This window comes from Pectinophora gossypiella, chromosome 7 (genome assembly GCF_024362695.1).
Source record: "Pectinophora gossypiella chromosome 7, ilPecGoss1.1, whole genome shotgun sequence".
NCBI classification, from domain to species: domain Eukaryota; kingdom Metazoa; phylum Arthropoda; class Insecta; order Lepidoptera; family Gelechiidae; genus Pectinophora; species Pectinophora gossypiella.
Window position 1 is genome coordinate 14637136 of NC_065410.1, and position 72089 is coordinate 14709224.

The following is a 72089-nucleotide window of genomic DNA, read 5'->3' on the forward strand; positions in this document are numbered from 1 at the left end:
TAATTACCAAGTTTCTATATTTTTGTTACAAACGTAAATAAACCTATACAAAACTTTTTTTTTATATGTACTTAATATAATACTTACTCTATCACAAATCGACACGATTTGCTATGTGGTCACTACCCTAATAAATACGTAAGCTGTACCAAAAATCACAGATGCAAAAAAAAAAGAAAAAACAGCAATATTCAAGCAACACGTAACACAAATTCAAAGCCAAAACGCTCCTATCAAGCTCATAGCTCATCATCATTCAGGCTCTTGGCGGCTCAAAAACACGGCTATAAAAAAATAAAGCGTGATAAAAAGGAGGTCGCATAGCGCGCATTTTAATACCACCTTGGCGCGATGAATAGTACAAATATTTTAGCGGAGGACGCTCGTCACGTCGCGCCTCCCTCGAGGTTCGGGAAATGCCAACGCGTGCGCGACTCCGATATGAAATGCTCGGGGACAAGGATGTAGCTGGCTGGAAGCGAAGATTTTTTTTTTAATAGAAAAAGATGTTACTCGACGAAAATACTTGCCTGTGTTTTATTTTATCTGCTTACGCACAAATAGAACAATCTTAACTTACCGACGTACAATCAAAGAGCAAAAGTGCAGTCAGCGAGCCCAGCGAACTATTTGTAAACAGTGGTGAAATTATGAACCATTAGTTATTATAAAATTTATTGTTTTTGTAGGTGTTATTGGTCTATTACAGAAACAAAATGTAACCAGGAGGTCTTAAGTGCAACCAATTAATTTATTATTTTGCAAGAAACTGACTAGACTTTTGCAGCTCATCGTACAATGTGCAAATTCAATGTGACTGTTACTATAGTCCTGTGGTTTACCGGCTTGCTTCTCAAACGGGGAGCGCCGGTTTGAACCCCGGTACTAGACTTGCACCAATGAGCTATTCATTTTTCTTAAGTGCAGTTTCCACTAACACAGCTGGCTCGACCTTTATCGAATACGGTTTTCCTTATAATTATGTTGTTGGTGTAACAGAGTGATCGGCGAGGTGTGGGTACTTAGTTTATCAATTAAATATCTAAATTCACTGTTGTCTATTTTTAGTTATGTAGTACATTCTTCGTCAAAAAAACTATTCTTGTTCTATTGTAAATTCTGTTCTTCGCCTATTAATACAGTCTTCATGTAATTAACAACGAAATTAAAATAATATTAATGATGTATCAACTTACTACATATTGTGATTAGTTAGCATACGATCAGGACAATATCCTAATTGGGGTAATCAGAGTTACACCCATCGCAAAATGATTAAGAACCCGCACCTCACTGGGCTTTCGGTCAAACCAACGTGATACGTGGTTAGCTGTCGCCGTCTATAATGGTCGAATCAACTGTGTTAGTGAAAACTGCACTTAAGATCATTTATATACTTACTATACTGTGGATTGTCTTATACATGACTGAGTATGCAGGTGTGACTGTAATTATGTATATAATGAGTTTTAAAATTTACATTCAACATCTAGTCCTATGTGTACGCTCAAAAAACCATCGAAAATGCGCTTATTCACATTTACCTCTTCTAGTCATGCTATAGCCGTCATTATACAGGTATCTCTCTCTGTGTCATGAAATACGTTCGTGCGATTTTCATGAAATGGACTCACCTTCATCTTTGGAGTGTTTCTGATGGCAATGTTCTATAACGTGGTCATCTATCTTTTTTTTTCTAAATAATATCTAATGGTTTAAAAACTAATATAGTTCTAAGGGTTTACAAAACACTGTCGCTCGCGTGTTTCGGAATCATTTGCAACTTTTTTAAGGCGCCACATGTAACAACATGGATTTTTTCCCACATATTCTGCTCTGCTGCTGTTAGTGCTAGTAAAAGTAAGGGAAAAGAGGCAAATATTGACGTTTATTGAGGACAGAAAAGGCAAGATGATTGGGCACATAGTAAGACACGACGAATTTAAATAGATTAAAGAAAAGGCGAACGTCGTGTCTTATAAGGGATTGAAGGAATTGGTCTTCGATAGACATGAATGGAGACAGCTACACTCTGGTAATATTATTATAACATGAGTTGACATTATTACTCACCTTCATATATTGAGGGCATTAGAGGCAGTGGAACTTGCGAACTGATCAGGGTCAGCTTACGGGCCTAAAGTAAACCAACTACTTAAGCACTTGCCAACTTACATAGAAAAGTCCCAAGTCTGAAACAATTAGTGAAGTCAAGCTGAAAATACGACGTACTTAGCAGTGTTTCAGTATACTTTCTAGTCTATAAGCAAAGGTAACTTACCTGAATAAAAATATTTAAGCAAAAAAATACAAACACTTGTTTGCTACATATTTTTTTAAATAACCTACATATTTTTTTTAAATAACATAGTCTCACGTTTGACCACCATCTCACCTGATGGTAAGTGACGATGTGTTCTAGGGTGGATCACGCTTACCTAGCAAATGCCTATTCACTCTAGCTGTGAAGGCTCTCATATTATAACGAGTTGGAAAAACAGACGACGGCAGACAGTTTCAGTCCTTTGCTGTTCGCATCAAAAAGGAATAGGCAAAATGTTTAGTTCGGATTGGTGGTATATCTGTCGCAGTCGGATTGTATAATCCGCTGTATTACATTACGGCTAGCTGTTTTCAAAAACAGGGCCGTTTTGTAATGCGGCGGTTCAACGATTAGCCGTATTGAATGCGGCTAAGTAAAAAACCGCCGAAATGTATTCGTCGCCATACGTCATTCAACACGGCTAGCCGTAATGTAATAAAGCGAGGGATAAGCCGCCTCTTTGACAGCTTTTAGTTCCGAATCTTAACACTAATGGCGCTGCCTGTCATAACAACAACAACAATGGCGTAGGATGCACAAAGTGTGTTATTAAATACCGAAGTTACAAGTGAATTAAATAAAGGAAACAATACGGCTAATCGTTGAACCGCCGCACAAAACGGCCCTGTTTTTGAAAACAGCTAGCTGTAATGTAATACAGCGGATTATACAATCCGACTGCGACATATCCACAACATAAGGATGAAATTCCTGGCGACGTCTAGTTGCCCGTAGATAGAATGGAGTGAGTGGAATTAACTCGTGAAGTTCCTGCGCACACGAAGCGTATCCTATAAAAAACTGTCAGACAAGCTACCCTTCGTCTGTGTTCAAGACTTTGGAGTCAAGTTTGCCAAAAGGCCACATTTATTAGAACTCCGCTCAAATCTCGAGTAGGTATTATTGTGTCAAAAGAAGATAGCTAATAAATGGATAGATAAATGGTTCATTCTGTAAACAGAGTATTTTTTTATGTATGCGACGGGCACTGTTGCATATCTACAACACTTGGTTTTAGACAAATATGACGTTGTTTCAGTTATGAAATAAATGATATTAATCATTATCACTAATTTAAATATGTTAGTTTTACGTATGATTTATTTCAAACACTTACCTTGCGTTTTTCTAATAAAAAGACACTATCAAATGTTCACGTAAATCGGTACTCAGATGATTCGTGCAAACTACCTTCAAAATATAGTAAAATACCATGATACAATTATTACAGTGTTGCCTGTTATTTGTCTAGTATTACTACTATCATATGAATAAAATTTAAAATAAAAAATATGTTAATGAAGGTTTTAAGCCGCCAGTATTAAGATGTTGTAGAACAACAACAAGGCGCATTTAAGGGTTAAAATTGGGTAGTTTCCTAGGTCAAGGATAAATTCTGATTACTACGTAAAGACAGATCTAAAGGTGACAAAAAAGTAATAATAAATGCGACATTTTGTCACTTATTCAATGACGTCACAGGTTGCGTGTTTTGACGTGTACTAAATAGTAACTGAGGAGCTCGGTGGCGCAGCGGTTAATGCGCTCGGTCTGCGATTGTTGAAGTAAAGCAACTTTCGCAAAGGCCGGTCATTGGATGGGTGACCACAAAAAAAAAACGTTTTCATCTCGAGCTCCACCGTGTTTCGGAAGGCACGTTAAGCCGTTGGTCCCGGCTGTATTAGCAGTCGTTAATAACCATCAATCCGCACTGGGCCCGCGTGATGGTTTAAGGCCCGATCTCCCTATCCATCCATAGGGAAGGCCCGTGCCCCAGCAGTGGGGACGTTAATGGGCTGGTGATGATGAAATAGTAACTGATTTCACTAGTTGGAAACTACCCTATTGTATATTTTCTGTTATTATCTTATAACTGTACCAATAGTTATTAAGTTGTTTGGACTAATAATTACATTTAGGTAAAAAGCAATACAGGGTGTTAATGACATCAAAGTGCAAATAAACATTTTTCTCAACGATTAGGACCATAATACAACATTGTACACCTGAAAAGGTAAACTATAGAGAATGTCATACTATTAGCATAAAGCCTGCTATTTATTTATCTATAGTTATACAATAAATGCATTTGATTTGATTTTTTTGATCTGTAAAAAATGACGGAAATCATGACTTTGCTTTGGCTTGAATGAGAATCCTCTCTTGACCCACCTGTGGCCCGCGTGGCGTCGAATATGTTAAGATACGGATGAAAGAATTCAGTTCTTTAGTTTACTTCACTTTTAAATGATTTTAATTTACAAAATGTGTTAAAATACACAGAACGCTTGAAGACAGATGAACCGTAATTATCTTTTACAGAAAATCTACTGCCATATAAGAAAAATACCTCTAGGGAATTCAATTCAAGCTGAATAGAATTGCTATTCTTTGAAATTAAAAACTGACTGCGGTACCTATCCTTTTTTCGTTCGCTGGGTTTTAATAGAACCCCACTTTTAATATTAACCCCGGAGTAACTGTAGCATGAAGTTTTTGGTCGAATAATCTTCAGCGAGTCTTGTTAAAATAAAATTTTCATCGGACTTTCATTTGAGAGGGAAGTGAAAGAAATCGTTGGGTCTGTAATGGTTTTTCTTGGCTAATTCGAATTTTAGTGGTTTTTTTTTTGCCGGTTTATTTTTTCCATACTTACGTTAGTTATTTTTTATTTGCACAGATAATAATATCCGAAACTATTGGGCTCTGTTTAATTATTTGTGGCCCCTCTACACAATTGACAATTGGGTCGTGTACTAGGTTCAAGAATAATTATGAAATTCTGATTACTAAATAAAAACACATCTAAAACTCAAGAAAACATTTTCTTTTTCTATTTAATTTGTTTATTTAAATCAAGAAAAGAGTAATAGCATAATGTAAGAAGACCAAGTATGCTCAATCCTATGACAAGCCGCCATTACTAGCTCTGTGATGACATAAGTTTTACCACTGTGTTACGAGTACTATTAAATTGGTATCTCTTACATTCCAAGGACAAATAATCCAGTTAGGTAAGTCCAACTTCGAGAAAGAGATCTCTCGTCGGATCCAACTCGGATGGGCAGTGTTCGGGAAGCTGCGGAATATCTTCTCGTCCAAAATACCTCAGTGTCTCAAGACAAAAGTCTTTGACCAGTGCGTGTTGCCAGTGATGACCTACGGCAGTGACACGTGGCCGCTTACTATGGGTCTCGTGAGGAGGCTCGGTGTCGGTATTTCCCTGCTCGATCGAATCAGAAATGAGGAGATCCACAGGAGAACTAAAGTCACCGACATAGCTCGGAGAATTGCAAAGCTGAAGTGGCAGTGGGCAGGACACATAGCGAGGAGAACCGATGGCCGATGGGGCGGAAAGGTTCTAGAATGGCCACCACGTGTCGGACGACGCTCAGTGGGTAGGCCCGCTACAAGGTGGACCGACGATCTGGTGAAGGTCGCGGGAAGCCGCTGGATGCGGGCAGCGCAGGACCGATCGTCGTGGAGATCCTTGGGGGAGGCCTATGCCCAGCAGTGGGCGTCTTACGGCTGATGATGATGATGACATTCCAAGGACGTAAACTTTATTATTTAAAAATTAAGTGAATTACTGACTTATGTATTTAATTACTATTACTTGGCACATATATAAAAAATCATTAAAACTGGAAGTAAATCTGTTACTAAAAGTTCAAAATTTCCTTGCAAAGTGAATATAAAAACATTGGTCGTGGGTAATTTTTATTTTCAACTAAGGGTGGGATGACGTCGGCTGGGCTAACCTTGGAATGTTAGCTGTCACTTTTTAGCATACCTGGTTTTCTTATACCATGAGTAAGTCCTACACTTTGTCACGGTTTTCTTTGACGTCGCAGTGTGCTTTTTCATACAAATTCATAGAGTAACACGCTGAGGTCCATGTTGCTTTATGTACAAATTCCATAGTAGTTTTGTGTTTTGACGTTTAGTAAAGAGTAACTGATTTGACTAGTTGGAAACTAGCCTATTACATACCAAGCTCGTATGTCGTGTATAGGGGTTTTCTTAGAAGTATAGATGTATGACATAAATCAGTGACAATTATGTGTATAAAAAAAAAACTCCAGTTTAAAATAATCTTCAGGTTAGGTAAGCGGACTCCTTGAAAATGGGATGATGCTAGGGAGATGACGATGATGAGTTATGTGTATAAGAACATATGAATAAAGTTCCATCCTCTTAAATTACACTAAGATGAGTCAGTGGACAAACTCAGGAAACTGTTTTGTAGTAGTTTAGGTTAAAGAAAAAAAAATAAACAAATAAGAAAAAATGTTATTGAATTTTAGTTTTCAATAAGGCTAGATGCTCATATTATCATCATTATGAAGCCCAATATTTAAGTATTTTAATGCTTTATTTTAAAAAAAAGCAATCTGGAAGAGGAGAAAGCACTTCATCACCCAAATGCAAAATTTGACGCCAGACCAAGGAAAACAGCCGTCATCCGCTCCTATTCCATTGTTCAGATGACCTTAATCCAAAGGTTTTTTTGCTCGCTTGCAGTTGGGAAACACAAGGGCTAATAATACGCATCAAAACACAGCGGCTGGATCTTGACGGCCGGGATTCATGCTTAATTTTAATTGTTTTTTATTTTTAATTATTATTTTAAGCATCCGTTGGATTTCAATATCTCTGGTTGTAACGGTATGTGCCCTAAAGTAGAAATCGTTTAACGTCCTTCGAATTATATCATTTACATGACAGTGTCTCAATTTATATGAAAATAATGCCACATCGAAGCAATTCATCTAAAAAGGCAATAAGCATTGTTTTTTTGGAAGCAAGAGAAGTGTGTCAGGATCGAAGCAAAATGAATTCTATAGTCTCTGGTTACCCCTTTGGGAAATAGGCGAGAGTTTATGTATGTATGTATTGTTTTTTTAGACATTTGTTGGCATTACGCGCTTGGTTTTCTATGTGCAAATGTTAAATGAATTACAATATTGCTTTTTAGATCAATAAATAGCTTCTGAGTGGCATTTTAAACCCCGCACACAGGTGACAGGTTGAAAAAGACATATTGAAATCAATGCATTTAAAAAGCAAAATGATCCATGCTTACTTACTTAAGTAAGTACGTAGTCGGTATATGAACCGTATCAGAGAATCAGGGGCCCTTAGCGGCTCAACAATAACCCTAGCATGAAAGTTGATAAGGTCGGTGATTGCACACAACACACACACAAGATAAGAAGAATAAATCTTATTTATACTAGAGCGTAGCCGTACGAAATTCTTCCCAGTATGTTTTTAACTCCATTCTACGTAACAATACCACGTCGCGCAGCTTCGCTCGTCACCTGACGTGTACTCTGACGCCGAAGATTATTGGCACTGTAAATCAAGCAGATTGGACGTTCACGAACCAATATATCACATGGAGGCAATATTTTCACCAATAACGGTCAGTGTGCTGCAATTTTTCGGCCAATACCCCGACGTTTTGGGTGAATAACAGAGTAATTTGATGTCCTTTTGGGTAAATGAAGTATACTAAAGTTAAATTTTAATAATGGCAAGGTTGTTTAGTTTTCTTGACCATCTCAACTTTGTCTTCACGCTATCATTTTTAGGGTTCCGTATCCAAAGGGTAAAAACGGGACCCTATTACTAACTTGACTAACTTGACTTCGATGTTTGTCTGTTTGTTACCAGGACGTTTCTCAAGAACCACGAAAGCTAGACAGTTAAAATTTTCACAAAATGTTGTATTTCTATCTAAATTACTTAGTATGTCTTTAAGAGAGCCTCCCATACAACAACAGCGTTTTATTGCCCTTTTTCTCGATAATGGTAGGTCAACAGGTAGGCAATATGGAATTTGTGTACCTACTGTTGTTTATACACTTACCTAGTCAATGGAACCCTTCGTGCGCGAATCCCGCTCGCACTTGACAAGTTTTTCTTTACACGTTCAACGGCGAAATAAGGAATGAACCAAGGTTTATCATATTTTACTTAGGATTATGAAAGGTTAGACAAGGCCATCCTCGAGTAGCATTACTAATGACCCAAGCTTAATTTGTCTTTCTTAATGTTGTTACTGTTTAAAGTACTTACAATGGCCCCGATTCCTGCAGACACCTCCTTTAATGTTGCCAACATGCTTTTGTTGGATGTTGCCAACAGTTGTATTATGTTATTAGTTTATAATGTAAACCCGTAATAGTTTGTAGTGCTTAGGTATTGTTAAATAATGTAAAATAATAGTGTTTGACAGTAGGCTGAATAGGCCGTTCCTTTGCCTTATTTTGTGACATGTGAATAAAAAAATAATAAATAAAGATTATGGCTGGTTTTTTTAAGTTTTATCCATCATTTTCTTATCCACCAAAAAGGAAAGTGACGGAAGATTGACAACTGATGATTTTAAAATGAATGCGGATAAAGGTCTTGGCCCTTCCAATCCAACCTCTTCTATTCCATGCGCAATATGAACTAAGTACGCAGACTTCTCCGAGCTATTTATTTTAGAGCATCGTGATAGGTGGTGTGGCATCTATAATAGTCGAGCCAATTATGTTAGTGAACCTGCACTTAAGATAAATTAATAACTCATAGTTTCAAGGGCCTTATTTTTAATTCGCTCGTCTTCAACTCGCGTGCGAAAATCTCATTTAGCAAATGACAAATTCTGATGCGCTACGTGAAATGGGTAAGTAATAGTATATGTTTTCGAATGTGAGTTCCCCCGTGTGAGAAGCAGGCCCGTGAACCACAGTGACTTATCTTATATATTTTTTAAAAATAATTTATTGTAAGTGGTGCTAATTCCTGTAAATACCATCTAATTTTATTTTAAGTTATATCTGTCATTTTCTTAGGAAAGGGACGGGTAATCGACAAGCATAAAATTTATGGAACACACGTCAATTTTAAGCACAAATCTAAACCAACCGTCTAAAAATTTTACATCAGTCAATAACCCGACACGTTCATTTACTCATTCTTCCTAAAATTAAGAGCTGTGAATCATCCGTCCCTTTCCTTTTCGACGGATATGAAAATGACAGATATAACTTAAAATAAAATTAGACGGTGTCTCCAGGAATCGGGGCCATTGTAAATATAATAATAATAATAATAGGCGAGTCACCACATGATTATTGTATCCATGTTACCAACATTAGTCGAGCAGGCGCTATAGTCCCCCATAGCTCCAGTATCCCGGCCCACTAACCCCCAACCCAATAGCCCAGTTCCCTTTGTTCCCATAATCTGCAATAGTCCTACACGAACCGAGGATTGTCTTTGGGTGCACTCCAATAGTGCATACAGGGATAATCGCCGGTTGGTGTCACACAACATTAAGATTAAATTGTCTTAAGGGGCCTCTACGTATTGGCTTCGGCCCCACGCACGCCTTCCAAAAGTCCGGGCCTCCATAGGCCCGAGATATGAAAAAGCAAACAAATAATAATAAAGTTTATTCAGGTGAAACCTACGACACACATTATAATTTATAACATTAAAATATACTCACATTAATATTTAGTTGGAAAACATAAAGGTATATGGGTGCCGCAATTCACCAAAAAAGGCCAGGGTTCAGTGAAAATTTACCCAGAGGGCAACACTGATAAGCCATTCAATCGGTGCTCCCTATTAGATTGAGTTACGTTTAAAAGTAGGCATAACGATGCGGTGGTAAGGTAGTGACGGCGTATGGTTCTGCACATTTTATTTCTTTCCGCGGCGATTGGTCGTTTCGTGGTATAGCCAATTTGGCATACACCACTGCACTAGGAGTTTCCTGAAAAAGAAATAACGAATTCATAAAACCTAAACATACATTCGCCATACAAGTATAGCATAGACAGCGATACGGCTCACCAACTATCGCGTTGGTCTAACAGAAAGTTCGGTGAAGAGTGGGTTCTTAGTTCATCTTGAGATGAATATACTTATGACTGCCCCAATTGGGATAAAGTCTTAAACATACATACATAGCATTACTTCTGTATATCCGAAGACATAGAAAGAAGCAAATATTGAGAGTTATTGAGAACAGACGACGCAAGAGGATTGGATACTTAACAAGACACCACGAATTTATTAAAAACATCATAGAAGGGAAGCTACAAGGAAAGAGAGGAAGGGAAAGATCAAGAAGAGCTTACATGGAACAGATTAAACAGAAGACGAACGTGGTGTCTTAAGGAGGTGAAGGAATTGGCTTTTGATAGACAAGAATGGAGAATGATACGCCGACAAGAGCGTGGCTTTAATAAATTCGTAATGTCTTATTAAGTGTTCAATCATCTTGCCTCTGTAACTCTCAATATTTACCTCTTTTCCCTTACTCTTACAAGCACTTCCTCATTAGTAACTATTTCAACTTATTCGCGCGATAGGATATCCAACTTCTTTCTTCTATTCCGTGACGTTTACCATCAGGTGGCCCGAATGCCTGTTTCGCCGTCTTAGTCGCAAAAAAAAAACTTTAAAAAATACTTACGTAAACGTGTTCAGGCTCATTTTCTTGTACAATGATAACTCGCTTTCGACGATAAAGGACGATGATGATAATTATTAGTATCAATATTACCAGTGATGCAAAAACAAGTCCAATAATTACAGACGTCGAAGTATGCCCTAAAAAGAGCAAAATTTATTTTCTAAATTACAATAATAAAAATATCATGAATAAAAAATAACTTAAAATAAACTTAGTTTTATATAAGTAGGTATATTTTGATAATTTAATTTCATAAAATTTGTATGCGTAGTATTATCGTACGATCTACTCTGAACTGGCGTGCGTGTATGAAGCGATTGATGAATATTGAGGAAGCAAGAGAAGTGTGTCAGGATCGAAGCAAGTCGAATTCTATAGTCTTGCTTACCCCAGTGGGACATAGGCGTATGTTTATGTATGTATGTATGTAGTATTATACACTGAATGTCTCCTTGTCTCGTAGGCCATCTGGAAGAAGTCTGTTTCTTAGAGATAAACTTACCTATACTGTCTTTTTTTCTTCGTACGTGTCTTTCGTCTGTTCTATTGTGTATAAATAAATAAATAAAATGAGTCATTATTGAATCTACTAACGATGAGGAATTCAATTTGAAAACTTTTTTTTTTAAATGTTTAAAAACTAAAACCCGACTACGGAAAAATATAACGCCCTAAAATGTATGAAACGAGAAAATATTTCTATGAAATTCCGAATAGTGTTGTTTAAGAGATAAAGTGCGTCGTATGCAGTGGTAAGCATACTCTTAGGACAGATTGGCATTCGACCCTATAAATTCTAATGATCGGTGTTCTGAAGGGCACGTTATATGTAAGAATGTCTAATTTGATAGTCATCTTCTGGTGTGACTATTGAGCCGCCAAAGGCCCCTGACATGGCTCATGTAACGACTATTTACTTACATCAGAAAGTAGTAACCGGGACCAACAGTTTAACAAAGCCTCGGAAGGCATGGCTCATCTTACTTTCGGACAATCAAGTGATCATTCTGTAATGTCCTAACCAAACTATAGATCACAAAGAGATTTTTGTGACATGTCTATGTCCTCACCGGGATTTGAAGCCGGGACTCCGGATCGTGAGACCAACGCTCAAACCACTGGACCACGACCGTTAATTTGATAGTATGTTGTCGTAACATAAACCACGTCTGGGGATTTACGCGACTCAATTATAATCCTGACACCAGGGCTGATGAGGTCAGTCAACCAACATGATAGATAAGAATATCGGAATCTTGCTTTAATTCCTTACCAGGTGCTAACTCCTTTTTGTTGACTCTCTCTGTTGTTGATACTTGCGTTTTCGTATTATATTTGGTAATTATGTCATTGGTCATGTCAGTTCCCTCGAGAACTAGCAATATACTTTTGCTTTTTGCAATATTGTAGTACTTTCCTGCATCCCAATCAAAATATCTTTGTAAACAGTATATCTTTGACATATTTGAATCTTTCAGTAATGATATATTTAGTTCAAGTCTTTTTGAGTCGCTATTTTCTGCTGTATATTTGACATCATTTCTGGCTCGTAACACAGGCAATGCTCCTGTAAAAAAATATAACGTTTGATGTTTTGGAGGTATGTGACCTAACGTGTATTCGACCACGTTTCCTTTCGCGGTTAGAAAAACCGGACCTGTCAAATCTTCAGGTTAGGAAAGTGGACCTTCGCCTTGTGAATACAGGATAACGCTAGGGAGATGATGATGTCGATGTTAACAGTGATATTATTATGTCCATCCCATACATTACTTTCATTGTCAATTGTCATAATTATTTGCAACTTGTCATAATTGTTACCTAAGGGCAGTAGAAAATAGGTAATAGTTTTCATTAGAGAAAACGCGTTTACACCAAGAACGAGGTTTAACTGTAACATAATGTCCATCGAAAGACTTCTAGTTACGGCTAATAGATGTGAAACACCTTTTGGAGCAGCATGGTGGAATATACATAGCTCTGCAGTTGATTGAGGGGAGACCTGTGCCCATCAGTGGAACATAAATAGGCTATTTATGTTTAAAATGAACTTACCTACTGTACTCATAATTTGATACCAAAACAAATTAGCGGTATATTTTGTTGTTCTGTTCCCAGCTATACAAACATATTTTATGACTTCAAATTCATTGAAGTTAATAACATTAGAATTTGGTATTATGATAAGATCCTCTGGTAGATCTGAAATAAAGTGAAAAAATATTGTTTATTTTATACTAATTATCTCCGTTACACTCGCACGTTAAGTGGTTGGTCCCAGTTACTACTTACTGATGTAAGTATAGTCGTTACATGAGCCATATCAGGGCCTTTGGCAGCTCAATAGCAGCGTGGTACAGTATGATCCATACCCCTACCGGCTGATTGAAGGGACGGCTGTGCCCAGCAATGGGACGTGTATGTATAGGCTGTTTGTCTTAAGAATAATAGCAGTTTCGCCTGGTATATATTTTATTTTAACTTAGTCGTAGGAAAATGCAGTTATAAAAGTATTATATTTAATTTAAAACCTTAGCAGAAACATACTTTTTATTGCCCGTTCTTGAGTTTTATCGAACATACCTTTCATTTGGATTATCACATTTTTAAGGAGTTATGTATCAAATATTAACACTTCTCTTTGAGATGAATATTTTCGTAAAAGTTGAGTGATAATAAAATAAATTCTTAAATTGAAATCAAGTTGTTCGCCAGTAAGTTTAAGTTTTTTTTTATTGTTATGTTTCAGATGATGTTCTTTTTATAAAATTAACTTACCATCACATTTTATCGAGCAGAAAAATAAAATTAAACTACACAACCGCACACACTTCAACATTTTGAGGACAACAAAATGGTTAATACTAACCAGCCTGCGGTCGTAATTATGACTAACTTATTGAAGTACGTAGATAATACGTTCTAATAGAAGCGCCTGTAAGTTCAGAGTACCTACAGGATAAATATTTTTCCGCGTAATGATTTCTACTCTACATACAATAAGAACCATAGCTCACCGCTATAGGCACCCACGTCACTAGCGACAGACGCCAAGCAATAGGCTAGTTTCGAACTAGTCAAATGAGTTAGTTTTTACTAAACGTCAAAACGAGAAATTACTATGGAATTTGTATGAAAAATCACACTGTGACGTCACAGAAAAACGTGACAAAATGTCGCACTTATTTAAACGGATTTTTTGATTTAAATTCATAAATAAGTTATATAGAAAAAAGAAAAGGTTTTTCTTTAAGTCTTGACCTGAAAGTGACGGAATAATTTTTTTTCTATACATAAATAAACTCATTTTCCATTTCTGTCAATTTCCCACCGAGGTAAGCAGAGACTATGGAATTCCATTTGCTTCGATTCTGACACACTTATCTTGCTTCATTCACATTCATCAATCGTCTCATACACGCACGCTGGTTCTTTTTTCTTAATAATAATAATAAAAAAGTTTATTTAGGTAAAATCTACGACACACATATACATTTACAACATTAAAATATACACACATAACATTAATATTTAGTTGGAAAACATAAAGGTATATGGGTGCCGCAGTTCACCAAAAAAGGCCAGGGGTTCTTCTATCTAACTTATTTATAAGTTTTTATGGTAATCGTAATATTAACTCTGACTTTTTATCACGTTTATTTATTACGTCCCGGTGTGCTTTTTCATACAATTTTCATACAAATTTCTTGTTTTGCTGCTTGGTAACAGGTTACTGATTTGACTGGTGGGAACCCACCCCATCCATATTGAAATGTGTATTATTGAAATACTATTCTGAATTGGAAGCGAAAAAAAAACCATCAGCGTGATTAGAATGTTCGCAAGACAGAGGGCCTAAAACGCGACATAGAGGCAATGCACCTAAAAAGCAATATTGCTCTTTGACTTTTTTTGACATTTGGCACTTATACTTTTATGCGCAAATGTGAAATTGCTATATTTCAATATTCTTCGATATCTTTTTTCTTTTTATTTTATCGACATTCCTTTCTGAAGGAATTGTAATTGGATTTACATAAATGTATATAAAAACGGGAAGGAAAAAAGGTATTGTTTATATAGAATGTAAAATAAATAAAATGTATTATTATCACAATAGTATTATATTCTGTAAACTAATATATAATAAATTTATAATAAAGTAACTATTTTATAATAATAATATATCTTTTTTTTTTATTTAGAAGTTCTGAGACTAAAATAAAGTTAGTCTTTCTCGAACTTATCGTGAGTGAAAAACCACCCTTTTTAAAAGCTGTGAAACTAAAATAAATAATGGGTTTTTATATACTTTTTCCTCTCGTATTTATATGAGTAGTTTCAGCCCACTTTTAAAAAAAAGGGCTAATAATATCTAGTATTTCTATCATAGTCACGTAGAGCAGCTCTGAATTCCGCTGTAAAAAAGAATAAGTGCATATATTTTATGAATATTTTCTAGGAATCCATAAGTACAAAGTTAAAAATCCAGAAATAGAGAATAGTGCCAATGAATTAGTTCTAATACGTTATAAAATCAGAGTCAGTAACACTGATTGAGTCCATATGGTTTCAATACAATGTAATAATTTGTCAATAAACAGTTCGATTTTGGCGTTTTCGTCCAAATATTTTGACCTTTCGTCCTTTGAAGGTAACATTTTATTTATTATTTGTTTATTCGTACACAATATGTCAGACAAAAAGAATAATAATTAAACTTATTAGTCTAATATATTATCTGTCCCAATAATGTAGGTATCTGAAATAGCAGAAATTATGCCTGATCTTCAGTGTAAAAGTCACATAAAAAAAACATATTTTACTTACCAGGAGGTCTACCTAAATGAAGTGTTATTCTTGGTTTCCAAAAGAATAATCCTGGGAGAGAATTCTGTAACATTTAACATCTAAAATAAGTTAAAAAATAAACTCAAAAATGATCTTAAAATGCAATAAGTAATAACAAATCTTAGAAAATAAAAACACCATTGGGTACCAAGCACCTGACACTCCAAGTCGGTCATTGATCTCAAAATCCAAATGAGAGAAGGGGAAGAAAACACCATTGATTCCAAATGTTTGACTGACAATCCCTTTAAAAAAAGGAATATTAACTTCATCGGCCCCTGATATGGCTCATGTAACGATTACTCACTTACATCAGTAAGTAGTAACCGGGACCAACGGCTTAACGTGCCTTCGGAATCACGGATCGTCTTACTTTCGGACAATCAAGTGATCAGCTTGTAATGTCCTAACCAAACTAGGGATCACAAAGTGATGTTTTGATATGTTCCAACTGGGATTATCTTCATAACTCTTTTAACCTCTCATATGCCGAGATACCAGACACAATAGATTTTACATCCGTTCCGGCGTTCGAAAGATTAAGATTCAGTGAAATAGTTACCTGGACTAAGGGTAAGATAATGGCTATAAGGAATAGCAACACAAATCTGCGCATATTAAATAACTTTATGATCCAGTCGAGAACGAAATCTTCAATGTTCACGTCACAAAAAATCCTTTCACTGTTATTTGTTATGTAAGAATCTTTTCGTAGTAATAATATAATAAGGTAAAAACGAGTATCCAGATATGTTCCCGACTTTTTTATCACTTTCTACGATTTTGGTCACAAAATGACTGCTATGAAACTGGTGTGGCTGTCAGCACCATCACAGACTTCTTTTGAAAGTAAATTAGTGAGGTAATTTCATTTTTGCCCAATTAGATTATTACCAAGTAAAAGACGGTTTATAACCTTGTACGAATATGTGTTGAATGTTTGACTCGTTAACAGTGACTTTACTGTGTTACCAGAAACCAAATGATACGATATGCAATTGGGATCTCTAATATATAGGTATCACGATGTCAATATTCGTCATAATATCAGCAAGATGTTTTGGGTGGTTCACACAATGTTATGATGACAATACATTCTTAGATATCTTAGACATAATTTTGTTTTGTAAATATGTATCAAATATAATAAAATAATCAAAATGAGTATGATCATCACAGGCCTTTACAGACGCTGCATCGCCTGGTACGCAGGGTTGCCCAGAACCTGCGCCACCCTCTCGACCTCACTGGCCTCACCGTCTAGGAGAAGGAATGAAAGCTCCGAAATTAAACCCGGAATTGGTGACTCCGTTAGGCGTAAGGTCTAACCTGAAATATGCGACCGTCACCTGCAACCGACCTGGCTCCGCACGTATTGCCTTGCCTTTCCTGCGGAAATGAGTATAAATGTGTATAAATATGGGTAGAGGACAAGCCAAATAAAGTGTGGACGGATTGCGCAAAGAAGGATATGTGTGAGATATATGTGAGTACTGAGATGACGACTGGCAGAAATGAATGGAAGAAGAATACATGTGGTGCCGATTCCACCTAAAGTGGAACGTGAAACAAAGGGCCGCCGCACACGGACTGCTCGAGCAGTTAGCGGCTGAGTGAAATACACGGACCGCTCGAGCGGTCGGCGTCGACTGCTTGAGCTGTCGGTTGTTGACTGCTCGAGCTACGTTACCCAACTGCTCGAGCAGTTGATTTTCTACCACAGTCGAGTCATGGATTCTGACGAGGAAGCACTGCTTTTGCTGCTCCTGGGGAGGCCGCAAAGGGCGGGGAGAGGGAAGTCGGAGAGCTGTCGGCTGCTCTAGCGCAGTCAACGGCTCGAGCAGTCGGTGTATGCCTCGTAACCGCTCCCGAGCGGTCGACGGCACGATGGAATTTCATCATGCAGTTGACGGCTTGAAGCGGTCGCGACTGCTCGAGCAGTCGTGTGTACGGCAGCGAATGAATGACTATAGTTCACCGCGCGGTCGCGGCTTTAAGCAGTCGGTCTCAACTGCTTGAAGCAGTCCGTGTACGGCGGCCCAAAGTGAAACAAACAAAAAAACAACCTAAAGTGGGATAAGAGCAAGAGGATGATGACAATTATTATTGATTAGTATTATTTTTTGGTAAGGCGAATATTATGTGGTTCCTCTTCTTTGTCAATAGAATTGGCGAGCCACGTTCTTATATAGTATTATCTATTCTTGTTTATCAAAGGCCAATTCTTTTAGTTCCTTATTAGACACAATGTTCGTTTAGTTACTTTATTTTTTGGTCCATGTATGTTCTTCTTGGACTTCCAATTCCTCTCTTTCCTTGTAGCTTCTTTTCTATGAAGTTTTTAACAAATTCGTCGTGTCTTTTTAAAAGTCCAATCATCTTGCCTCTTCTGTCACCAATAGCTTTTAATATTTGCCTCGTTTTCCTTACTCTTACTAGAACTTCCTCATTAGTAACCATTTTTGTCCAACATAGTCTTTCCATCCTCTTCCAACGCCATGTCAATGGCCTCGAGTCTCTCTCTCTGTATCAGTGTCTATGTTCATCATATGTCTATGTTTTACGTCCACACAATGCATTCGTAAGTTAATCCGACAATCACTTACCAACAGCACCAGGATTGCAATATTCTTCAGTGGTAGATCTGTAATTCACTGACATGGCTGCAATGTTTCCCCCTTCATTGGGATTCAATCAAAATCAAATCATATTGAAATCAAATAACAATATATTATATTTATGAGTTCAGAGGGGCCTTCACTATCACACATCTCGATCCAAGTAATTTAAATAAAGTTTAGACACTGAATAAAACGATAACTTCAAGAAACACTTCAACTCTATATAATGTAATAAAAATTCAATTTAGGTAATCCAATAACATTACAAAGTTAATTACACCGACAACTAATCCTTAACTGCAATAACACAACAGTTCACAAATTCTAATTAAAATCACAATAATCATACAGGAATTTAGCGATTCGTCGCAAATCTTGGCGCGCTAGCTCAAAAAGTCATAAACAAGATGGCGTAGTGCTGCCAGAGACACGACGCTTCGCTAGAGTGTCGGCTGTCGAACACTCTATTCCAACTTCGTCCCGACGCAGTAGGATGCGCCGTCACGGCCAGACTGACTTCCACGGGCGCCTATTAATCTTGTCCTGAGAACAATTTAAAACCCAAATCATCGTTCGATCCGCTCGTCCATCCTGCTGATCAGGATTTACACCAATCGCCTCTAATAAAACACAAATATGCAACTTTACAAGTTAACACAGACTGTCGGCATACTATTAAAAGCATGAGTCCAAACGACCATCTTTATAGAAGGACCAGACGGCACGTTTCATCCCAGCAACTCAACAGCCTGGACTGAGCGAGTGTGTCCTTACAACCAGCCTGCGTTGGCATAGCCCGGACGACACTGTCCTCTTGACCAACTTTTCAATCTGGATTGAGCGAGTGTGTCCTTACGACCAGCCTGCATAGACCTAGACCGGACGACACTGTCTTAATGAGTAACTCAACAATCTGGACCGGACGAGTGTGTCCTTACGACCAGCCTAAGCAGGCCTGGACCGGACGACACCATCCATTCGACCAGCTATACCGGTGGACCGGACGGGTGCATCCTCGGATGACACTGTCCTTTCGACCACGTTAACTGGACCGGACGGGTGTATCCTTGCAACCGCCCAAGATAGGCTGGCTCGGATGACACTGTCCCTTCGACCACGTTAACCACACACTTGACTTCGTTAACTGGACCGGATGGGTGTATCCTTGCAACAACCCGCAGTGAGTTGGCTTGGATGACACTATCCTTACGACCACGTTAACCCATAGTTCAATATCCAACATATACAAGGTTACATTTTGGTTCAACAATTTATCTCTTGATACCAACCTCTATTTTAATCTTGCTCAGTAGTGTAAACTTCAACCTCACATTGTACATCTAGCGTTTCAGGATCCGAACAAACACTTAGAGTCTCTGACCCAGCAGTGAGGGTGTCTGAATGAGCGGTGGTGGTATTAGGATCTTCGCATAACATGTTGCAAATTGGATCTCTCTGATCTTCGTGATCAATAACAGAATGTAAATCGTCAACAATTTCCGACGCCGTCTCGGCCTCCTCATCATTCATGAGACTAGTAGTAATTTCGAGCAACCCATCAAGTCCCTGGGGTACTGAGCGCAAGTTCTCGTGTGCATATTTGTAGACACGATGTGAGCCGTTAATGCTTTTTAATTCGTAACGATCGTTTTCTAATACGGATGTTATTACAAACGGACCCCTAAACTTCCTATCTAATTTGGTTTGATTTCGTTCACTACTTTTAATAAAAACGTAATCACCTTTTTTATACGGCCTAATAGTGGCACGACCCTGATTGAAACGTTTTGTATCTGACGCCGCTGCTTTCTGAATATTATTCGAAGCATTTTCCCGGATAGAATCCACATCTATAGGGGCATTATGTTCAGCAGAGCTTACTGATGAAATTTTAGATAATCCTAAAGATTGAGCACGAATACCTAGCATTAGCTCCGTTGGTGAGTATTTGGTAACGGTAGACTTCGTACTATTGATTGCTAATTGAATATTGCCGAGTTCCTCACGCCACGTTTTGTTAGGGTCATTTTCGACAATAGTAAGTAAGCTTTTTAACGTCCGCATTACCCGCTCCACTTGGCCATTAGCCCTGCTAGACCCTGTCGCAATAAAATGAAGGTCGATCTTATGCTCAGCGCAGAATTTCTTGAATTCGGCGCTAGCATAACATCTGCCTTGATCTGCGATCACGCGTTTTGGTGTGCCAAACAGGCAAACGGCTTTCTTTAAAGCTTGTACTGCGCTGTTGGAATCTAAGGATGTGGTATGTTCCAACAAAATATACTTCGAAAATCCGTCTATGATTACAGAGCAATATTCTTTACGATCACTCTTTCCACTGAGTTTCCCCGTAAAGTCTATATGTATAGTGTGCCACGGCACGGGTGATTTGGGAATCGAGTGTAACTGAACGGGCTGAGCGCCTGAAGGGCCTTTTGAAGCTTTACAAATAATACACGAATCAATGAATTTTCGCACACATTTGGACATTTGCGGAAACCAGTACTGTTCGTACAATTTGTCAAGAGTTTTATCAGATCCTAAATGCTGTATTTCGTTATGCACGTGGTTAATCAATGTCCAAATGAGTGAACGGGGTACGACGGGTAACCAACAAGTCATTTTATTTCGCGTTATTTTTCTATATAGAATTCCGTCCCTAACGTCGTAACTATGCCCAACAGAGTCAGGAAATTCGTTATTATTGTGTTTTGCAATTAAATCTTGAATTTCACTATCCCGTTTTTGTTCAACGGCGAGCCAATCTTGATGCAATTCAACAAATTGGACAGATTTAGTAACAGGATCTTTAGATGTGGATGGTAGGCTTACATCAGGCTGGAGATTACGAGAAAAATAATCAGCGTGCTCCATTCCCCGCCCCTCTCGATATATTATGTCGAAATCATAGGCTTGAAGAAATGCCCACCAGCGGTGAACGCGTGGGGTTAGGTCAACTTTAGATTTCGAAGCTTTAAGCGAATTACAGTCCGTGACTACTGTAAAAGACCTACCATAAAGATAATGTCGAAAATGTTCGACGGCTCGCACGACTGCCATCGTCTCCAGCTCGTACGAGTGGTATCGTGATTCAGCTTCGGACGTTCGCCGACTGTAGTATTCCACAACGTGAGGTAAGCCATTTTTCTTTTGTAAGAGTATTGCCCCATAACCCTCGGAACTGGCGTCAGTATGTAATTCGACGGGCAGTTCCGGGTCAAAAATAGTAAGTACTGGCTTGGATGTCAATATGCTTACTATGGTGTTACGGATATCTTCGTGTTTATCAGTCCATTTGATTGGTCCTTTCAATTTCGTTAACGGATACAATGGTCCAACGATTTTTGTAAATCCTGGTATAAATTTTCTAAAATAGGAGGCAAGGCCGAGAAATTGACGAACATTTGTTGCTGTCTTCGGTGGTGGTGCATCTACAAGTGCCTGAATTTTCAGAGAATTTGGTCTAACTTCTCCAAACTGAATTGAATAGCCTAAATAGTCTATCTTTTGCTTCATAAATTTACATTTTCGCAGGTTTAATGTGAAGCCGGCTTCGGTCAAAGCTTTTAAGACATCGTCCAAACTTTGCAATCCCTGGGAGATGTCAGAAGAGTGACACAAGACATCGTCCATATAAATTAAAGGCTTTCTATCGAGGTGATGTATGGCTTTAGTAATGGATCGTTGGTAAACAGATGGCGCATTTCGTAACCCGAAGGGCATTGCTAGGTACTCGTATTGTCCTTCCGGAGTTACGAATGCAGTTTTTTCAACAGAGTCCGGATGAATCGGGATCTGATGGAATCCGGACGCCATGTCTAATGCCGTAAAATAGTTAGCACCAGCAAGTTGGTCTATCTGCTCCTCTATGCGAGGCAATGGGTGATGCTCGGGTCGAGTATTTGAATTAAGCTCACGATAGTCAACACACATTCGGTCGGTATTGTTCTTTTTCTTTACCAAAACTATCGGGCTAGCAAAGGGCGAAGAGCTTTCCCGAATGACTCCCGCATCTAAGAGCTCTTGGACCTTTTCACGAACTATCTGTTTTTCAACTGGTGCTAATCGATATGGGCGTCGTTGAACTGTTTTGTGAGGATCTATCAGATTAATTTCCAAACTACCTGTCTTAACCCTCCTAACAGGAATACCCTCGGTAAAATATTCGGCATATTTACTAAGCAATTTTAGAAGTGTTGTTTTGTCCTCGCCTTGTAAATCAGTATCAATTTGGGAAAAATCTAGAACCGCTGATTCTAAATTGCAAAAATTGGTTTGTTCTTTGGTAGTAAAAATTAAATTATTATTTTCAATTTTCACGCTTATACCTTCATCTAAAATGTCTCGACCGATTATTACTGACTCCGAAATGGCATCATCAGGAACGATATGGAAGTTCAAAGTAACAGAAATATCCTCAATTTTAACCGTGCTCAATATCTGTGAAGTACATTCTATACCTCTATCACCCCCACCAATACCAGTAAGAAAAACAAGATTATTACGCACAGTACCCTGAAACTTGTCAAATAAGCTTTCTTTTATAATTGAACAAGATGAACCACTGTCAAATAAAAAAGGAATTTGCTCACCGGAAGATGTCATGAATGTAGCTCTGGACGGGCGATGCTCGCAAAGGTTAATGTCCTTTGTCGCTGTCCCACCACCGCTCTTCTTATCAGGACACGCAGGTGCTATGTGGCCTGGTTTTCCACATGCATAACAGGACACAGCATTTGTTTTGTCCTGACGACGGGTCATGTTTGAATTGTCTTTTGGTTTAGACATTCCAAGTTCTTCTCTACGCTTTCTACACTCGAACTGTCTATGTCCAGATATCCCGCAATAATGGCAGTTTCCAGGAAATCTTGTCTCTGCAATACGAGATCGCTTTGATTCTGGCTCTTGATATCCATCGGTAACATCCAGTCTTCGTTTTAGAATAACACCACCGAGAATTCTGAATAATTGGGCTCGGGTAGTTATTACATGTGCAGTTAGCTCTCTACGTAACAAGTTATCTTTTTGACACAGCAGTGATACAACAAATGCAGTTAATACTTCTTCAGACAAATCCATATTTGGAACTTGTTCAATCATGTTCCACAGACGGAGTGCAGATTCTGTTGCAGTTTCTTTATTTCTAATTTGAAATCTGAGAATATCATCAAAGTGGTCTTGAATGAGCTTAGGCTTAGATAATTTGGCTAACAAGCTATGTTTCACAGCGTCCCAGGTTAATTCATTCAGATTCAATTTAGTCAAACAAGAAGCAGCACGCCCTTTAAGCGCATTAGTAAGAGCCATGAGCAAATCTATTCCTTCGAGGCGTTTCTTCTGCACTATTACTTCAGTGAGTTTACACCATCCCTCTATATCAGCTTCTGGGTCATCAGGATTGAATTCAATAAGCTTTGGCGTGTTAGTACTTACAACATTTTGAGTTTGCGCCATCATTAAAACTCGCGCTAACATGGCCTCCATATTGGTCGAAAATTCGGTGAGTTTATCACGGTCCGGGTGTTTAGCTTGTTGTTCGTGTTGTTCAGATCCCACTTCTGATATGAGTTCAGAGGGGCCTTCACTATCACACATCTCGATCCAAGTAATTTAAATAAAGTTTAGACACTGAATAAAACGATAACTTCAAGAAACACTTCAACTCTATATAATGTAATAAAAATTCAATTTAGGTAATCCAATAACATTACAAAGTTAATTACACCGACAACTAATCCTTAACTGCAATAACACAACAGTTCACAAATTCTAATTAAAATCACAATAATCACACAGGAATTTAGCGATTCGTCGCAAATCTTGGCGCGCTAGCTCAAAAAGTCATAAACAAGATGGCGTAGTGCTGCCAGAGACACGACGCTTCGCTAGAGTGTCGGCTGTCGAACACTCTATTCCAACTTCGTCCCGACGCAGTAGGATGCGCCGTCATATTTTTATTACTTATTTATTATTAACATTAACGTTTACTAAAGATTAAAATATTACTCTTAACAAAGTAACAAAACAACCTTACTCTCTATACACATATTAGGCACATATTACTGCCTACCTTACACATGGTCCAAATACAACATTTTCTATTTCAGAATGCAATTCTTAAATCTAGAATGTAACTCATACACTTAAGCGCGGTCCGCTGGCCGTGTTGCTCAAAACTCATTTATCTTTCAAGAAGTGTCGTAATATCCCAGCCATTTTTTTCGACGTAACTTATTGTAGATTTGCCGCTGATGGCATTAACTACTTGGCGCTTACTTCGGCTCAGGGCGTTGTCTGAGAGGAAAAAATATTTGAAAGAATTACTCGACCCTAGTGGGTCGATAGCGTTAAGCGCTGATTGAGGGAAATCGTCGACCACGCCGGCGGGGTCGGTATCGGTGTCCTGAAGTGTTTGGTGTCGCGAGCTGATTGGCTGCCTCTATGGCTAGAGTAATAGGGTCGTCGGGAACGTATATTACGTCCTTCGATATCCCAGCCAAGTTGTCAATGCCAGTACGGCAAATCTACAATATCCTAAGGCCGACATTTCCATACACAATTATTAAACAATGAGGTTTGCATTTTAAAAGGACATTCGGTCTTATCACTTAGTTTAAAATAACGTCAAAAAAATATCAGTCCAGTAAAAACTGGACTTCAACCAATTCCTAATTCTTCAACAAGTTTCTTATCAACAGATGTCATTTTCTTTTTGCGACTCCAATTATTTCCGCATATGGAGTATCGTTTTGAACCGGTTTATTTGATTGGGGTGCGGCCAAATTCAGTTGAGCGTACTGAACTACATATTCTGGTGATGCCTGAAATGAATGATAATCATGTCAATAGTAATAATTTTACAATTTTATTCGGTCGATTGGGAGCAAATGAAAAAATAGCGTTAAAATGCTTGCTGTTTACTACGTTAAACAGAAAGTCCCTCGCTATACTAGAAAAATTACCGCTAAAACGTGCACAAATGGAGCTCTAGCGGTGAGTATTTGTACTAACTCAAAGTGTTCATAATAATACGACACGTTGTCACTAGATGACGCGTATTTCCATGTGTACGCTTATACGGTAGGCGACATCTAGTTAGTTCATGGCGAACTAGAGTATATTACTGTTTCTAATTTCCTACCACCACATATGTTGTAATTATGGGATCAATGGGAATCTATTTCACACTATCATGTCAGATATAACCCACCAAAAGCATTATGTTCTTTACATCAGCAGAAAAGTTATGTAAATATACATAAACTTACATATTCTGGTTCCTCTTCTTTTGTCAATAGATTTGTCGAAGACTTTCGACATACGAAGCATGAGTAAATTAATCCGACAATCACTAACAAGATTGCTATTACTCCGAGTACCAAGGCTGCAGTATTCTTCGGTGACAGATCTGTAATTCACCGGCACATACATAAAATGACATCAGCTATGGGAGATTTTCCGGGCTGGGATTCCCAAAAAAATACAGATGGCCCTGTACAATGTTGTCTTCGTGTAACCTTCTAATTCCATGGATAAGAGACATATCATCATCATCATCAGCCCATTAACGTCCCCACTGCTGGGGCACGGGCCTTCCCTATGGATGGATAGGGAGATCGGGCCTTATACCATCACACGGGCCCAGTGTGGATAAGAGACATATATGCATCTTTTATTTTTGTTTTGGGTATAAATGATGGCCCCTTGTTATTATTACTCAGGCACAGTACATATTCTACCCATTATTATTCATTTCAAGCAAAAATGGGTATTTATCACGTAAAATCTGTACAGCGCTATCTATTATTTTTTTGGTAACTTAACCTGGAATGTCCCTCTCTTATTATATTATCTTCTCTTGTGTGATTGTGAGGGCAATGACTGATCTCATAACCCTGAAGTCAGGGTTATTACCACGGAATAGAAGAAAGAGGTTGGAAGGGCATTGAGCCTGAAACGCGCGCCATACAAGTATGAGCAAAAAGTTCATGCTTCAAATTTGAAAATCAGTAGAGATATCGTAGTTATGTTTCCAGGAGTAGTAGTAGAGTGGGGTTGAACCGGCGACAGCAGTGCTCATATAAATACGCCTTAGAGCCTTTCCAATCTCTTTTTTCAATTCCCTGATTATTACTGAGTCTCCAATGGCACCTGGAATAGGCAAACTAAAGACTACTTAACTATTTATGTCGATAAGATAAATCGGACCCTGATCTAAATATATTATATAGATAATCAAGATAAAATTAAAAAATAGATGAGATAGAATGAGAAAGAAATATTACAGTGTACCTTTAAACCACATTGAAATGATAAATTCACTTTTATCACTGACGTTATCGTCTTCATGAGAAATGTCGGTTTTGTTTAAAGGTAAAACAGATGTGTCAACTTTATCTGTATCTGAAAAGTAAGAAAAAAGAAATTAAATATTGATGTTTTCTTCTACTATAATAATGGCCCGTATCCTGCACATACCTCCTAATTTTATATTAAGTTACACCTGTCATTTCCTTATCCGCCGGAAAGGAAAGGGACGGATGATAGACAGCTCTCAATTTTAGGAAGAATGAGTAAATTAATGAATTACCCGTGCGAATCAAAAAGGTATCTCACTGGTATGCAAACCGTTTGACGTGTGCTGTCAACTTAATTCTGTCGGATTATTACCCAATGTATTTTTTTATTAACCAGAGGGGGTTAATTAAGGGGACGCCTGTACCCAGCAGTGGGACGAATATAGGCTGTTTATGTTGTTGTTTTTTTTTTATTATTTTTTATGCCTATGGCTTTCGAGCGCCGGTATCATACCTAAGTGAGATGTATTCGGAAGCCGCAATACAATAACAATGTTCAACATACCTAATTTTTTACTTTTGTCATTTTTTATGACTATACTTATGTTGCTTGAAGAAACCAATGCTACAGAATTGTTTGCCAACTCGCAAAATATAATTGAATTATTATCAGCTTTCGTAATATTTAATCTATATTCAATTTCATTTGTATCATCGCTTCCTAATATGGCATCGCTGCTGCTTGCTGCAAGAAACAATTACTCATTATTTATTTTTAATTACAAACATTCTAAACCGTGGTAGCCCAGTTGGTTGAATGCTTGCCTCTCACTTTGAGCTCGCAGGTTCGAATCCACCTCAGGCCTAAACCAATGATTGTCGAATTTGTTTTCGAATTCATATTTGGGTCATAAATTATTATCACGTGCTCAGCGGTCAAGGAAAACATCGTGAGGAAACCCACATTCCCGAGAAATGCATTTTCGGAGGTATGTGTAACCTGTGTTTTCCCTTCGCGGGTTGGAAAGTCAAGTCTTCAGGTTAGGTAAGCGGACCAACGGCAACGTGCCTTCTGAAGCAAGGATCATCTTTCTCTCTGACAAGAGCAGGCTTTAATGTCTTAACCAAAGTAGGGATCACAAAGTGATTTTCGTGATATATCCTCACCGGGATTTGAACCTGGGGTCTCCGGATTTTGATATTTATCTAATTTAGTTCTTTGTGATATTTTGTGAAAATTTAAAATTGTTACTTATGATCATCCCCGGTCATTCCATCACGTTTCTCTACTATTCAGTGGATGTGAGTAAAATTAAATAATTTAAAAAACTCTTTTGACACTATTTCATTTATTTTTGTGCAATAAAGTATATTTGTACTCTATTATATTGTAAAAAATATTACTTACATTTTTGGCGTAACCTAAGCCGTTCCGACTTTCTCTTATTAGGGCTGTTACAAGTTATTAGTAATATATCACCTGCTTTTAAGTTGTTGACATTACTGTAACTAGTGTAGATGTGTACTTCACCTGAAAAAACAATGAAACATAATTTTAGTATACAGTATGGAACTGAAAATTATTAAAAAAAACACTAAAATTCTCATGAGTTCCTCTCGGAAAGGAACTTCCACTTGATATCAACTCAGAATCATGGTCTGAATCATCCCCCTCAGTATTCGTTACGGTGTCACTAACACCCATTCGCACTTGTACGGCTACCTGTATATTATTTGTACCGGGTGTAAATGACATCGTAACGATTACGGAGGGGGTGATTCTGCTCATTATTTTGAGTTTAGTTAATATCAAGTGAAAGTTTTTGTCGCAAAAGTGTAGAATTGAAAATAATTTAAAAAAAAAACACGAATTATGCGACGGAAAATTTTATTTGATAATAACTAAACTCAAAATAACTCCGTAATCGACTGCATAGCGACTGTATCGATGCGAATGCGCGACAGCATCGCTACAAAGAATGGCCGTCAGTGGACCAACATTTTTTAACATACCTGGTATGGTAAATCGTACGCTTGTATCAGATATTACTGTTGTTGTTGAAGATTCAACTTCGCAAAACAGTTTTGCATTATCATGTGTCTGCTTTATGAGTAATGTGTGCTTAAAACTTTTTTTCGTATAGTTGATTAATATCTTTCGCATTCCTTCTGTAAAAAAAAAACACAATTTAAAAAATCTTTAACCAGTAGAAATAAATATTTTATGATACTACACGCAATATTATATTTTATTTGACCGTAGCCTTAGATTGTATTCATGTGTAGATTAATTAACTGAACAAAACGGGGAGTGCTGAGTGCTCTCACCCGGTAAAAAATTTAAGATAATAGGCCTGAGGGTGCTACAGTTGGGCGCGCACCTCGGCTCAGGGCGTCATCTGAGAAGAAGAATATTTAAAAGAATTAATTAATCAATGTACACGTGTGCCGCATGCATCCGGAACGATGGGCAAAGATCATTACGCACTGGGTACCACAGGACGGACACCGTAGACGTGGTAGACCCCGGAAACGATGGCGCGACGATCTCCAACGGTCTCTGTGGTTCAGAGTTTGAGCTTTCGGCTCAAGATCCGAAGGTCCCGGGTTCGAATCCCGGTGAGGATATATCACAAAATCACTTTGTGATCCCTAGTTTGGTTAAGACATTACAGGATAATCACCTGATTCCGAAAGTAAGATGGACCGTGCTTCGGAAGGCACGTTAAGCCGTTGGTCCCGGTTACTACTTACTGGTGTGAGTAATTGTTACATGAGCCATATCAGGGGCCATTGGCGGCTTAATAATAACCCTGACACCAAGGTTGCTGAGGTTAGTAATCCACTTTACAACTCACACGATAGAAGAAGACTTACCAGACCACTGTATTAATGTTAACAAATCGGATTCTTTCTTGTTAGGGCATTCACAAGTAATTGAAAAATTGTCGCCTACTTTCACATAGTAATCACCGTGTGGAGAGATGTAAACTTCTGCAAAGAAATAAAATGTTCATATTTAATCCGTAGAATAAAAAATACACGGTAATTCTCCGCCCGCACTAGTTCGTATAGCCGAGCTAGATTTACCTCACCCCCTCTGGGTCTTACTTTAGTTTACATGGCCATAAGCTACGGAGAGAGAAGGAGAGAGAGTAATTCGGGGGTCTATATAAAATCCATAATTGAAAATATATATATTTAAAAAGTATATCTTAAATATATATATAATGTCAATATAAATAACGATTAAAAATATATAATTAACACCCTTAATTTTAATACCCATAAAAGTTGAAACCCATACTTTTAATATAATATAATGCAAATAAAGTTACAAAGTGCCTGACAAAACGTCAATAAAAGCAACCATCCACATTTAAAAGTTGTGAATGCCTGATAAAACTGAAAGATCAGATAAAATCAATAATATTATACATCACAAAAACGAGTACCTAAATAAAACTGAATTTTTAACGGCTATTGCTGCGAACTTAAAATTATTTTAGGCCATTTATGATTTGTCAGTTCGACGTAAAATAAATAATAATTATAAATGATTTTGTAAATAAATGATGAATGAATGATGTTGATTTTACCATTACCACTTTTTCAATTCATTCATACCTACCTATTACACCAAAATCTTTAATGCTATGCTCTGTCCAGAGACAGGTATTAACTTTAATGTTAATATTATGAATTTGCAGATTTATTGCTTTTTATGCTATGAATTTTAAAGTTACGAGTTGACGAGTGTTTCTCCTGGAAACCTCAGGTGACAGAAGTTAGCAGGAAGGTGTTTGCCGCGTACGGGTCGCTAAAGCGTCTAAAAAACCTCTTGCCGACCAAAACCAAGATCACTCTAGCACAGTGTCTCGTCCTGCCTATTTTAGATTACGCGGACGTTTGTTACCCGGATCTCTCTGTGGAACTAGTTGCAAAACTTGAACGATTACAAAACCTATGCATAAGATTTATTTTTGGCCTGCGGAAGTTTGATCATGTTTCCGACTACCGTGCGAGGCTTGGGTGGTTACCGATTTATCGTCGGAGAGACTGCCATATCCTGTTCCTTCTATATTCCGTCCTTTTTAACCCTAAATCTCCTTGCTATCTTAAAGATCGCTTCGTCTTTCATTCTTCTACTCTTACCCGCAACCTCCGTTCATCCAACAATCTGTCTCTAAATATTCCTTCCCATTCCTCAACTTTCTACTCCAAGTCTTTCACGGTGCAAGCTGTCCGTTTGTGGAATTCTCTGCCTGAAAGCATTAGGAGAGCTTCGTCATTGGAGTCCTTTAAACGGCAAGTCAAGGCGCATTTCCTTACCTCTATTTCCTCTTCATCTTCATAATCTATCTACTCCTTTTCTTCCATAGTATATGTAGTAGTTTAAGTAGTGATATTTTATTTATTATAACAATTATAATTATGTGTATTATTATTATGTAGTTTATGTAGTCAAAAGTGTATTTATTTTTATATGCACAAGTATTCCCATGCTGCACTATCCCGCTATATTACCTAATATTCAATATCTCCTATACTTAAAGGTTGCCTGGAAGAGATTGCTACTTAGCAATAAGGCCGCCTATTGTACTAATTCTATTTCTCTTTTGTTTTGTATTTTGTTTTTTCCTGTTTGTGCAATAAAGTATTTGTTATGTTATGTTATAATTTTTAAAATTATGGATTTTCATCAATATGCTTAATAATGATATATATTATATTTTGATGTTATTCATTCTAATTGGTATGCAACTTCCAGTTATGTCAAGTCTACTATGGGTTTTCAAAATAGGGTTATTAATTTTATGCAACTTAAGGGACACCCGTAATTCGGCACACGGTAAAAATAAGATTTTTGTATGGAGTCCCCTGGTGTATACATCCATACGTACCACCAATCCGCACTGGGCCCGCGTGATGGTTTAAGGCTCGATCTCCCTATCCATCCATAGGGAAGGCCCGTGCCCCAGCAGTGGGGACGTTAATGGGCTGATGATGATGATGATGCTTAGGCGAAGTGTGAACTTATATGTATAGAAATTTAAGTACTTTGTTTCTTATGTAAATGACATTTTAATATGTTCAAAATAAAAAATAAATTCTCTTTAACCATAACTTACCTGTAAGTGAAGTTCTATCTCAATTATACGAAGCTCCTCGTTCGAGACGGTACTCCCTCCCTTTAATTTTAATAGCCCGCCTTTAAGTCTCTACAGGTGATGGAGTTAGCCATGAAACATGCTTTAAACATATAAACATTAGTTGACAGATACGTTTAGGAAGCGGAAATCGCTTTTTTATTTTTGGATAAGAGCTTTGAAAATTGTGACGATGCTGGAGCATAAGACGTAAACTACACTGTTAAACCATCTCGAACAAGGAGCGAGTATAGTTTGTACGAAGTCGATAGAAACAAAATTACTTACTTGATGTAAGATCAGTAGTAGGATTTGATTTTGGCTTAGATGACCAGCAACCACTTGAGTAATAAAAGGTAAATATAAACATACACAACCTAATAGTATATAACATACTTGCTTTCATTACGTTTTAAAATAGCACTTAGCAATATATTCTCAGGATAGTATTTTATGCTTGTTATTAGGAAAACACACGTCTATTTTTTTAATTCAATTCGTCTAAAACAAATTGTTTCACTTATGAAATAACTACTACAACGTCAGGACAATTACCAATACCAGTATTCCAGAAATAAGGAAGGAAAATCAATTAGATATTATTGTGACGCCCATCTGTGGTCGTTATTGGACACAGTTTATTAATATAAATACATTGAATTGAAAAATGTAATAAAATGGTTAAGTACATCCAACGTACAACGTAGTAATGGTTATGAACATCTACGTCCGAATTAAGACTGTGATAAGTATAATGAGTAATATTACAGAATAAATAAAATTATGATGGGGTGCCTGAAATGAGTATGTATATATTACATTGTGTACCTACAAATTAAAGATTTTTAAGCAAGTTTGTAGGTACAGTTCTTTTTTGACTTCTAGAATAACATAACGTAACAATAATGTACGCCCTTTTTTAAATGCTCAAATTTCAAATAGCAATATTGTATGGTAGATACATTGCTTCAATGTGGCCTTTTAAGCCCCCTGAATTTCTTTTTTTAACACAAATTGTTTTGGTAACTGTATTAAAAAGGAAAAAAAACTTACTTTGTGGTTTGCGAGTTACTCGTGGACGTTGGAAGTACTCTATCATATTGTCAATTAAATCGAATCCATTTGAATATAAAACTAAGTAGATAAGCAGACTCGTCTTGATTATTAATAACATATTTCTCGATATACCTTCTGTAATACGAGTAACACTAGTTTTTTTTTAATTAAGTACTATCTTGCATTTTCATTTTTCGTTCGTTGAAAACGAAATAGTTCAAATTCAAATAAACTTTATTGCACTAAAACACAAAATAAATCGTTCTATTTATCGATTTATAACTAGGTTATTCACTAAGTGCTACAATACTATTGCGTTACAATAATAAGGAAGGAAAAAAATATATTCCATACCTATTCTACTTTATCAGGGAATACAGTCCCGATTGTCGCGAATTTATGTAAGTTATTACCGATATTGTCCCCGGTTCCTGCAGAGACCTCCTAATTTTATTTTAAGTTATACCCATCATTCTCTTATCCGCCAAAAAGGAGAGGAACGGATGATTGACAACTGTCAATTTTAAAATGAAAAATTTAAATGTTTAATTATCATATTAAAATTATAGCAGTTAATATTCACGGAAAAATTTACTATCTTCTGTTCCTTAATTTCTGGATGTAAGAACTATATGCGGGAATTCAAAAAAAAAAAAACTACCAAATTAAATACTAGTGCGGTAATGTTACTTTTCCACATCGGTGATTTAATAATACAAGTTATGTTGGTACTTAAAAGCTATAACTATACGAGTGAGTGTGTTGAAAATTTTGATTTGCAGTAAATTCTAGAAATAACCACAGTTACGTCAGCAGTGTTCGTGTTAGTGCAACGTTTGTTAGCGTTCGTGTCATCCACTTAGATAGTGTCAGGGCAATAATATATCGTAATCCTGACACAGATCGCAGCCTTCCCTGTTGCCTGCCATTTGTAACTAGTGATGGGCAGGGAAAGAAAAAATTGGGTGGGAAAGAAAAAATATCGGGAAAATATGGGAAAATAAAATAAACACCCGAAAAATTCCCGAATCATGGGAAAATATTTTTTATTTAATTATTTTTGATCTTATTATTATTTGTATGTCGTTTCCATGTCTCGGGTCGGGTCTGTCATGGAGTCCCGGACTTTTGGAAGGCGTGCGTGGGGCCGAAGCCAACACGTAGAGGCCCCTTAAGACAATTTACTCTAAATGTGTTGTGACACCAACCGGCGATTATCCCTGTATGCACTATGGGAGTGCACCCAAAGACAATCCCTAGTTCGTGTAGGACTATTGCAGATTATGGGAACAAAAGGAACTGGGCTATTGGGTTGGGGGTTAGTGAACCTGTATACTGGGGCTATGGGGGACTATGGCGCCTGCTCGACCAATGTTAATAACAGAGATACATTGGGCAGGCGGTGACTCGTCACTCACTGGTTGGGCCACCTATCTAGCCGACGCAATTGGACGGCAAGGCAGCTACATGGTTGTGAGCATCTCAGGGTGTCAAGAGGTGTACACCGCTTTCTGCGAGGCGGTTTACCCGCCTTGCCAACTCGCGACTTATGCATCTTTCACTTCCACCCTGCGAGCGTATAGCTCTAACGCCCCACTCTGGCTGGCCAATGAAGGCAAGCCAGAGGTGAGAGTCCTGCGGCCCCCGCTAAGGTCCACTCCGGCCAGCCAGTACTGTCACCATCTTTGTTGCTCTTCTTTGGACTCTCTCTAGTAGTGCAATGTCCTTCCGATAGTAAAGTCTCCATATTTGAAACCCATTTTCTAACAGCGGTCTGACGTAAGTAAGTTTTGTAAAGCCTAAGAAACAATTCCGTATCTATATGATAAAAAGCTTTTCTAATTATGTATAAGAGGGAGTTATCCTTCTTAGTGATTCCAATAATGTGTTCGTCCCACTTTAGATTATGTGTTATCGTTATGCTAAGGTCCTTTTGTATTTTAACACACTCGAGAGGTTTTGAGTCAATGGTGGAACTCAACGTGGGGTGGTTACTGCCAATATGCAACACAAAGCATTTGTCTACGTTTAATGTGATAGCCAATCTCGGGTCCAAGCAATTACTCTATCAAGATCATCTTGGATTATATTATGGCTAATAAGTGGATTCCCCGTTATTTTCGTGTCATCTGCAAAGAGTGATATATCAGACATGATACCATTTTTAAGATCTGTAAGGTAGATACTGAATAAAATAGGTCCTAACACCGATCCCTGCGGCACACCGCTGAGGACTTTTCTGGGAACAGAGTATGATTCTCCGATGCGCACAGAGAATGTGCGATTTGACAGGAAGTCTTCAATCCACTTCACGACATTGCCTCTGATTCCAAAGGGCTCTAATTTAGCAATCAATCGTGTGACAGGAACTCGATCAAAAGCTTTTTCATAGTCCAAGTAAATAATATCTGTAGGTATTCGTGCCTCCCAATTGCTTGCATAAAACCATGTTGCTCCTCGATGATGACATTCTCTCGTGCCAAAAGCGTCCTATATATCTTATGATATGTAGATATCTTTGCATGGAATTATTAAAATCTAACATTCCATTCAAAATATATTACAAAGGAAATCATCGGTTTTCCATACTTTGGCCGGCCCAAATTTGAAAGTGCCGGTCAGAGAAAAAAAATGTATCAAACCTTTCGAGTAGATTGTTCTGAACATTTTTTACTATGACACCAGACGTGTATGACCATTAGTTTGGCTTTAATTGTATTTTAGAAATCTCGATTTTTCATACATTTTATAAAAAATAATATTATGTCCGTTGGGAAAAAGAGGTATACAGGCGTATTACAAAGGACCGTTAGAACATTTATTAGTATAGCGCCAAACTTCTATGACCATTATTTTGACTTTTATTGGACTTTCAGTTTTGGTTAATATGTTAAAATGCCGGCCATCGAAAAAAATACGTCGAATCTGTCTAATAGTTGCTTCTCAATATTTTTTAATAACACCAAACGTCTATGACCATTATTTTGACTTTTATTGGAATTTACGTTTTAGTTCAAATGTGAAAAATGCCGACCAGCAAAAATATCATGTTGAGAGTATCGAGTAGATGCCTGTTAACATTTTTTTCTATAGCGCCAAACTTGTATGACCATTAGTTTGGCTTTTAGTGTATTTTAAAAATCTTGATTTCTTATTTATTTTGTATGAAAATAAAGTGCTTTGGGTAAAAAATGCAGTACGGCGGATTACAAAGGACCTTTAGAACATTTAATAATCTGGCGCAAAACATTTTTGACCGTTATCTTGACTTTTTATTCGTCTCTCTTTCCGTTTTGGTTCAAATAGGAAAATGTCAGCCAGCGAAACAAAATAAGTCAAATCTTTTGGTTAACGACTTGAAACGTATTTTTACCAAATGTCGACTTTGGCTTTTATTGGACTTTTTAAAAAAACTTTTTTTTATACATTTTAACAATGACAACAAGCAGAGCTTTCCCAATGACTAGTTATTAGTCAGATAAATACTTTGTGTTTTTGTTTTGTGTGTTGTTAGGTGAACTTCTATATTAATACTATCTGATTTTAGATATGACGTTGGCTGTAGTTTTTGCATTCGACTCAACGTTACGGCCTAAGTTTAGGTTGAATTATGGTATTGATTCACCTTGACCGTAAATGGTTACCACCCACCAAAGTTAAGCTTGCCATCTAGTGACGAAACTCGTATTTTGGCATGACGTCTGAAGTATCTGTTAGGGAAAACAGGAGTCGGGTAGTTGTACTTTGCAAGTATGCCTATCACAATGTCCTGGTGCTACTCGACCGATAACATAATACCTCTATCACCTCACTATTTATTCCTTGTATACACTTTTCTTTAAACAAAGTAGCTTCTCAAGCGTGTATCACCATCAGGTAAGGTAGTGGTCAAACGCAAACCTATTTTTCAAAAGACGACCACCATATTACGCCTTTAGCAAGATAGTTCCATTATCACTAGATAAAACTTTTTTTTTGATTTTTGAAAAATCGAATTTAGTTCAAAATATTGGTCATAGTCGTTTAATACCATAGTAATAAACATTCTGACGATCCTTTAAATAACGCGCCTGTTATATTTTATTTTTATAAAAAATGAATCAAATATCAGGTTTTTTTTTAAATCCAACAAAAGCCAAACTAATTAATGGTCATACACGTTTTTGTCATAGTGAATAATGTTTACAGGTATCTTCTCGATAGCTTTGACATGTGTTTTTTGCTGACCGGCACTTTTCACACAGAAAGTATAACGTAAAGTCCAACAAAAGTCAAAATAATGGTCATAGACGTTTGGTGCCCTAATAATAAATGGTCAAATGGATAAGTTCTAACGGGATGTACAAATATTGTTTCATGGCCGGCACTTCACATTTTCACCAAAAATGTATGAAAATTCAGTTTTTTTTTTAATTCGAATAAAACCGAAAATATTGACCCTACAGCTTTGGTGCCATAGTAATAAATGCTCAGACGGATAAGTTCTAAGGATAATATCATTATTGTTACTTGGCCGGCACTTTACATTTTCACCAAAAATGTATGAAAAATAGTTTTTTTAAAATCGAATAAAACCGAAGATATTGACCCTACAGCTTTGGTGCCATAGTAATAAATGCTCATACGGATAAGATCTAACGGAATATAGCAAAAATATTTTTTGGCCGGCACTTTGACTTCTGGGCCGAAATCCGATGATCTCCTTTAAGTTTTTTAAGAGTTCATACGACACTACGACAGAAAATAAATTGGGCATAAGTAGGCATACATTATATTTAAATGGTCTTTGTTGGAAATCCTTACTTTTAATACAAATATATGCGACAAAAATATTTTCCCTTGAAATGGGAATTTTTCGGGTTTTTTCCCTCAGAATTGGGAAAATTCCCAAAACGCGGGAATTTTCCGGGTAAGAACCCAACACTATTTGTAACCGACGACATTATCATTGTCCGCCACTGGCCTCATATTCGGATGTCATTTGTCAGCTCTCAGACCGCGTGGAATATACGGGCTCTAAGACTGATAAACATGAGTACATATGAAAACAAACTAAGACTTGGTTTCGGCCTGAATTTAGGAAACAAGACTTGGCTATGGCTGTAATTTAGAAAACAACCTAAGACTTAGCTTCGGCTTTAATTTGGGAAACAAGACTTGGCTATGGCTGTAATTTAGAAAACAACCTAAGACTTAGCTTCGGCTTTAAGTTAGGAAACAAGACTTGGCTATGGCTGTAATTTAGAAAACAACCTAAGACTTAGCTTCGGCTTAAATTTAGGAAACAAGACTTGGTTATCGCTGTAATTTAGAAAAAACCTTAGACTTGGCTACGGCATTAGTTTAGCAAACAACCGAAGACTTGGCTACGTAGCAAACAACCTAACAGTTGGGTTCGGCCTTAATTTTGTAAAAATACGCCAGAATTAGTTTCCACCATTATGAATATTATAAGAAAAGAAAAAAATACTTGGCTAAATGGGCTACGTTACCCTTTGCCTGTCCTACTGATAAATTAACCGAAACAATAAAAAAGTGATATGATTATTTCTGATATGATAGGAACTCCGGAAACAGAAGATATCTTCCAGCCGCTCTTGATACGCAATCCTAAGATAGATATTATAACGAACCAGAATCGTGATACATAATAGTGGCAAATGGAATTTCATAGTATCTGCTTACCCCTGTGGAAATGGGCGTGTGCTTATAAATGGTGACGTCATGACGAAGGAGATAAATTCATCTCATAAAACGTTTGTCAAATTCAATGAATCATTGCATGATCATGCGATTGCCAATCATGTTTGCACATTTATCAAGCGATGAAACACTGTTATGTGCGAATTGGACCAATACAATTATGGAACGGTGTTATCTGAATGTCAATAGGTAAGGCCTTTAGCAATAAATTTTACTGATATGTTGATATTGTTACACGCATGAATGATGCACCGGAAAGACACAGTCCATACGCTTCACTCCTAGACCAGTTTATCATAAAAAAATGGCCTCGATTTCTGCAGAGGCATCCTTAATTTTATTTTAAGTTATACTCGTCATTTCCTTTCCGCCGAAAAGGAAAACTTTAACCCGGGCGAATAGAATCTCGCTGATATGCAACCCGTTTCACATGTATTGTCTTCTTAATTCTGTCAGATTATTGGCCAATATAAAATTATGGGAGAGTTTTTTATTTATGCCTAAAATTTATCAAATCAACAGCCTCCGTGGTCTAGTGGTTAGAGCGTTAGGCTCACGATCTGGAGGTCCGGGTTCGATTCCCGATGGGGACATTGTCGAAATCACTTGGTGAGACTGTCCTTTGTTTGGTAAGGACTTTTCGGGTTTGAATCACCTGATTATCCGAAAAAGTAAGATGAGTCCGTGCTTCGGAGGGCACGTTAAGCCGTTGGTCCCGACTATTAGCCGTAAAAACACCTCCACCAACCCGCAGTGGAGCAGCGTGGTGGAGTATGCTTCATACCCCCTCCGGTTGATTGAGGGGAGGCCTGTGCCCAGCAGCTGTTTTGTTTATGTTATGTATGTTATCTCTGTCGCTGTCCTCATTCTATACCCACCCTGACGTTCTAAATATTTTTATACGAATGAACTGTGACGTCACGAACGTATCTCCTTGAGTGACGTAATATAGAAAACACACGGTTTAATATAATATGTGGATGGTGTAATTAATAACGAAGTAAAACAGAAGGTCCCTCGCCATACTGAATAGGTAATAAAAAAAGTCGGAGTCTCAATTTATACCGAACTTAATTTAATGATAACACGGGTTTTTTGAGAAAAATGATGTCAAAATGTGACTTTTCAAAAAGGCACTTAGTATCACAATGCACAGTCATAAGCAACATCATGTACCCACTTTAGAACCCTGTCGCACTATCATATTTGACATTTATTGAGACTTACGGTGTAATTTGTCAAAACAGTTAATGTGACATGGTTTCAAAGTGTGTACATATTAGTACTCTGACCGTACACCGTACGACGATATGTAAGCTGATGCTTTTAGCGACATCTAGTTACTCCGTGGCGAAACAGAGTAATAATATCCTACGGTCATTTCTCGGTAATGTTTGTGTTTCCTCACGATGCTAGGGCCCTGTTCCGAGGTTTTTCTTGTAGCTTATTTTTCCCGGCTATACTGGTTGTGAGAAGATGCATTAGTTTTAGGCGGATGAGATGTTTGTCATGTAAAAAATAACGATTCTAAGTGTAACTATGTTACCTACTGAATTAAGATATTTGAATTCGATGTTTCTATTCACCGACGAGCTCGCAAACATGATTTCGAAAATTATTGGTTTAGACTCTTGCTAGATTAGAATCTGCGACCTCTCACTGCCAAACACTCAGAAAGTAGGTGGTAACCAAATTGCGGCGAAGCAAAAAAGAAGGTTATGTCTTTGCCCGCTATGTTTTTATGTAAAAATAAATGTCCTAGCGTGAATTTGTAATGATTCGTATAATTATAGATCACTTACCTATTTTTTTTTTAATAAAGTGGGGTTTGCTCTTGACTGCGTTATTCCACGAGGAGAAGAAGAGGTCGACGGAGGAACGAGCTTACCCAGAAGATGCCTATTCACCCGTGATTTAATGGACCCCAGGTTATAAGATACAGGAAACACCGACGCCGGCAGCCCATTTCATTCCTTGGCTGTGCGCATTATGAAAGATGAAAATATGACGTAGCCGCACCTATTACGATTCTGTATATTTAACAAAAGCTGACACGATTATCAGTCAAGTGTATTTAGAACGTGCCCCATTCTTTGAGCGGACGTTATCTTACTCACACGTCTGTGGTACAAATATATACACGACCAGTAACGCAACTTTGTTGAGGCTGAGTTTTTTTTTATTATATATTTATTAAAAAGATACACCAACAGCTTACATAATAAAACATAAAATAAAATACAAGTTACATCAGGAATTACAGTGTTACATAACCCAATTATAGGTGCACACAACATTTGCAGTGTAAGACAACGTAATTGTTTATGTAGATAGTTAAATTATAAAGATATATTATTGAGATATGCAATATTTTCCTCCACTTTTACAATGAAACGCTTCATCATCATCATCATCAGCCCATTAACGTCCCCACTGCTGGGGCACGGGCCTTCCCTATGGATGGATAGGGAGATCGGGCCTTAAACCACCACGCGGGCCCAGTGCGGATTGGTGGTTATTAACGACTGCTAATGCAGCCGGAACCAACGGCTTAACGTGCCTTCCGAAGCACGGAAGAGCTCGAGATGAAAACTTTTTTTTGTGGTCACCCATCCTATGACCGGCCTTTGCGAATGTTGCTTAACTTCAACGATCGCAGACCGAGCGCGTTTACCGCTGCGCCACCGAGCTCCTCAATGAAACGCTTATCAGCATACAATACATTTTTTAAAATTATATAACAACCAAACTTACATCCAGGTCTACCAAAAAAAACCCAAAACAAAAAACAATCTCCCGCGTCCAAACATTTTTCTTTTCCCATCTTATTCTTTAAATTCCGGCACGTGTTGCAATGTCTCGTAAACTTTTTACTCGATTAGAATTGAGGTCGATGAGCCCAAATCATGCTTCAGTTACTTAACACAACATAACATAACTTAGCTCACGGCTATATCCCGATTGGTGTAGTCAAAAGTACCTCTGTCGTAAGAGGAATGAAGTAGCCATACCTCACCGAGTTTTCTGTTAGGCCAACGTGATAGGTGATAGGCCCTTTCGACATCTACAATGGTCGAGCCAATTGTGTTAGGAAAAAACTGTGGTTCAACTTACACCGATCATACGCACTTCCAGTTTTACCGCTCTGATAGTAAATATTATACAGGTACGTAGTTATTTATGTATTCATTCATAATATTTTTTTACAGGCATTTAATATTTTCATTCGTGAAAATGATGACTCGTGTACTTGATATTTTTCTAAATAATCCTTCAGGAACATAAACATGCGAAGCGTTTCAATATTTTGATGAGAAGTGTATTTGTGGGAGTCCATGAATGAGTGAGCAGTTATGGACGATTTATAAAGCTAGTACACTCTCTATCTCTCTCTCTTTTTTCTCCTGGCTTATTCTCAGGGCCGCTGGTTTTGGTTCATCTCTGGTAGTAATTTTGTATTCTGCAGATACCACTTCACGCCTGCGATCCAGCTAAGACGACGTGTCGAGGTCCCGTCCTCTTTGCATGGCTTTCTCAAGCATTTCTCCTGTCGCACTATGGATCGAAAAATGGCTTTCATAGACATAGGGATTTAAAATTTTAAGTGGTGGTTTTTTTGCTGGATATAGCTTCTATTACCTATTACTATATAGGAAAATGATACCCGAGTTGATTCTGTGCAAAAGCGGATGAATTATAATTTTTTTATGAAAAATTTGTATGGAGCTACTATGAAAAATCCGATTATCTCGAAAACGGCAAAAAAAACCGTAATATCCTGACAGATGGTTATCGTACTAATTATTTACGATTTTTTTACATAACTCATATAACGGTTTGAGATGCCGTTTTTTTTTTAAAAATCGTCAAAATAAAAAATATTTATTTTTTGTTTAGAAACGGTTTCTTTCAAGTAACACAGGTATTTAACAACATTATAAGACATAATGGCATCACGCCTGTATTCCTGATGGAGTAGGCAGGGGTTAAGTATACCCAAGTAAGTATAAAAATGGCTTTCATAGACATAGGGATTTCAAATTTTAAGTGGCGGGTTTTGTTGCTGGATATAGCTTCTATTACCTATTACTATATAGGAAAATGATACCCGAGTTGATTCTGTGCAAAAGCGAATGAATTATAATTTTTTTACGAAAAATTTGTATGGAGCTACTATGAAAAATCCGATTATCTCGAAAACGGCAAAAGAAACCGTAATATCCTGACAGCTAGTTATCGTACTAATTATTTATGATTTTTTGACATAACTCATAAAACGGTTTGAGATGCCATTTTTTTTTTAAATCGTCAACATAAAAAATATTATTTTTTTTTATTAAAAACTGTTTCTTTCAAGTAACACAGGTATTTAACAATATTATAAGACATAATGGCATCACGCCTGTATTCCTGATGGAGTAGGCAGAGGTTAAGTATACCCAAGCTTCATCCGCTTCATCCGCTTTTGCACAGAATCAACTCGGGTATCATTTTCCTATATAGTAATAGGTAATAGAAGCTATATCCAGCAACAAAAACCGCCACTTAAAATTTGAAATCCCTATGTCTATGAAAGCCATTTTTATACTTACTTGGGTATACTTAACCCCTGCCTACTCCATCAGAAATACAGGCGTGATGCCATTATGTCTTATAATGTTGTTAAATACCTGTGTTACTTGAAAGAAACCGTTTCTAAACAAAAAATAAATATTTTTTATTTTGACGATTTTTAAAAAAAAAACGGCATCTCAAACCGTTATATGAGTTATGTCAAAAAATCATAAATAATTAGTACGATAACCATCTGTCAGGATATTACGGTTTTTTTTGCCGTTTTTGAGATAATCGGATTTTTCATAGTAGCTCCATACAAATTTTTCGTAAAAAAAATATAATTCATCCACTTTTGCACAGAATCAACTCGGGTATCATTTTCCTATATAGTAATAGGTAATAGAAGCTATATCCAGCAAAAAAACCGCCACTTAAAATTTTAAATCCCTATGTCTATGAAAGCCATTTTTCGATCCATAGTGTGTCGTGTGATCTGATGAAGCTAGTGCACTACTTGTATATATTATTTATTCACCCACAATGCCGTTTGTCACACAGTTGTAACGAATACACTCTTACGTAACCTGCGAGTACAAAGGTGAGTGAAGCTACGAAGTATTTCTAATAAAAGTTGCAAGATGTCTTGGAAGAAATGCAGTGATCAAAAATAAGCTTTAAGAGTCTTGAGGCTTCGTTTCTCTTTTATTATTTGATTGTAGTTGTAAAACTACAGTTCGTCGCGTTCTCAAAAAAATAGGTCTAGTAGATATAGTATATCCCCCGGTTGACTGAGGGGAAGCCTGTGTTATAGAAAAAGGAATAATACTACAAGAGAGAATACTATGAAAAAATAATGAATGGGGATTTGGATTGTTTATGGTATGAATTCAGGATTGTCTATTATTAGATAGGGGTCGGGATATAAGGTGCATTTGGTATTTTGTAAAGAGCAGAAAATAAAAGAGGTGAAGATAAATAAAATAACCCTTTTAATTTCATATCCCACATCATCCTCATCATTATCAGCCGTACGATGCCCACTGCTGGGCATAGGCCTCCCCCAAGGATCTCCACGACGTTCGGTCCTGCGCCCACACATATTTAACTATCTACCATAAATAATAAAGCCTTATCCGTTTTTCTTGAATCTCGACAGCAAGACAAATCTCACACCTTCAATCAACCTACCCTCATAGTCAAGTTTAATGTCGTATTAATGGGAATGAAACCGGTTTATTGTCAAAGAGATAAAACTGTCCTGAAGGGGTCAGATAAAACTATTAATATACCCATAACACGCATAACACATAACGCCCTCCTTTTTTTGACGTGACTTATTGTAGGTTACCCGCAGATGGCTTTAACTACTTGGCCGGACAAATAGGGAGCGCTGAAGGCTCTCACCCGGTACAACGTTTAAAACAATAGGCCTGAGGGTGTCCAGTTGGGCGCAAATCTTGGCTCAGGGCGTCGTCTGAGAGGAAAAATATTTGAAAGAATTAATCGACCCTAGTGGATCGATAGCGATAAGCGCTCATTGAAATCGTCGACCACGATGGCGGGGTCGATATCGGGGTCCTGAAGTGTTTGGTGTCGCGAGCTGATTGGCTGCCTCTATAGCTAGAGTAATCGGGTAGCATCACGCCCGTTTCCCCGAAGGAGTAGGCAGAGGTACATATCATACACAACAACCCCTCGCCTGCTATAGCTGCTCGCAAGTCATAGATGGCGAGCCAATTACAATTGATAGCTTAAACAGAAATACAACTAAACACACATGAATACACGCCAGCAATCCCCACTGGGCTGGCCAGTGTCACTAGCAACCAGAAGATACTTTACAGCCACTTTTATAATCCAAAAACTTCTTCCTATCGGCCCACAAGGGTCGATTAATTCTTACAAATATAATCGTGTCGATATTGGCACGGTTATCGTTTGACAAATCGGCATCGATCAATTTCGATAATGTGTAAAAGGATGAAGGTATTTAAAAGTAATTTACCAAACGTTAGATGGAATATTAAAGAATTCTATCGCCCCCTTAAAGTACAAGGAAAAGTAAATATCATACCACAACAAACCCGCATAACCCTTTTTGAATATCCAACTACCTTTAAGTACACAGTAGATGAACTTCCACGATTTCGAACCGAATTCCTTCTTTGTTTTGAAACTGAAATCAGCGATTCCCCTTGAACATTCTTGTTTTGTTGAGCAAGTTGCGAATGTGCTTCGAACACCTAAGAGAAAAAAATACCGAGAATACTAATCATAGCTAGTATGCGACGTGGAAACGCGTTATGTGGAATGTCCTTTATTGCTGACGTTTTAATTTTTGATTTTGCGACTGTTGATCTTAAATATCAAAATTTTAGTAACTAAAAGCACTCAAGGCAATGAATACACTAGAAAATTCGGTTTCAAACGCCCAGTATCTTTATGTTATTCGATGTGCTACCGTAAGAATATCAATAAGGTTCCTTTAAAACACCCGAAGACGGTTTCGGGATCACTTGAATTTCAATGGAGAGTATGAATTTATTTATCCTTGCCCAAGACCCTTGTCGTAGAGAAAGATAAATCTTTCATTTTACACACTGGAACCTGTTATGTTTTTATTGAAACAGCAGGCCTTTAATCTTATTTGGGTTCACGTGATGTAAATGTCAAGTGGGTTCCGACAATGGGTGTGTTTGGACATAAATTTATGGACAAGGAAAAATCTCTTTTATAAGTATTCGGAGAAATAGTGTGGTTAGCTTTTACTTTGTATCTACGATGTTTCTTATGAAAGTGGACACGGCAGAATTACTTAAGAGCTTGGTAAGGACTAGAAAGGTGACGGTTTAATTATCTGAGCGTACGATAAGGTGCAAAAGTCCAATCAGTTTCTTGCAAAGTAATAAATTAACTGGTTGCACTTAAGACCTCCTGGTTACATCTCGTTTCTGCAATAGACCAAAAACACCTCATCATAGGCCTCCCCCAAGGATCTCCACGACGATCGGTCCTGCGCTGCCCGCATCCAGCGGCTTCCCGCGACCTTCACAAGATCGTCGGTCCACCTTGTAGCGGGCCTACCCACTGAGCGTCGTCCGACACGCGGTCGCCACTCCAGAACCCTTCCGCCCCAGCGGCCATCGGTTCTCCTCGCTATGTGTCTTGCCCACTAAAAACACCTACAAAAACATAAATTTTATAATTATGTCAACAAATGATTTATAATTTCACCACTGTTTACAAATAATTCACTGGGCTCAGTGACTGAACTTTTGCTCTTTGATTGTACATAATAATTTCACGTTTGTAATTGTAAAGAAATAGCGATACGATTTAAAAATATTTATTATGTATTCATTGAAGTTGTATCTGTGGGAGACACGGCTTCCATGCCTCACTTAGCAGGGTCCACAGAATACCAGGGTCGTGGCTCGCTCCGCGGCTTATGCTGAGTGAGGCCTTTTTATAAAGGGCACCACCACCATCGTTGACCAGTCCATACACTTAATTATTTGTATTTCTCGTGTAAGTTGTTTTTATTATGTGTTTTGATTGTAAGTTATGTGTTACTCCGTGTTTCATATTATAATATAATTGTTATTTGTTTTATATTTGTTACTGTGGTGTCTCTTTATAATAAACGTTTCTTTCTTTCTTTCTTTCTTTCTTTCTAAAAAGTGCTTTTATAAACAGCCTATATACGTCCCACTGCTGGGCACAGACCTCCCCTCAATCAACCGGAGGGGGTATGGAGCATACTTCACCACGCTGCTCCAATGCGGGTTGGTGGAGGTGTTTTTACGGCTAATAGCCGCACGGACGAAAAAGTGCTCAATGTTTGAAAATAAAGCAGTAACGTATTTCGTGCGGACAACCGAATCTCGACGCTAGATGGCGCTCGCCGCTCTTCCATGTCACTTCATTTTGACATTTTCTCTATGGTTCTCTCGGGCTAATCTATTCGCTGCGCGCCACGCTTTTCGGTTACCCACACGCAAAAGCCTTTTTTAAGTTCCAAGGTTTTTTATGTTTTCCCGTCCCATATATAACAGAAGTGGTATGTATAATAAGTCTTAAGCAATTAGTAGAGAGCTTGCATCTGCCATAATGAAAAATTATAATGACTTTTTTTTCTGACAAGTGTCCAGTTGACCGAAATGGCGGAAACTATCACCTTCTCACTCTAACTAAAAGGAAAAGTAGCATGAGGAAGAGTAACAGCATAAATATCGAAACTTAACTGTTATTGGGAGTGATGTGTGACTACTATAGTCCTATAAGTGTACATACGCTTCAAAAACACTTAAAAAACCTGAAAAATACCGTTTTTTAAATCTTTTATTTAATAAAGGACTTGGTACAAGAATAAAGACCACATCATCTTCGTAATGAAACAATGAATAGGGATTATATTACATGGTACTTAGAAACTTATTAATATAACACCTTTTTTTTAGTTGACAGGTTATCAGTAGCTACAAGTAGAGTACTGTTAAGACGGTTAACACGTGACGTTGTATACCCCTTCGAGGATACAAGTGTGATGCTTTGTTATGTGTTATGAAACTGCATATCCGTAGGTACACGTGCTTTAAGAGCGTTTGTCATGCGACCGTTTGCTCTAACACGGTCCGACCAATATCATGGTTTAAAAACTTCATATTCCAACTTTATGGGCTCTAAGTCATTATAGTTTTTAATTTATGATGCCTGAACAAGTGTTGGGAATTAGAAATTCAGAAATAAATTGGCTCAAATTATACGGTGCGGTAAGCGCATATATGAGGGCAATAATTATAGATGCTTGACTCTTGAGTAGGCAATTTTTTCTTATAGAATGCATAGCATTAAAAGTCGTACTGCTGGACAGAGACCTACTCTCAATCAACTGGAGGGTATAGGATGCATTAAGAGTTATAGTATGGAATAAGAAATTATACTTAAAAAACTGCATCACGATAGAACATTAATCTGGTATTTCTTTTAGGAGCAAGTGCCTGTCTGACCTTCCAACCCGCGACGGAAAATCCAGCCCAGTACAATCTAGGACATATACCTTCTAAACGTATTTCGCGGGTATGTTTGTTACCTCTAACTACAATGATATCAATTTGAAAACAAATTCTTGGTTGGATTTGACTTTACAGGGAGAGTCAATGGTCCCGTAATTACCTTTTTATAATTAAAAACCAGCTCAAATTGGCTGTATCAACAACCAAGGATGCATTTGGCATGTGTTCCTGTGTTCTCGCGTCCGCATTTGGTATTCGAGACACGTCTGAGCCATCACTTATATCTGTAGTCGTTTACAACAGTTGCGCTGTTGTTGGGCATGATATCTTGTTGCTATGATTTGATTATAGGTACTTAAAAATATACCTACCTAAATAAACTCACATAATCCCACATGACGACCAAATCAAGAATCAATATAGACGGTGATACGGCTCACCATCTATCACGTTGGTCTAACAGAAAGCTCGGTGAGGTGTAGGTAATTAGTGCATCTTGCGATGTATGTACGATAAGCTGCAAAAGTCTAATTAGTTTCTTGCAAAGTAATAAATTAACTGGTTGCACGTAAGACCTGGTTACATGTCGTTTCTGTAATAGACAAAAAACATCTACAAAAACATAAATTTTATAATGATGTCAACTAAAAGCTCATAATAATCTATAGACTCATGTAATTTTCACGACGCATTGGCGCTTCTGCACTGTAATGTTTGTAGTTCATCATCAGCCCATTAACGTCCCCACTGCTGGGGCACGGGCCTTCCCTATAGATGGATAGGGAGATAGGGCCTTAAACCACCACGCGGGCCCAGTGCGGATTGGTGGTTATTAACGACTGCTAATGCAGCCGGGACCAACGGCTTACCGTGCCTTCCGAAGCACGGAGTATAGGGGGATGTGTTTGTAGTTAAATGTAAATATTATTTTTTTTATTTTTTTAGTTATTTGTTATTGTATATGTGACAAATTGTATTACTGAATTATTAAATTTAATAAATAATAGAATATTTCACCACTGTTTACAAATAATTCGCTGGGCTCATTGAAATTTTGCTCTTTGATTGTACCTATGAATACCCCAATCCCGAATATATCCCATTCGTGAACTATGTTATGCAGTGTAATACCAAATGGGGCAGGCAGACACACATATACATACACACAAATAAACTCACGCCTATTTCTCACCGGGTTCGGAATTCTTTGCCTATGGTTTTTTTTAGGGTGGGCAGTCTCAAGTAATTAAAGTCTTATTTGATTAAAATATAAATATAATGTGTTATTACAATATGAAGACTAAAGACTAATACTAAAATAAAAAATAATTAGGTTTAAAATACGGATCCGCGCCACGAACGATTTTAATGAACCTAATTGACAAGTAATTGACAAGTTTAATGAAAGTAATTCTATGCAGAATTTGTCACAGTAGCGCCACGGCTGCGAAACTTCTTTCTGACATGGAATATAATTTTAACCTAGTTTATCTTTAGGTCTCGTGTTATAATAACACTGTTTATATTACAGTTAACACAGAGGATCTGTTAAAGCTCATGTGAAGATTACTTTAGCTAAAAAAGCTTATTAAAAGATTAATGATTACCTAAATTATAAAAATGTCTGGTAATAAATGTGTTCCTCTAGTTATTAAATAACTTGTAATGAATACTATTTATATTGTAGATTTAAAATGTGTGTTGCTGTTGCAGTTTCTTGTCATTTCTTCTCCTCAGCCATAACACCTTGCAAAATGACGTACTTATATTCAAAAATGTTACATCGACCTTCAACAAGTTTATCCATAATAATTACGTTGAATAAGTGGTTCTGAATCTGTCACCGTACCGTATGGTTCTTCATTATGTATCTTTCTATCTGGGAACGAATAGATATTGTAATGATTCTGATTTCTGATTTGTGGCGAATGTTGGGAGAACCTATGTCCAGCACGATTTTTGGATTTTGATGATGATGTTTCAGTTAGGTCATGTTCAGACATACGCATGATGATGATGATTAGCTATCGCTCTACCTATTAAAATTATATATATATAAATTAGGTACCTAAAAAGAATTCGTTATCGTTTGAGTTCGATATTTCACGTTTTCGTACAAATTCCATAGTAATTTCTTGTTTCGACGTTTAGATAAAAGTAACAGATTCAGAGAAGAGCCTTGCATCTGTATAAGAAACGCAATATTTTGTGGCGAGACCCGGAAGAGTGTGGGTTGAGTAACGTTCTCTACATTCCGATGATTAATGACGAGTGAAGCTTCGCAATAGTTGGGTCTTTGGCCAACGAATATATCTTAGAAGGGTTGGGATATGATGCATAAGCGGCGCGGACGTGCAAGCGGATTCCTCCGCCAACAAATCCAATCAAACTCTTTGAGGCACACTTTAATGTGTACTCACTTTCATGTACCCACATTAGAACGCTGCACTATCGTATATTCAAATATTCATTTAATGAGTTTTACGTTTTAATTTGACAAAAAGTGAATATGACATGGTTTCAAAGTGTATACCTGGTTTTCTTAAACCATGCTCTTATCAAAGTAATTTTAAATTATTTTTGTGTGAAGCGGGAATAATTATATTCAAACTTTAAAAAGTTCCAAGCCAGCATAACATTTACGTATGTGCGTGTTTATTTTAATATATATTTTACTCTTAATATGTGTTCAACCTTAAAGTGTCTTTATAAATGAACAATTTCCTTTTGTTATGTATGTCTTCGGCGGTTGATGATCAGAATCGTTATTCAGTCTTTCCTTACGCATGAAATGGAAGGGATGATATTAATGTAAATATATTACGGTCATATTTTATTATTATATAAAAAATAATATAAGTATATTGAATATTAAAACACATTAAGCTAAGTTCATTATTGTTATCTACGGTGAGGCAATCTGAATCATTATTATTTACTGTGATTAAAATCTATCTTTTATATTTCAGAAACACTAAAAACCAAAAAAAAAATAGAGAAAGGTACCAAAAAAATAATATACAATTTACTTAGGCACAAAACCGATATTATCATACCAAATATATATATATATATATATTTAATAAGTCTTAGGGATCTAGATAAACTATAGATTTACTCGTATATTATTAAATAATACCTAAAAGAGATCCTTGGGGGAGGCCTATGCCCAGCAGTGGGCGTCGTACGGCTGATGATGATTAAATAATATGTTTTACATAACATAATATACATAACATAAGTTGATGACCGTATCACAACTTGAATAGTCAGAGGTGGGGTAACATAAGTACTCTTAGCTCACCGACCTTTTGATAAAAGGCCTTTCTAAAAAACCTTCCGATGAAAGCGATAGGTCGTGAGCCGTCTATGATGGTCAAACCAACTGTCTTAGTGAAAACTGCACTTACGATGATTGAACCCCCAACCGGGGCGCTCTCCGTTTGAGACGCAAGCAGTGACGACATTTGGGGATTTGGAACACTTTTGATACACAGAAGGTTAAAGATGGAAATTCTCCTTTAAAAAGTTGTTACAAAAACTACTTAAAAGTGGTCACTTCTGCGTTCCAGAATTCGAATTTCAAATAAAAACTATGTTTACCGTTTGTTCTTTGAATTTAAAAGTCCTTCTGCCTTTAAATCTTCTGGGAAAGTAGTGCGCGTTTTACAAAACTTTGCTACTTTTAGAAACTAAAACACATTTCCCAGTTTAAGTCTTCGAAAAAGTTTGCTTTACAAGTATTCTGGCCATGAAATAACATGTTTAGATTAGTAAAAAAGATATAAGTGGTTTACAAGAAACATATTTGAATGTAGTAGTTACGAACCAATAACTTCTAAGCTTTTTATATTGTTCATATTTACAAGTGAAGCGAACAAAAATGTGTTAATTTCTGTCACCAAGTAAACAGAACTCGACTGACACGGGCCACTCTTAATACGAAGTCCTAAAAGATGACTAGTATGGTGACAGGTGATCAACGCATCGCTCATTTATGGTGCATCTTGCTAGACGATTGACGGAGTCAGAGCAGTAGATACAGCTGCATGGCACTACCAGATAAACATAAAAACATAAACAAAACAGCCTATATACGTCCCACTGTTGGGCGCAGGCCTCCCTTCAATCAACCGGAGGGGGTATAGACTCCACCATGCTGCTCCATTGCGGATTGGTAGAGATGTTTTAAGTCTAATAACCGCGACCGTAGCACGGAATCAACTTAGTTTTTTGGAGAACCAGGTGATTCGGGCCCACAATGTCCTTACCAAACCAAGGACAGGCTCACAAAGCGATTTTGGATATCGAACCCCGACCTTCTGATCGTGAGCCCAACGCTCTAACCACTAGACCACGGAAGCTGTTAGGAACGGTGTGTGTGGCTGTGCTATTGTAGTGGAGGAGGGTGTTTTGCGACTACCAGATACCTCGATATAATTCGCTCTTGCTGTGCCGCGAAGGCAGAAATTGTCATGAGAAATACTATCTTATGATTCGAATCTACTAGTATTGCCACGTTATTTCATTTTAGACCAATAAACAACCTAATGCTAAATAAGTTTAGTGTGCAAATTCAAGTTATGGAAAAGTAAATTTTCCTATAGCTCTACTGGTAGTTACTCTCACGAATACCTAATAAAGTATTTCCTGCGACACTACCCTGTTGCCAGTTAAAAATATAATTACTTAGTTCATTTACTCGTTAATAAATGAGTACAAACGCCCTAAAGGCAATGCCAGAAACTTTCTCGATTTATTAAAATTTGAATACCGAAAACGCCCTTTGTCATTTCATCGTAATTTATAGGGACATTATAACAAGAATTTCGACGTATAAATTATTCTGCGGTCTACGGTGTTAAAGCGTTTAAATAAAATTTAAGTCAATAAATGGGCATACTTTTTTGCCCATTTTTAGGACTATGACGTTAGATACATATTATATAGGAAACGAGTATATAATATTACAACATTCACAGGTTCTTAAATAGAATGGCCCACATGATTCATCATTCAATTTTAAGACTTTATCAAAAGAGGAGTGCGCAAGTTGTCTTCTAATTACTTGTAGATGTGCCCCATCTCTTCTATCGTATGGATTGTGAGTTAGACTGCTGACCTTATCAACCCTGGTGTCAGGGTTGCCACTGACTCGCCAAAGACCCCTGACATGACTCATGTAACGATTCCTCACTTACATTAGTAAGAGACCATTAGAAGCTATATGTGTGGGTTTATATTATATAATCTATCTTATTTATACAAAGAACCCGCTTACCTTAATTGAAGATTTGACAGGTTCCGTTTTTTCCAAAAGCGATTGCCTGTCTGAACTTCCGACTCTAAGGTAAATCCAATCCACTACAGGTTGCGTCATGTAACTTCGAAAACACATTAAAATTTGTGATAATCATTAAAATACCCAAATATGAATTCGAAACGAATTCGAAGAGTCTTGCGGTCTCAAATTGTGAGTCAAGCGTTCTTTCAACTGGTTTACCAAGCGTGAGTTTATGTATAACTAGCGACCCGCCCCGGTTTCGCTCAGATAAAATAAAATAATTTACGATATCACATTAAAACCTCAAAAATAACAGTATTTCTCCACTATTTAATCGTTGTTATTGTACATATAAATCTTCATCTTGAATCACTCTATCTATTAAAAAACTTCATTTAAATCCGTTGCATAGTTTTAAAGTTTTAAGCGTACATAGGGATATAGGGACAGAAAAAGCGACTTTGTTTTATACTATGTAGTGATATACATCGTAAGTCTACGTGTATGGTATGTATAAGTATATTTATGTGGTGGCCACGATGAGATTGCAGGTTCAAATTAAAGACTGGCCCAAACCAATGATTTTGTATTTATGCCCCCTATTTGCAATTCCGCGAATATTGGAAACAAGCTTAACTTACGACTTGATTAAGATTAATATGCACTGATTTGGCGCATTGATATGCAAAGTGCAGACATGCTTACTCACGAACTCACTACGGTCTCCTTGAGGCTATTAATGTGATGAACCTTATGCTAGGCACGTACCTTCGACATAGGTACACCTGAGAGGCGCGAGAGTATCTTGAGTTACGATACAGGGAGAGTGTAATACATACATACTTTATACAGAGTGTTAGTGAAATCGCAATGAAAAAATGGGTGATTCAGTCCATGATTCTGAGTTAATATCAAACGGATTTTTCCGTCGCAGTCTGGAACTGAAAATAATAAAAAAAAACACTAAAATTATCATTAATTTTCACACAGGATATTCCACTTGTCATCAACAACAGAATCATCCCCCTCAGTATTTTCGTTCAATAGTAACCCTGACACTAGACAGGTGTTGATGAGGTTGGTAATCCTCACCGTCACTAACACCCATATGTACTTCTATAGCTACCTGTACAAGTACGTATACTTGTACGGGGTGAAAGTTACATCGTAACGAATACTGAGAGGGATGATTCAGCTCATTATTCTGAGATAATAACATCGCAAAAGGATAAAATTGAAAATAATTTAAAACTCATAGATTGACATGAATTTTACGATGGAAAATTCCACTTGATATTAACTCTGAATCATGGTCTGAATCATCCCCCTCAGTATTCGTTACGATGTCACTAACACCCTGTATGAATCAAGCCCATAATATCGAATTTAGTGGTTTAAAGCAAGAGTCAGTATTGTTATTCTCATAGGAGTGTTACCCCTACGATGTCAGTTACGCGATGCCAAACGGGCCTATCACAAATTTTAATTTTTTCTTTTTTTGATATTAGAGTTTCTTCATCAAAACCAGTGCTTGTGGACCTACCGTTCTAACAGTCACGTAACGGCCCGCAGTTGTCATTTGTCAAGCTTACCTCGGAACATTCATCTCCCTGAGAAGGGTATCAAGTCATCTCGCCCAACGAAACCACAATGATGTATCTATTCAACTAGTCATAGAAAATTTACCTTACATAGAAGTAATACAGTTGACTCGACCATTAAGACAGCTTTTATTTTTGACGTGACTTATTGTAGATTTGCCGCAGATGGCATTAACTACTTGGCCGGACAAATGGGGAGCGCTGAAGGCTCTCCCGGTACAACGTTTAAGACAACAGGCCTGAGGGTGCTCAGTTGGGCGCGAACCTCGGCTCAGGGCGTCATCTGAGAGGAAAAATATTTGAAAGAATTAATCAACCCTAGTGGGTCGATAGCGATAAGCGCTGAATGAGGGAAATCGTCGACCACGCCGGCGGGGTCGGTATCGTGGTCCTGACATTAAGACAGCGATACGGCTGAACATCTATCACGTTGGTCTAACAGAAACCTCGGTGAGGCGTGGGTACTTAGTTCGCCTTTTGATGGATGTACCTCTGACTACCCCAATTGGGATATAGTTGTGAGCTTATTGTTGATGTTAATAAGTAAAGAGCGACAAACATTAGTATATTAAACGGAGTTTTGTTTTTTCGTGAAGTACTACTTTGTTACAAAATAAAAGTTCTAAGGTCTAAAAGGACTGATCTGAAGGACCATAAAGATGAGTATTTATTCGCATAACAATTACAAGAATTGTCTTCGAAATACTGAAATAGAATGGTAAAAAATAAGTTTAACAAGCAATCAAAAGATAAATGAACTTAACATAATAAAAATTTAAAAGAATATAAGACAGAAATGCCACAGAATAAGTAGTCAAAAGTAATTTTACAATTTTAGGTCATCAAAAGATAAACGAACTTAACATAATAAAAATTTAAAAGAATATAAGATAGAAATGCCACAGAATAAGTAGTCATAAGTAATTTTACAATTTTATATGATGATGATGATCTCCGACCGATTTCGGCTATGGCGACCACTTCGACTCCTAGTCGGCACGACGCTGATGCGCCCGAAGATGGCTTATGTAGCCTATCTTTACAGTGAACTCCCGCGCACAGTGAGGGCACGTGAGCACACCGTTTTGGTAATTATAATGAATAGCTGCAGCGGCAGGGGGACGGGCCTTCAACTCATCATATTATATATCCAGTTGGGGTAGGCAGAGAGCATAGAATTCCAATTACTACGATCATAACACACCTCTTTCGCTTCTTCCACTCTTATGTGACATCTTTATCCATCCATTTAGCAAGTAATTACCTAGTTCAGGAAATGCGTCGTGTACCTACTAGGTTCAACATAAATTATGAAATTCTGATTAATACTAAATAAAGACTCATCTAAAATTGACGGAAAAGATTTTCTTTTTTCTATTTAACGTATTATTATATTATTAATAGCCCTCAATGTCCCACTGCAGGGCAAAGGCCTCTCTTCCCTTCTTCCACTCCTCCCTGTCCCCAGCTTGCTCGCGCCACCGTTTCGAGAAGCGGTCTAACTCGTCGCGCCATCTTTTCCGTGGCCTTCCCCGACGTCTAACAGCACTTGCAGGAACCCACTCTGTAGCTTTTTTGGCCCAGAGGTCATCGGGCATTCGGGCAACATGTCCAGCCCAGTCCCATTTCAAGCAGGCAGCCTTTCTCGCTACGTCTGCTATTTTTGTTTTGGAACGCAGCGTGGTGTTTTGGATCCGATCGATCAATTTAACACCAAGGATGCTGCGTTCCATACCTCTCTGGCAAACCTTGAGTTTGGACTTTTGGATGTTAGTCAAAGACCAAGTCTGAGCGCTGTAGGTGAGAATGGGAAGAATGCACACGTCCATGAGTCTGCGCTTAACGTATTTATGAAATTTAAAAGAAAAATGTAATAATAAGTGCGACATTTTATCACGCTTTTCTATGACGTCACAGTGTGCTTTTCATACAAATTCCATAGTAATTTCGTGTTTTGACGTTAAGTAAAAAGTAACTGGTTTGACTAGTTGGAAACTAGACTGTTACATAATGGCGCTATCTCTGCAACATAAATGTAAAAGCATTATACAGAGTTCGTTAATTATTTGAAAGCGTCCTGTTCTAAGTGCCAACACTTTTAAAAAGTTCATTGTAAAAAGGTAAAGTTTCTTACTTTCCAGACGCATTTTAGTTCTATCGCGCGGGTTATAAGGCCAATGACCGAACACACTAATTTTTCAAAATACAAAAAGTTATCTAAATCAAATCAAATTCACTTTCTTGCACATACATTAAATTTAACAAGACATAACACATGACTACAGTACAACTTGGGCGACCTTAATGCTCTAAAGCAACTTCTACCCGGCAACCAGTCCCCCAAAACTGACCGTTTCTGTTACGTAACAATGATTAATAATCCATACAAACAAATACGCGCCGCGGCACAAACTATATCAAAGGTTTTGGCCAATGAATGCAGCGAATGCTATCTACGTAGATAAACCTCGTAAGGCGTGCCGCGAGGGCTGTGGAGCTAAAAAGGCCCCATAGAAGCAATTCATCTAAAAAGTAATACTGTTTTTCGTTGACATTTGTGCACTTATTTTTATATGCGCAAGTATCAAATAGATTTTGGATGAATTGCTTCTCATCATCATCTATCTAGCATTATCCCATTTTATTACAGGATCCGCCTACGTGAAGATTTGACAGGTCCGGTTTTTTACAAAAGCGACTGCCTGTGCGACCTAAGGACCTGGCGAAGGAAAAATCAGCCCAATAATGTTAGGTCACATACCTCCGAAACTGCCTAAATCAGCCGTTGACGCGCCATAACTGAAATGTTTCAAAAGTAGGCTTAAATGCTTTAAATAATTACATAAAATACATAAACAGCCTATATACGTCCCACTGCTGGGCACTGGCCTCCCCTTAATCAACCGGAGGGGGTATGGAGCATACTCCACCACGCTGCTCCAAGGCTTAACGTGCCCTCCGAAGCACGAAATCATCTTACTTTTTCGGACAATCAAGTGATTAAAGCCTGAAAAGTCCTTACCAAACAAAGGACAGTCTCACAAAGTGATTTCGACAATGTCCCCATCGGGAATCGAACCCGGACCTCCAGATCGTGAGCCTAACGCTCTAACCACTAGACCACGGAGGCTGTTAATGGCTTTAAATAATTATTAACTTTAAAATTTACCACGTAAGTTAAGTACCATCATTGTATTATTATTATATCTTCCATAATAAAACAATATGTAATAACATAACTATTACGAAATAAATTAATAAGTATTAATTTTTCGGGAATGTGAGTTTCCTCACGATGTTTTCCTTCACCGCCGAGCACTTATAAAGAATACATGATCCTGATGATGTTTTAGATGAATTGCTTCTATGTGGCCTTTGAACTCATTTGATGTGCTTCCAGCTTAAGTTCCCTGTCTCGCTCTTTTTCTCTCTCTGTCTCCCTCTATCCATTATTACTGGGTCACGTAACACGTTCTGTGACACCTAGGTAATTGTAATCCGTCTACAAGCTAGATAGGTTAACACGACATCCTAATTCCCTTTAAAGGAGTCGCCTAGTGACGTAACAATCTTGTGTATGTACCAAAGCATGGAACCTTTACCATTACGATTAGAATAGAATAGAAATTGTTTATTATAAAAGGACTCCACAGACAAAGACAAGACAATAACATCACTTTCAAGGCCAACGTGAACAGGCACCTTCTGGACGAGCGCTCGCTCCATCTTAGGTCTCGTCAATGCCTTCGGGCAAGTCTGAGGCCAAAAGCAAACCCATCAAAGGTACAAAAAAAAAACTTAAAAATGTTCACAAAACAATTACAAAAAACATAGGTGGTGGACGTTCTGGTGGTGGTCCAGTGGTTGCGCGTTGTGCCCACGATCCGTAGGTCCCGGCTTTAAATCCAAGCAAGGCAACCACTGATCCACAGCCGTTATAAAATAATGTTTATTATGAAATTATGTTACTTTGCAAGAAACTGATTGGACTTTTACACCTTATCGTACTTACCTATTTCTAATAATCACCCTTCATTATGTAAACATACTGAAACTAACATTATATAACTACCCAGGTCCCTTTACCACAAAAACTAACAACACGTTCATATCGATCAGTATTTGAGAGGCTTCTATGCGGTTCGTTAGTCGCGTTAGTTTGCCTCCTGCTCTGTTCGTGTTCTTCCTTTGAAGAGACAAGGTAATATTGGATAACATAATATTTGATTAGGGAACCAGGTGTTGTGTTAAGAGTACCTTTTGTTGTTTTAATTTAGTACCTATATACGTGCGCTGCGAGTTTTGTTGGCTTCTCGGAGCCTCGTGCCTCGTGAGTTAGCCACGGTGTTAGTTACCGTTGTAATGAAAAGTTTCGTATACTTAAGTAAAAGTAATTATTTTCTATTTCTACAAATAAGTCAGTGTTCTGTGTGTTACCGGTTTGCTTAAAAAATAACAGTGACTTTACACAGGGTCTTAGTGACATCGTAACGAATACTGAGGGAGATGATTCAAACCATGATTCTGAGTTGATATCAAATGGAATTTACTGTCAGAAAATTCATGAAAATTTTAGTCACTTTTTAATTATAGTTACGTACTTTTGAGACGGAAAATTCCATTTGATATCAGCTCAGAATCATGGTGTAAATAATTTTCTCTTTCTGATTATCACAAAGAGGCTATATGTGTACCACTGCTGGGCACAGGCCTCCCCTCAATCTACAAGGAGTATGATGGTAAAAATAAAGTAATTTATTTCCAGACTATGAAGAAAAATAAAAGCAATAATAATTCCGTTAAGAAAAATACATCGAAAACTGTCAACGTGAAAGCATCTGAAAAAAACAAAGAGGTTAAGATTGAATCTCTGGATGAAGACAACCAAGGATTTGGAGGATGGTTGAGGTGAGAACATAATATAACATACAAAAACAGCCTACGTGCGTCCCACTGCTGGGCACAAGCATCCCCTCAATCAACTGTAGGAGGTATGGAGCATGAAATAAATTATTATTAAAATTTATTTTAAGTGAAATTTATTTTATTAATTTGTTTTTTTTTTTTTTTGGCTTCGGCTAATCAAGAGGAGCCTTGTACCCAGCAGTGCAATAAAATACTTTTTAATTTCTTTTAGCTTAAACTTCATATCTCGTACTCTGTGTTTGTGTGTGAGGGTGGATAGGGGACGACCCAAGAAAGTGTAAATGGTTTATGTAATTAAGGGTATGCGTGTGAATAGTGTGAGCGCTGAGATGACCACTGACAGAAATGAATGGAAGAGAAATACGTGTTGTGCCGACCCCAGCTAAAGTGAAATAAGGGCAGGAGGATGATGATGAGGGTGTGTGAGTGTATGTCAGCCACAGATTACCGACCTCCGTGGTTCAGCGTTGGGCTCACGATCTGGAGGTCCCGGGTTCGATTCCCGCTGGGGACATATCACAAAAATTACTTTGTGGTCCCTAGTTTGGTTAGGACATTACTGGCTGATCACCAGATTGTCCGAAAGTAAGATGATCCGTGCTTCGGAAGGCACGTTAAGCCGTTGGTCCCGGTTACTAATTACTGATGTAAATAAGTAGTCGTTACCATGAGCCATGTCAGGGGCCTTTGGCGGCTCAACAGAAACCCTGACACCAGGGGTGATGAGCTTAGTACCTCACAACCCACGCTATAGAAGACAGATTCAGAAAATTGAAAGTTCTTTTGTTTCTGGTTTCAGGTCCGATGACGGTCTTGAGAACATGAAATTGTTTGTAATAGCAAACAGTATTGTACTGCTTACTACTCTGGTGTACCCGCATCTTCGAACCGCGATAGAAATATTAGGTGAAATGGTGTACGGCGTGCAGGAAGACTTTTAAGAATTTATATTATATACTACATAAAGGTACAGATTAAAAAAAAAACACCTAAATACCTCCCACTGATGTTGCAGGCCTTTTCTCATAATATTATTACGATTAATACCACTTTATATATATTTGGTTTTTCGGTAAAAACAATAATGTACAGGTGGTGTAGTTAATACACTTTGTTCCTGCTTGACAACTGCGGCTTCAGGTCCCGTCCGAGTCAGATTTTATCGACTTAACTTTCTCTATAATTTGGCAATTTCCTAGGTCAAAGATAAATTATGACTTTTATGACATTCTGATCACTAAATAAAGACAGATCTAAAGGTGACAAAAACATTTTCTTTTTTTCTATTCAACTTTGTTATGAATTTTAATGAAGAAAAATGTAATAATAAGTGCGACATTTTGTCACGTTTGTTTATGACGTCACAAGTTGCTTTTTCATACAAATTCCATAGTAATTACGTGTTTTGACGTTTAGTAAAAAGTAACTGATTTGAGTTGTTGGAAGCTACCCTGTTGCATTATCCGTCGGTAAGCCACTTATTTTTGAAACGTTCCAATCAATGTAAACTTTTTTGTGGTTGACTTTCAAAATCAAAATCAAAATCAAATCAAATATACTTTATTGCACAGAACTAGAATTTCAACAATCAGACAAAACACATGAAAACAGTACAATTTGGGCGGCCTTATTGACTTTCCTCTCCGTATAAAAAAAATGTTTGGATTACTATTTCGACTCGTTTTTTCCGTGACAGTCATCGTTTGGTATTCAATAAACGTCTGGAATATGATATCGGAATATTTCAATAAAGAATTTCAAAAGCTTCTGTATAATAATTCCGACATCATAGACGAAGAAGATGAATACTTATAAAAATATAAGTAATACATAATACTATGGCAAATTCTAAACTGTATATTAAAATAGTTTTAGGTCACCCATTGGTGCTGATTGCAACACACACCATCTAAATTTATTTTCAGTTATATCTGTCATTTTCTTATCTGCCGAAAAGGAAAGGGACGGGTAATCGACAGGCATAAAATTAATGGAACACACGTAAATTTTAGGAAGAAAAAAGCCCTCCCAATAACCCGACAGAATTAAGTTGACAGCACACGTCAAACAAATTGCATATCAGCGAGATGTCTATTTCAGTCCCGGGTTATTAATTAATTCACTCATTCATTTTATTTAACAGTTGTCAATAATTCGTCTCTTTCCTTTTCGGCGGAAAACAAAATGACAGGTATTAGGAGATGTCTGCAGGAATCAGGGCCGTTGTGCACGTTTATGATAATAATATTATTAATAATGTTAGGTGAGTTTTGTATTTGCTGTAAAGTATAATTTGATTTCTCCACCAACCCGCAGTGGAGCAGCGTGGTGGAGTATGCTCCATACCCCCTCCGGTTGATTGAGGGGAGGCCTGTGCCCAGCAGTGGGACGTATGTAGGTAGTTTATATTTATAATTTGATTCGTTCTGTTTCAACATATTATTAGCTGAAAAAATGTTTTTCTATAATATTATACCACAGCATTACTCATGTATCGATAGTGTAGGTAGAGGTGTAGGTATATAGTACGATGTCACATTAACTATTTGACAAACTGAACTGTAAGTCTCACTAAATGTCAAATATGTTAGTGCGACAGAGTCCTTAAAGTGGGTACATTATATTGCTCATGACTGTACCATGTAATAGTAGCGAGAGTATTACTTGTAATAAAATAAATATTTATACGAAAATTATATACGCAATTAAAGTGCAAACGTAATCAATAACTTGGTAAGTAAAACCTATCAAATTTTAAAGAAATAAAATCTTACTATAACTACTTTAAATCTTTTTTATTTGGAAAGACAAAAATAGCTTTACCTTTTTACTTTAATAAATCATCTAAACTCTAAACAGCTTAGATTTTAGTAGTAACGAAGCGCCACACATTCGCTACATCTGTGTTTAGTCTATTCAGTCCCCTCGACATAACACCCGTTCCGCGCGCGACGCGATTTACATCGAGTGATTTAAACAATTAGCCGTATGATTATCTTCATTGTTATGTTAGCATTCGGTGCGAGTCAATGACCTAAATATCTTAAGATTCAAATCCCATAACACTTAAAGGAAATTTAATTAATATTTGTTCAAATTCAAAAATATCTTTATTCAGTAGGTAACATAGTTACACTTTGAATCGTCAATTTTACATAACGAACGTCTCATCCGCCTAAAACTACTGCAGCTTCTCACAACCTGTATAGCCGGGGAAAAGAAGCTGCAAGAAAAACCTCGGCACAGGGCCCTAGACGTTCTTTAAAAAAATAAAAATAAACATAAAACATAAAATATTGGTATACAATTGAGTAATTTAGCTGCCTAATATCGGTTCTCAGACAGTTAATCCCATGCATTCATATCTTCTAAATAATCACTAACTTTATAATAACCTTTTTTGTAAAGTTTTTGTTTAACTACTGTCTTAAAACAGTTGAAAGGCAAATTCTGAATGTCAATGGGAATGTTATTGTAAAAACGTACACATTGCCCCTTAAAAGATTTAGTAATCTTATGTAATCGACTGACTTGTAAAGCAAGTTTATTTTTATTCCTGGTATTAACAATGTGCCGATCGCTATTTTTCGCAAATAATCCTATATGTTTTTTTACATATATTAAGTTTTCAAAGATATATTGTGATGCCAAAGTTAAAATATTAATTTTTTTAAATTTATTTCTAAGTGACATCTTGGGTCCCAATTTGTAAATCGCCCGAATGGCTCGCTTTTGCAGAACAAAAATGCTGTTCATATCTGCAGCATGACCCCACAGCAAGATGCCGTACGACATTAGACTGTGGAAGTAAGTAGGCAAAATAAACTAATCGCGCGGTTTCTACATCGGTTATTAAACGAATTTTTTTGACCGCGAATGCTGCTGAGCTGAGCCTTTTGGACAACTTATCAATATGAGGACTCCATTGCAACTTAGCGTCCAAAGTAATTCCCAAAAATACAGCAGTATCCGTGAGGTCCAATTCCTTATTTTTTACAATAATAGAATCGAGGGGCCTACTAACATTCGATAACGTAAAATAAACATGTTACTAAGATAATTATATTATTTAGTAAGTATTTAGCTTTGTATACACTGAAGACAATAATACTAAACTAGTTTGCCCGTTGAGATGTCTTTAGAGCCAATATCCCACGCGGTTGCGTTCAATAGTGCAAATTGAGCTACAGCGACGACCATTATGTCCGTTCGTAATTGTGGCTATAAGCGTAGAGTAGTGTTGTTCTTACGGTAAAATTATTATCGATAAAAAAATATTCCTCAAAAACAATATATTATATTGTAATTTTACCGTAAGAACAACACTACTCTACGCTTATAGCCACAATTACGAACGGACATAATGGTCGTCGCTATATGGCAGTGTGTACAGTATTTCCTTCGTTTAACCTTCTAATTTCATGGATAACAGATGTCTGTTAAAGATAAAAGATGCATATGCATGCATCTTTTATCTTTGTTTTTGGATATAAATGATGACCCTTTTTATTACAGCAGGCAAAATTACATGTTCTACCCATTATTATTCTGATCAAAATAAAGAGACGCAAATATAGGTAGCAACATAATTCTAAGCGTAATGCGATCCAAATATCATGTAACAATTGTTTTTATATATGTTTTTGCCATTACATTGTAGTTTGGAATAATCATGCATCCGAGTAGTGAGAAAATAGGTAATTATCACGTTATAGCTGTACAACGCCATCTGTATTGTTTTTGGTGAACGAAGCCTGGAAATTTCTGCCGGCTACACCTAGCTTTGATTATGACCACTTATGCTCTAAGTTCCACCTATTACCGTTGCACCTCCGTAGAAAAATAGCTGATATCAGTTTTCTCGCCAGGATTGCTCAAGCTAAGATAGATTGTCCGGATCTCCTCTGCAGTATCAAGTTACAGGTACCAAATAGACAACTACGTCGCAATCGCTTGCTTCACGTTCCTCGTTGTCGCACGAACTACAGAAGCAATAGCTATCTGCCTCGGTGCATGAGTTTATTTAATAGCATCAATGCTGAGTGTGATCTGTTTTGCAGTAGCAGTAGATCTGTTAAATCATTGCTTGCCAGTGGTCATTGCAGCTCCTAGTTAGGTAAGTATTTTATTTTGTTTAGGTACTTATATTGTGTTTTGTTTTGTTTTACTTTTTAGGTTTGCTTATGTTTTGTTTTTGGTTTTGTTTTATATTTTTTATTTTGTTTACATAATTATTATGTGGTATTCTCATCTCCGTTAACTGTCTTTTCTCTATCTGTGGTAGCTTGTAATTAGCCTTTATTTATTATTAAGGTTTTCATTGTGTTAATAATGCTGTAAGCTTCCCGAATAAAATAAAAATAAAATAAAAATAAAGTCCCTCATTAAACTTTAACAGAATAGGCATAGGTAAGGGCATAGGCTTCCCTTCAATCAATCGGAGGGCCTATGGATGCATGGGATTAACTGTCTGAGAACTGATATTAGGCAGCTAAATTACTCAATTGTATAACAATATTTTATGTTTATTTATTTTTTTAAACAACGTCTAGGGCCCTGTGCCGAGGTTATCTTGCAGCTTCTTTTCCCCGACTATACAGGTTGTGAGAAGCTGCAGTAGTTTTAGGCGGATGAGACGTTCGTTATGTAAAAATTAACGATTCAAAGTGTAACTATGTTACCTACTGAATAAAGATATTTTTGAATTTGAATTCCACTATGCTGCTCTACTGCGGGTTTGTGGATGTGTATAGGTACGACTAGTTATTATCGTGTTTTCAGCGGGGTATTATCTGTCTTCATCGGGCAATCAGGTAATTCAACATCCGAGAATCAACCTCGGAGATTCAGATCGTGAGCCTAACGCAGCCACTACTCTATGGAAGCCTTAAAATAAAAATAAAAGAAAAAGAACGGGAAAATATCGTCAGTGACATCTTCATTCAATAAGTTAATAAGAAAGAATGTCAATAAGACACGAATTATTTTAACAAAAAATGCAGATACGTCTGTTTGCAAAGTTACCCATGACATTATATGACCTGAGGTGACATGTCATAATTATGACAAACCCATTCATTTTGTTCGACCAAATTGTCTAAGGCCCCTGAAGTGGCCAATTACAGGTTAGGTGATATTTTTGAGAAAATAAAATTTCTCTCTACACACTATGGTTTTTTTCACGTTTCCGTAGTTTAGTTCCAAAGCCTTACATAAGAAAAAGTAAAAGATAATAGCTACCAAAGTATCGATATCATCGATTAACAACACTATGTATAAGCTGAAATGTCCACAAATTAGAACGTGTTGTGTTCGACACCTTGTATTTTAGTAAATATAGCTGTGATTGGCTGGAGAATTATTAATTTAGCTTATGAAGAGAGTTTCAGATTCAATATTGTAGATATAGAACTCGCTCATTTAGCAGGGGTGGTTTTTGGCATAATAGTTTATTAATGATATTGAAGTTTAAGAAATAATAAATAACATTGAAGGATCAAAATCATTATTGAGGGAAAAATAGAAGAAAAAAGAGAAAGAAGTGGAAAAACAACTTCATGGATAAAGAAAGTAAGAGACTGGTTGAAGCTGAACAACATAGATCTGCTAATTTGCATGAATGAAGACAGATCGGCATATCATTGCCTTATATTCAACATTTTGAAAATTAATTAAGCTTACGACTATAAATCAATTGGAATAGTCAGAGGTACATCCATCGCAAGATGAACGAATTATCCACACCTCACCAAGCAGTCTGTTAGACCAACGTGATAGACGTTGAGACGTATCGCCGTCTATAATGGTCGAGCCAACCGAGTAAAAATTTTAATATAAGTAATTCGAATGTGACTTTTGTTAACAAAACTTCATAATTTATACGCTAGTTTTTCTTAATCGATATTAATTGAAAGCGAGTCACATGAGACCCACATTAAAGCGACTTTATTGATGCCGATATGGACGTCGACCTCAGGAATAGGGATGGTACTTGAATAAGAAGATGCAGCTTGTATAATATGACTTGTTAGCAAATGTTTTAGCGAGAAGGTTATACCAATCTGTTCCATAATCATCTCCCTAGCGTTGACCCTTCATGGGATCCGTTTACCTAAACTGAAGATTTGACAGATCCAGATTTTTACACGAGCTGACCAACAACATCTGAAGCACTCAGCAGTAACAACATCTGACAGCATCTGAAGAGAAACTTTACATCTGAAGGGAGAACCAGCACAATCCTGGTTTGACTCATCATCAGCCGTACGACGCCCACTGCTGGGCATAGGCCTCCCCCAAGGATCTTCACGACGATCGGTCCTACGCTGCCCGCATCCAGCGGCTTCCCGCGCATTTACACGCAATAAAGGACAGGTTTGCTACATCAAGTCTAATCTTCAAACAAATTGCCTCCGCCTGACACAGCTAAGGCAGTGTTAGTAAATGGAAAACAAACGGTGCTGGCGAGATGCCAGTGTGGGCAAGACGCTCTGTATTGATTCTGTTTACTGTAAACTATGTTTGCATAGTAATGTTCTTCAGAATATTATAATGGTAAATAGGTACGACTAAAGGTTAATAGCTTGTTACAAGTGTTACAACAAACACTAAATCGTCGCCTCGAAACCGACTGCGTCAGCAACGTTGACGTTTCCTTTTCAGCGCTTATAGTCATCGACTCTACTGGGGCCGCGCATATCAAAATAAGTACATTTATTGGCTCAGACACTAAACCGAGTTTGAAATTTAAATTATTTTTAGTTATCACCGGCTAAACACAATATAAATTCCCAAGGAGGGAGTACAAAAGCCATAACTTTGTACGGTCACGAGTACTAATATGTATACACTTTGAAACCATGTCACACTCACTTTTTGACAAATAAAACTGTAAGTCTCATTAAATGTCAAATAAGATAGTGCGATAGGGTTCTAAAGTGGGTACATGATATTTCTGATGACTGTACAACATGACAGCACGACCAAAGAAAGAAGGATATATGTGTGAAAGATGTGAGTACTGGGATGATGACTGACAGAAGTGAATGGAGGAGGAATACGTGTTGTGCCGACCCCATTTAGAGTGGGATAAGGGCAGGGGTATGATGGTCACAGTTGTAAGGGTCGTGGTACCTAGAAACAATTGAACATTTAGTCTTTTTTTATAACACACTCTTTCATAGAAGCGACTGCTTGTCTGACCTTCCATCGCATTTCACGGGAAAGTAGGTACTTGGGTTATCTAGGCTGTAGCATAGAATAAGGAATAATACCACGTATAGAACGGCAACTCTCCGATCCCCACCAGCGGGTGAGCTAGATTTACCTCATCCCCTTTGCTCTTACTTTAGTTTTCAATCGTTTGGCGTCAGACATCACACACACAACGTCAATACAACGTCAAAGTGTCTAAGTAAACCGAGCTGTTTTGTAGTAGTGTCCGAGGTATCCGTATTAATGAAGATAGATAGCTGTAATTTTGTAATTTACCTACTTAAGATAAATTACAATATAATTTTATTAGGTATTCTAGCTTTCTATTGACATCAATAGCTAGAACTGGGGAGGGAGGGGGGGGGGGGGGGGTGTTAAAATGGCGACATCCAAGCAATTCATCTAAGAAAGCAATATTGCAATCTGACATTTGCGCATAAAAAAGTAAGTGCGCAATGCAAACAAATGTCAAATAATGTCCAACACAATCATCCGTTTACCATAATAGTCCGGAGTCCGGGCCCAATATTGCTTAACTTTTGTCATAACCTTCAATAAAACAAAACGAAATAGTTACTTTTCATTTCTTTCATTATTATTTTCTACTTTCGTTGTAAGTTAGTAATGATAACTACACTAGGGCTCGAGATCGTAAACTTATCTAAGAAAAACAATAAATATCCAATTATGGATCTCTTTTCTTGATCCAATTGACTAGCCCTCGCAAGTTTATTAGCTCTTGTGAAGTTTTCTTATAGCTTTTTTATTGGAGAAAATTGGGTAGCTCAGCGAATGAGGATATTTTCATCATTGAGTTCTAATACTACGCTTTAAGGTAAGAGCACTTCGCAATAATATTGTACCTGACCTTATAAATAAGTTACCATTATTGTCAAGGTTAAAAGTTTCCACCAATACATTAGATCATGTCTTTCTATGACAACAAATCATGTCTTTAGTAGTTATGAGGAACACTACCTCTCGGAGCATCCTGTATCACGTTGGTCTAACAGAAAGCTCGGTGAGGTGTGGGTACTTAGTTCATCTTGCGATGGATATACCTGCGACTAACCGAATCGGAATATAGCCTTTCGGTCCAAAAGGTCTACTTCCCAAAAGGACCACTGTCCCAAATCGTCTACTTCCCAAATCGGCAACTCCCAAAATGACCACTCTCCCAAATCGTCCACTTTCCCAAAAAGTCTACTTCCCGAAAGGACAACTCCCAAGTCGTGAGCTAATGTTGTGTTTTATATTTATGTGGTACAAAAAGTCTTAAATTTTATCGCTCCCCATTTGTTCGGCCAACTATTCTACAATCCGTCAATGACGTCAATGACGTCACGTCAAAAAAAAAATGGAAATTCCCGCTTTCCGCTCTGAATGAATTCCAGTACCACCTTTGTGTGCGTTGAGCTTTTAAAAAACATTTACGTTGCAATCGTCCCTATTTTCAGGCTTTTACGAGTCTGCAAACTGATTAAAAAAATCTCTCCTGACTCCACAAAGTCGAGAGTTACCAGTAATTGGCGACATTTTCATTCAAACGAATAGTGGACCAGCGGAGTGGTCTTTTAGTGAAATGACTGAAATAATTAGCTAACTGTTAGAGCTTTAATAAATCGTCGGGAACTAGGCGTGGAAGCTGTACTTATGCTAAGAAAAGTGCTTGCATATTTTTCGGACTGTTAACAATCTTTTATGCTGGACTAACGACGAGTTAAGGGAGAGGTTCAGGCAGTTATACTATGCGTTTGCAATAATATGGATTGGAATGAAATAGCTAACTGTGTTATGATAACCGTGGTGCCCCCGACTCCCGAGTAATTTATAACACAGACAGATTATGCGAACCTATGCGGGGAGTGTGCGGGAGAAGTGTCGAAAGTCGAAGTTAATAGTGCCAAGAGCCGTGGCAGCCCAGTGGGTAGAACGCTTGCCTCTCAGTTTGAGGTCGCAAGTTCGAATCCAGCGCAAGCCTTAACCAATGATTGTCGAATTTATTTTCGAATTCATATTTGGATCATAAATTAGAATCACGTACTCAGCGGTGAAGGAAAACATCGGAAACCCACATTCCCGAGAAATGCATTTTCAGAGTTATGGTTACGTAACCTGTATTGGAGTGGTGGTTTCTTCGCGGGTTGGAAGGTCAGAAAAGCAGATTCTTCTGTAAAAAACTGGACCCTGTGAAAAACGGAATAACGGCTAGAGAGATGATGGAATTAAAATATAACTGTTTATGTTTCATAAACACAATGAAATTCCCAATATCACTGTTTGACTGTGCGAGTGAAGTTTAATAATATTAAATGGGTACTAAACAGAACTTTTGAATAAAATGAAAATTTACAAACTCCTATTGCCTTCCTGTTTTGTGTCGACAGACAGCATGTTGTACAGATACGGTGTTCGTTTATGGAGTGTTCCTTCACCAAAGTAGTTGGTGCCTCGTGGTACAAATTGCCTGCCCGTCGACATCATCCGCATATCCTGGCCATGCTTAACAACTTCCCTATGTACTAAATTGTCATTGTTATTTAATATTAATAGATAAGTATGCCTTCGTCTCAGTGTCCTGGGGGGTTAAAAGGCCACATCAGTGCTATTCATCTAAAATCAATACTGCTTTTTGACATTTAATTTGTTTACGCGCTTTACATGCGGAAGTGCCAAATTGCAATATTGCTTATTAAGATGAATTGCTTCGATGTGGCCCTTCTAAGTTTAGGCTCCTAGTTTGGTTAGGACATTACAAGCTGATCACTTGATTGGCCAAAAGTAAGACGATCCGTGCTTCGGAAGGCACGTTAAGCCGTTAGTCCCGGTTATTACTTACTGATGTAAGTAGGTACGCAGTCGTTGCACGAGTCATGTGAGGGGCCTATGGCGGCTCAATAATAACCTTGACACCAGGATTGATAGGGTTAGTAATCCACCTCACAACCCATACGAAAGAAGAAAAAGAAGACTGAATCCCTGAATAATTCGTCGCTAGTGGCTCGAACCTGGTGTCTTTATAAAATGTTGCCATACTGCGTTGGTTAGTTTATAACGTTCTTAAGTGTAGTTATTTAAAAAAAAAAACTGTACACTTTTGCTTGACACAGTACAGTGCAACTGCATTTGGCTATTCGCCAAGACTAGTAAGAAAACCTGTGCGTGCCCGTATCGATTCGAACGAGCGACCCGCCACGTTACCTAAGCTAAACATTTGCCAAATTCAGGACGATTACGCAGCTACTTCTTTGTGTATTTGGCAGGAAATAACTCTTGTTTGTTTTGTAAAACATCTTTACACTAGACTGTCGAATACATCCTGCTTAGGGACGGTATTAAAACATCTTTACACTAGACTGTCGAATACATCCTGCTTTGGGACGGTATTACCGCTCTCGTATTGGACTTTTCAGCCATACAGAAACGCTGTATAAATCATCTGATTAAGATGTAAAGGGCTATGATGAAGGACAGCGCAGCTCTTAAATAGAGAGAGAGAGAGAGATGATGAGGGACGGTATAGAAAAGTATCGGCGTCCAAAGTACGTTATATACGATCCTGTCGATCACTCTAGCTATAGAGGCGGCTAATGAGCTCGCGACAACAAACACTTCAGGACTCCGATACCGACCCTGCAGGCGTAGTCGACGATTTCCATCATTTAGCGCTGGACCCACTTGGGTCGATTAATTCTTTCAATATTATTCCCTCAGACGACGCTCTGAGCTGAGGTTGGGCACCCTCAGGCCTGTTGTCTTAAATTTCATACCAGGTGAGAACGCTCAGCGCTCCACATTTGTCCAGCCAAATAGTTAATGCTATCTGCGGCAAATCAACAAAAGGTCACGTAAAAAAGGTACATCATCGAACTAATGAGTTCTATTGAATTTACAAAAACATTCTTCAAGTTTTTAGCAACTTGACGTCAGAGGTGTACAGAATATTTCAGGATCCAAACAAACCAGCCGTGTACGATAGCTGAAGTCCATGGCGTAATTCACGTAAATG

General features: G+C 37.6%; 3 protein-coding genes and 1 long non-coding RNA gene across 5 annotated transcripts; 1 reads left to right on the forward strand and 3 right to left on the reverse strand.

Moving 5' to 3' along the window:
* Positions 1-9759: 9759 nt before the first annotated feature.
* Positions 9760-10943, reverse strand: LOC126368526 (uncharacterized). The gene is made up of 2 exons (XR_007566591.1): positions 10806-10943; positions 9760-10100 (listed from the first exon to the last, which is right to left on the reverse strand). It is a non-coding gene; the product is annotated as an uncharacterized LOC126368526 (long non-coding RNA).
* A 249-nt stretch (positions 10944-11192) lies between these two features.
* LOC126368499 (uncharacterized) lies at positions 11193-13802 on the reverse strand. Its single transcript, XM_050012522.1, has 4 exons — positions 13584-13802; positions 12861-13007; positions 12079-12372; positions 11193-11273 (listed from the first exon to the last, which is right to left on the reverse strand). Exons 1-4 carry the CDS (start codon positions 13642-13644, stop codon positions 11239-11241), a joined length of 537 nt encoding a protein of 178 aa, XP_049868479.1. The 5' UTR covers positions 13645-13802; the 3' UTR covers positions 11193-11238.
* A 10456-nt stretch (positions 13803-24258) lies between these two features.
* Positions 24259-33072, reverse strand: LOC126368454 (uncharacterized). 2 transcript variants are annotated; one of them, XM_050012457.1, is made up of 8 exons: positions 32778-33072; positions 29452-29568; positions 28588-28743; positions 27983-28105; positions 27140-27319; positions 26570-26680; positions 25546-25685; positions 24259-25098 (listed from the first exon to the last, which is right to left on the reverse strand). In XM_050012457.1, the coding sequence occupies exons 1-8, from the start codon at positions 32896-32898 to the stop codon at positions 24979-24981; spliced, it is 1068 nt and encodes a 355-aa protein (XP_049868414.1). In that variant the 5' UTR covers positions 32899-33072; the 3' UTR covers positions 24259-24978. The 2 variants fall into 2 exon arrangements, with proteins under 2 accessions (XP_049868414.1, XP_049868415.1); XM_050012458.1 differs by lacking the exon at positions 32778-33072 and adding an exon at positions 32013-32358.
* A 26636-nt stretch (positions 33073-59708) lies between these two features.
* Positions 59709-60807, forward strand: LOC126368321 (uncharacterized). Its single transcript, XM_050012230.1, has 2 exons — positions 59709-59848; positions 60666-60807. The coding sequence occupies exons 1-2, from the start codon at positions 59709-59711 to the stop codon at positions 60805-60807; spliced, it is 282 nt and encodes a 93-aa protein (XP_049868187.1).
* The last annotated feature ends 11282 nt before the right edge of the window (positions 60808-72089 follow it).

What these genes read in the sequence shown, in the direction of transcription:
- LOC126368499 (XM_050012522.1), bottom strand. Translation starts at nt 13,644, where the DNA reads ATGTTGAAGTGTGTGCGGTTGTGTAGTTTAATTTTATTTTTCTGCTCG. An exon ending in CTGCTCGATAAAATGTGATG is followed by an intron (nt 13,008 to 13,583) that starts GTAAGTTAATTT and finishes ACTTTATTTCAG; the next exon opens with ATCTACCAGAGGATCTTATC. An exon ending in TCAAATTATGAGTACAGTAG is followed by an intron (nt 12,373 to 12,860) that starts GTAAGTTCATTT and finishes ATTTTTTTACAG; the next exon opens with GAGCATTGCCTGTGTTACGA.
- LOC126368454 (XM_050012457.1), bottom strand. Translation starts at nt 32,898, where the DNA reads ATGTTATTAATAATCAAGACGAGTCTGCTTATCTACTTAGTTTTATAT. An exon ending in AACATTAATACAGTGGTCTG is followed by an intron (nt 28,744 to 29,451) that starts GTAAGTCTTCTT and finishes TTTTTTTTACAG; the next exon opens with AAGGAATGCGAAAGATATTA. An exon ending in CGTACGATTTACCATACCAG is followed by an intron (nt 28,106 to 28,587) that starts GTATGTTAAAAA and finishes TTGTTTTTTCAG; the next exon opens with GTGAAGTACACATCTACACT.
- LOC126368321 (XM_050012230.1), top strand. Translation starts at nt 59,709, where the DNA reads ATGAAGAAAAATAAAAGCAATAATAATTCCGTTAAGAAAAATACATCG. An exon ending in GGATTTGGAGGATGGTTGAG is followed by an intron (nt 59,849 to 60,665) that starts GTGAGAACATAA and finishes TTCTGGTTTCAG; the next exon opens with GTCCGATGACGGTCTTGAGA.